Source organism: Glycine max, chromosome 14, assembly GCF_000004515.6.
Source record: "Glycine max cultivar Williams 82 chromosome 14, Glycine_max_v4.0, whole genome shotgun sequence".
Taxonomy (NCBI): Eukaryota; Viridiplantae; Streptophyta; class Magnoliopsida; order Fabales; family Fabaceae; genus Glycine; species Glycine max.
The window spans coordinates 29,869,136-29,924,327 of NC_038250.2; the positions used below are offsets into that span (position 1 = coordinate 29,869,136).

General features: G+C 34.1%; 2 protein-coding genes across 21 annotated transcripts; both read right to left on the minus strand.

The window, feature by feature from the left end:
• Positions 1 to 7,013: 7,013 nt before the first annotated feature.
• LOC100803519 (uncharacterized) lies at positions 7,014 to 12,083 on the minus strand. 2 transcript variants are annotated; one of them, XM_014767096.3, is made up of 5 exons: positions 11,786 to 12,083; positions 9,204 to 10,708; positions 8,837 to 9,077; positions 8,010 to 8,089; positions 7,014 to 7,362 (listed from the first exon to the last, which is right to left on the minus strand). In XM_014767096.3, exons 2-5 carry the CDS (start codon positions 10,656 to 10,658, stop codon positions 7,198 to 7,200), a joined length of 1,941 nt encoding a protein of 646 aa, XP_014622582.1. In that variant the 5' UTR covers positions 10,659 to 10,708; positions 11,786 to 12,083; the 3' UTR covers positions 7,014 to 7,197. The 2 variants fall into 2 exon arrangements, with proteins under 2 accessions (XP_014622582.1, XP_014622581.1); XM_014767095.3 differs by having other exon boundaries at positions 11,749 to 12,082.
• An 11,640-nt stretch (positions 12,084 to 23,723) lies between these two features.
• On the minus strand, positions 23,724 to 31,082 carry LOC100804053 (pentatricopeptide repeat-containing protein At1g22960, mitochondrial). 19 transcript variants are annotated; one of them, XM_041009353.1, is made up of 7 exons: positions 28,601 to 31,082; positions 28,421 to 28,507; positions 27,613 to 27,796; positions 27,364 to 27,485; positions 25,499 to 25,833; positions 25,044 to 25,376; positions 23,724 to 24,931 (listed from the first exon to the last, which is right to left on the minus strand). In XM_041009353.1, exon 1 carries the CDS (start codon positions 30,850 to 30,852, stop codon positions 28,759 to 28,761), a length of 2,094 nt encoding a protein of 697 aa, XP_040865287.1. In that variant the 5' UTR covers positions 30,853 to 31,082; the 3' UTR covers positions 23,724 to 24,931; positions 25,044 to 25,376; positions 25,499 to 25,833; positions 27,364 to 27,485; positions 27,613 to 27,796; positions 28,421 to 28,507; positions 28,601 to 28,758. The 19 variants fall into 19 exon arrangements, with proteins under 19 accessions (XP_040865287.1, XP_014622447.1, XP_006596233.1 ...); XM_014766961.3 differs by adding an exon at positions 26,776 to 26,847 and having other exon boundaries at positions 25,044 to 25,767; XM_006596170.4 differs by adding an exon at positions 26,776 to 26,847 and having other exon boundaries at positions 25,044 to 25,833.
• Between the last annotated feature and the right edge of the window lie 24,110 nt (positions 31,083 to 55,192).

Consider the following 55,192-nt stretch of genomic DNA (forward strand, 5'->3'; position numbering starts at 1 on the left):
AGAAAAATTAAAGTAGACAAATCAAAATAAGTAATGGTAGTAATCATAATGACTATTTTTATGTCGCGCATCAAACTAAGTATATGGATAGGGTTTAGGGTTAGGGGTTAGTGTTTAGGGTTTAGGGTTAGTGGTGAGGGTTTAGAGTTAGTGGTTAAGGTTTAGGGTTAGTGGTTAGGGTTTAATTTTAGTGGTTTAGGTTTAGGGTTAGTGGTTAGGGTTTAGGGGTAGTGGTTACAGTTTAGGTTTAGGGGTAGTGGTTAGGGTTTAGGGTTAGTGGTTACTGTTTAGGATTTATGGTTTAGGGTTTAGGGCTAGTGGTTAGTGGGTTAGGGTTAGGGTTAGTGGTTTAGGTTTAGGGTTTATGTTTATGGTTTTAACTAACGAATTCATTGAACCCCACAAATAAGTCATGTACAAAAGGCAAAATGTTTTTAACTACCGAATTCATTGAACCCCAGAAATTCAATACATTGAACAGAACGTAAACAAATACAAGTCACTCGACTAACATACATAAATCAACGATTTGAACAACTCCCACGCTCAGATTGCATTGGACAGCGACGCCTATTATGCCCTTCGGCTCCACATCTACTACATTTTGGTTGGTGCTCAGATGGTTCGACCCAATCCATCTCATTTCTTATCCTTGTTGATTTTGGCCGACCTTTCGCACGAATTGTAGTTGGGTCAGGGATAAGTGTCCATGCGTCATCAGAAGGAGGAATAGCTGCTTCATTCCCAAGAGGCCACCATTGTGCGGAGTAAGCTTTTAAGATGTGCTCGTTTGTATAAACAACATCTATATATTGGTAGTAGTTCATGCTCACGTAACCACAAGCTGCAATAATGTGTAAACATGGATAGTGAAGCGCAGAATACCTTCCGCATTGACAATGACGACCATTCAAGTTTACTGTCCACTTTTGTCCGCCACGTTGCTTTATAGGGTTGAAGCTCTCCTCTACTTCAAACCTTGTGGACTGGATATCATACACGCGAACGATGTGCGTACAAGCTTGTTCTTGATTTTTCCTCAGTTCTTTAACAAGCTTTGAACAATATACTTGGCCTTCATTTAACTGTCTTTGGGCTTGGCGGCCACGCTCAACAAAGTACTTTCGACACCTACTGTACGTTGATTTCACCAATGCTGTTATGGGAATGTTGCGACAATCTTTTAAAACCTTATTGAGACATTCTAAGAGGTTCGTTGTCATGTGGCCATATCGACGTCCTTCTCTATCGTAAGCCATCGTCCATTTTTCCTTTAAGATGCGATCAATCCATGTTGCTATGGCTGGACTCAGTTCACGAAATTTTTCTAAATTTTGATCAAAAATGTGCTTGCATGGAGTGTAGGCTGCATAAAATTAGTTATGAATAACAATTTTAAGTATAAATGAAAGTAAAATAAACGTGACCATCAAATATGAAATTTTACCCAATTTCTTCAACATTTCTTTTTGTTTGGCATTATTGAATTTTCGATTGAAGTTGCTTGCTATGTGTCGCACACAATAGACATGATAACCATGGGGAGGTTGTCAGCCAAGTGCTTCGTTAGCGACAATGGACTTTATACTCGCATGTCGATTAGATATCAGATAAATACCATTTTTATATGTGACATATTCACGCAAGTGTGCCAAAAACCATGACCACGTTGTCAACGTCTCACCTTCGACCACCGCGAATGCTAGAGGAAGGACACCACCATTTCCATCTTGTGATGTGGCCATTAAGAGTGTCCCACGGTATTTGTCGTACAAATGTGTGCCGTCAACTTGTATGATTGGCTTACAGTACTTGAAAGCCTCTTTACATTGGCCATAAGTCCAAAAAACTCTATGAAATTGGCAGTGTTCGCGACTAACCGTATTTCCAACGATAAAATCGTCATGTAGTATTTGAAAATACGATCCAGGAGAATGATTTTGCATGTGTGTTAGCCACAACAAAAGTTTCGCATATGACTCATCCCAATCGCCATATTCAATAGCAATGGCTTTCTGTTTCGCCAACCAAGCTTTTTTGTACGACACCTTGTACGCAAATTGGCTGTTAATCCTCTCTTGAATCAATGAAATTTTTATCGATGGATCTTCTCTGATCATGCATGTCAATAGAATAACAAAATTTAAATGACAATTAAGGCTAAAACAATAACATAATATGAACATAAAATACGTACCTACTACACAAGTGGCAATTAAATCTGAATCAAGTTTCTCGTGATCTTGGGTCATGGTCATATTGAGACATGTGTGTGGTCCACCCCATTGAGTGACTTTCCATGAATAAGTTTTTTTAGATAGAATTTCCCTTATGTAGAAAGGGCAAGGACAATCTGCATTTTTATTCAAGCAACAAACCACATACTTGTCCCATTTGCTTTCAACCACTTTGAAACTTTGATGCACCTTCATAACATATTGTTTGAGCGCATTCTTGACCGCATCTTTACTATCAAATTCCATGCCAACATATAATTCTTGGCCAACATTAAAAGTGGATGGCATCTCCAAACCACAAATGTCCTCCTCATCAGGATGGCTCCAGTTGATATTATTATAATGCAAAACATCATTCCAAAATGGATTTTGAATTCCTTGTACACCTTATAGTCCAAAAAAAATTCAAATCATACTTATTTGCCATTAAATACAATTGTCGTGAAATAATAAATGTATTGAGTGAAGTATTTTTTAAGAGGAAATTATACCTTCTGTTGGGTGAACAATTCTTATTGGTGGAATCATTTCGGTGACTTCATTGTCTGTATCAGATATACCGTCAACACTGTCTTCTTCGTCTAAAGACTCTTCAACGTATGAGTTAGACACAAGATAATCATCTTCATCAAGATGTAAATTGCTCATATTTGTTGGCGGTTGTGTGTCATCATTAGATAAATAATTTTCACATGATGTAACCGAATTTGTAGAATGAAACATTGAACCACCAGCCACATCCTTTTCTATGTACAATTCTAGAACTGACATTTCTTGTTGTTGTTTAAAACTTTCCAGCATCGTTTCAACGTCTTCGTCATCGCAAATTTACAAGGCAATATATTTTCCTGACACGAAAAATTTACAACTGATAGCAGAAATAATTTCATTATTTTGTAATTTTACCTTGTCTCCAATTTTTTTCTTCAAAGCATTGAAATTAATTCCACGTTTAATCTGAATCGCTTTTTTACTGCCTTTAAATATTACACCATCATTATCTTCATATACCCTTTCATTGAAATACAACACTGTTATAACCGAATACATCGTGTACCTACAAAAACAATATTTTAATTAATTAATCATAATAAATTCAAAATAGTAAAATGTAATCACAAAAATTATCTTCAACACAATTTGACATTAAAACTTTCTTCTATAAAAAATTTATTAACTTGAAATATTTTGGATGGTAAACACTTCAAAAAAAATATGAATCCAAGGTAGTAACTTTAAAGCCCAAATAAACCATAAACAAAGTTAGTATTATTTATAAATAATTAATTTTCACAATAATAACTTCAACATACGTACTTCAAATAAATATAATGGGAAAAAAATTAAATTTTAAATACCGTTCAAGTTGAATGCAAATAAAATTTTAAGACACACCAACAAATCATGAACATCAACCTTATCTAATTAAAAAATTAATATAACTTTATATTAAAATAAATTTCCACACTCAAAATACTTACTTAAAATAATTATGATGTTACAAATTTGTTTACTTTCACACACTTTTCACAATACATGCTTCGTTAATTTTTAACACACTAACAAACTATCAACACCAACCTAATCTAATTAAAAATATACTAAAAATTTCATATTTACCAAATTTTTTCGGGACTCAAATATTTTCTTTAAATAAATATAATCACATATTTCTTTTATTTTATACACACAGATATAAAATATAAAACTAATTTAATTAAAAATTATTAACAACTATAAATTCAAACTGGTCTCAAAAATTACTTCAAAAATATTTTATAATATAATTTATTTGACTGAAATTTACGAACCTCATTCACAAATTTAACCCTCAAGAACCAAATTTCAAACCAATTAAAAATTTGATGACAAATTTCTTCTATTTTATACACACAAACAATCATATAAAATATAAAACTAATTTAATTAAAAATTTCATAAAAACTATACATTCAAACTGCTATAAAAAATTACTTAAAAAAATTATAATACAAATTATTTTACAGGAAATTACGAAATAAAAATATAAAACTAATTTAACTAAAGAATTACTAAAAACTATACCTTCTAACTACTATAAAAATTTAGTTAAAAAAATTATAACACAAATTATTAATTTCAAAATTACAAACCTGATTCAAATATTTAAGTTCAAGCAAACAAATTTAAAACTTTATGCGGATAAATCCCTAAACACTCAGAAAACTCAAAGCTCCTAGTGCATTCAAAAAACTCAAAGCCACTAATTGTGAGCACACACTGCTGAAAGAGGAAAGAATTCTTCATCTCAAAGTCACTTGTGATTTCAAGAACACAGCTAAAAACGTTACTTGTGATTGTGAGCACACAACTGAAAGAAGTTTTCGTATTTATAAGCACAAAATCGCCAGTCCTTATGGCTATTTTTTCTGCCCTAAATCGCCAATGGGAGTTGCAACTTGCAGGCAACTCGCCAATGACAGTTGCAACTCCCCTTCTTTGAAAAAGCGGTCCCTCTAACACTGAAAAGCAGCCCCCTATGCCTGAAACCTAGCCTGCACCCTCAGTCCATGGAACTCGCCAGTTTGACTGGCGGTTCCCAAACATCTGTGCATGTCGCCATTCCAACTGGCGATTTGGTCTCTGCATGCACGTATCGCCATTGATGCTGACGATTTGCTCAAGGACACCAAACTCGCCACTGGTTCTGGCGGTTTGGGTCCTGCACGCATGGTTTTCACGTTCAAAAGTACCCCCTCTTGGAAATAACTTAAAAACAACCCCATCTGGAGAAATAGTTTCTAAAACTACCCCAGATGGGGAAATTTGCCAACTAACTATCATAACCAACTAACTACTCAAATAACTTCTAGTAACCAACTAACTACTCAAATAACTTATAGTAACCAACTAACTACTCAAATAATTTCTTATAACTAATTACAACTGCTTAATCGTGATAATGGTTGAAGTAATTTGTGCCAATATCTTCTTATATGCATTATCTTTATTTTAAATTTTGTTTTTTCTTCATCATGTATTAAGTGTTCCAAAAGTTATGTGTATGTATTTACATGAAGTATAACATTTTAACATTTTTATTCATTATTAACAGTAATTACAATATTTGGTTGATGTGGGATCAACAAGATCATTCACAACTGTTTTTCATGTTATGTATGATTGTGAAGGGTCTTGTATATAAGAGGAAGTTCATGACAAGAATTTCACGATTTGAATCCAAGAGAACAATTTTCATACTACATATTGTTGCTACAACTCCTCTTGCTTACATAATTGTTTTTTCTCCCTGGGTACTACCACTGATTGAATCAATTATGCATTAAGGTTTTTTGCTTTATTTTCTTTGTTGTCACCATCCATGAAAGCAATTGAGCAATTATATTCACAAGTTTTTTGTTTATCATTTTTTATTTGTTTTATATCACTTTTTTTTATTTGTTTTACAATTAAATAATGTGTCTCATCACTTTTTTTTTGTTCTTTTTTTCATAGTTTTATTTATTTCTATTCTTTTTGTTAGCTTTGTTGTTTTATTGTATTTTTTTTCTTTTCATGTTTTTATTTTTTGTTTGTAATATAGAACGTGCCATCTTCTTTTCTTTCTTTTATTCCATAGTAGTTAATTTTGTGTTTGATGATTAACTGATCAAGGTTTTCTCTTTTTCTTTTTTCGTTCATATGTAATTTTCATTTTTCTTTTCTTTTATTTTCTCTATTCCCTTCTTTCTCCTATTTTTATGTTTAAAATGTATGACAAATCCAAAAAAACTATTATACCCTTAATAAATAAATAAATAAATAAATAAATAAAAAGCTATGCAAATCCAAAAAAAAAAATTGCTATTTTTTCTCCAGTTTTTTTGGAAAATCTTTTCTCACTTTTACTCACTCTCTTACCCAATTGTTTTCAAAACCGTTCTCCTTTTAACCAATTGTTTCTTTCTTAATGTACCATTTTTTTTCTTCTCAGCATTTTTAATTTTATTAGTTTATTATTTGTTTATCTTCCAAATAGACTATCTTAATGAATGAATAAAAAAAAGACTATTTAGATTAAATATCTCATTTTACTATCTATTAAATTAAGAGTTATGTCTAACAAATTAAAAAATAATAATATTCTATTACTAATTAATGAATCAAAATAAACCCTTTTGTATGTTTTTATTCTTTACAAGAATTTTTACTGAAATAGATTCAAATTAATAAATAAAATTTCTTTGATGATATACTCCTCAAAGATCTTAAAACGGAATATGCATATAATTTACACATTTTCAAGTGATAAACTAATTACATATGATATCAAAAAATTAACATCTAAATATGTATTTAGAACAAAATTAATACACACATCCTTATATTAATAAGAAAAATGTTATACTGTATTAAATTTAATATACTAAAAATATTTTAAAACAATAGAAATGTGAACACACATATTATGTTTGTGTTTCCACAAGTACATAATACAAGATTGTTACAATATATCAATTTTAATGAAATAAAAAAAATCGCAATAAAAATACAGCATGTGTTTCTACTATAAAAATAAGGCATTTGAAATAATTATTTTCTGTAAAATAGGTTATAATTTTATAACTAATTTTTAAATAAAAAATTGTTTTAAACAACCATAACTATAAAATCGATTATAATTTTATAACTACTTTTATATAAAAAGTTATGGTTATAATTACAGTTATTTTATAAAAATTAGTCTTTTTGAGCAGAGTCCTAGATATCTTGCATTTGGGCTCAACAAAAACTAGCTTAGGAAGAATATAACATTATATTACAGCATATGCTAGCCACCTAAGCCCCTCAATTATCAGTTTATCACCATCTTCTCAATGGTACAAAAAACGGTGGACAAAAAGAGAACCACGGTTTAACAGAAATGAAAGAACTCCTGATGAGAACCACAACTCTAGCTATCTTTCTTTCTACAACTAGGTCAAAGTTCCAAGATAGATTTAACTGTACGTATGTAAACTTTGTTGACTATGTTAGTTAAACTCTTGCTTCCAAATTTAGCAAGATTCCAATTTTTCATTTGTCGTAAAAAGTCCAAACAATGCTTGTCAAGCCAAGGTCGAAATTTTCCTTCGTGGGTCACATTCTGCAAAATGCATCAAAAAAATGCATTAAGATATCTGCTATTGTATGCAATTCACAGTTAGCAGAAGATGTATACAAGAACTCCCATACTCACCAATGTGTTAGAACATGTAAATATGAAATTATGAAATGATTAGACCAAATGAGCCAACAAATGTAATAAAAAAATTGCACAAGTGTGTGAATGCAAAGTCACAAAAGTCACCAAATTCATAAGTACTATTAATAAGCAATTTCCTACTTTACACGACCAGTAGATCTACATCTAGAAGTCACATGCATTTTAAAAAAAATAAAAATTCAGAACTAAAGAAAATGTGGATGATAGAAACGATATTCCATAGTGGCCTAAAGGTGGGCTGGAGAAAATAGTTATGTTCTCTAAAGTATATTCTAGTTTTACAATATTGTATCTCGTTTAAAACATACTGCATGTGGCCATATTACTCATATCAAGAACTTTCTTCGCACAGAAGATTAACAATTACAACCAGAAATGATTCAAAATTCCATACCATAAGAACCCATCACCTCCAAGTAATCCACAAACAACTTAAGTTAAGAAGGTTCATTTCATTCTCATCACAATCACTCAAGATGAAAACGGCCTAAACAGGATATTATTTGAACATGAATCTACTGACTTACTTGCAACCAGAAAATAAATCCACGCAAGAGAAACAAAACCTTTTCCGGTTTTTTGAATTCGGCAATTGCTTTAGCTAGATCTGTACAATCATGAAACAAAATTTGATAGAGGATGGCATTAGATTGAGCAAAGACAGTTATACAACAATGAGAATAACACCACCTGAAAGTCCAAAAAGAAGCAGAAGCAACCTAACTGCTTGCACAAACCATAGATTACCAAAATGAAGCACCTATCAGAAAAATCTAACCCAAATATAATGATGACTAAAAAATAGTATTAATCAATCACAAGAATGAACCCCTCTAAGGGTATAACAAACAGGAAAATTGGTCTACCTTCACTAGAGAGAATCAAAGGTTCCCCTACCATTATAGTATATTGAGATTAAGTTGGTTCTTTAGCTCATAAGCAAATTACATCATATTCATTTCTGTGGCTCTAAATTATTTTCATCACCTATGTTGTTTTGAAAATTACACTTATGGTATACTTGGAAGAGCTTATTTGAGCTTATTGCGATATCTTGTAACATTTCTATAAGCTCAGTAAGTAAAAAATTCAAAAAAATGGTGGTAGTTGAAGGTTTTCTGACAAAAGGAATGAAAATATTAACTTGCTCTTATTCAAATAATCCAACTAAGTATTGGTTGCTCCATGCTTATATCAAGCCAGAGATGTTTAATGCTGGAGGTGAGGAACAAATCAAAAGTCAAAACCATTGAATCTTGACAGCTTGGTTAGGATTAAACTTCACATTAACAATATATATAAATAAAAAGGAATATTCAAAAAGTCAAACTAGTTGAGAAAATACTGGACATACCAGGGTACAAGTCAAGATATGATTCGCTGACACCCCTAGTGCGACAAAACTTGACCACCCCATGACGTGTTTCTCTATGACGTTCCTTTTGTTTTTTCTGACGTACTTCAAGCAGAAGTCTATCACATTCTTCTTGGTCATAAGGCCTTTGAAGATCATTCATAAGTCTTCTCCTAAACTGAGAATTACCGTAAGCAGGTAATTGCCAGTTGTCTTTGGGATTCTTTTCAGTTTCGAACCACTAAACACACAGAGACATTACCAAGTTAAAAAATAAGTGTTTAGTTAATAATGTGCCTGTGTGTGAATCATGTTCAGATTATGAACGATGCAGTTACATTGTATGAAGTAAAAGAAAGACACTTACAGATGAATCATATGTTTTCGAAGAAACAAATGGAGTGTTTTCATGAATTTGATCAGGTTCTAGAAGAATAACATCTGGCTCAGAGGAATTACTGTCACCATCCACGTTGTCTGTCTTTGAGGTATTCCTCTCAGGCCTACACCCCACCTCACCATCAACAATCAAAACAGAATTCAGATATTGTAAGTAATCTTCATCAACCTCACTCAGCACATAATCAGAAACAAGGGAATTCTGTATAACATTTGATCGCTTTCCTATTAATTCACTAGGTATATAGTCATCCCTACAAGAATTCAGGAATATCTGGTAATCCTCATCCACAACAATTAACTCCATATTAGTCTGGGCATTGTTGTTGGGGACACCAGAAACATTTTCATGTGGCCTTTTCTTACTAAGTCCTCTTTTAGCCTCCAAATTCTGCTTTCCTATTGATTCACTAGGTATATAGTCATCCCTACAAGAATTCAGGAATATCTGGTAATCCTCATCCACAACAATTAACTCCATATTAGTCTGGGCATTATTGTTGGGGACACCAGAAACATTTTCATGTGGCCTTTTCTTACTAAGTCCTCTTTTAGCCTCCAAATTCTGCTTTTCTATTAATTCACTAGGTATATAGTCATCCCTACAAGAATTCAGGAAAATCTGGTAATCTTCGTCCACAATATCTAACTCCATATTAGTCTGGGCATTGTTGTTGGGGACACCAGAAACATTTTCATGTGGCCTTTTCTTACTAAGTCCTCTTTTAGCCTCCAAATTCTGCTTTTCTATTAATTCACTAGGTATATAGTCATCCCTACAAGAATTCAGGAATATCTGGTAATCTTCGTCCACAATATCTAACTCCTTATTAGTCTGGGCATTGTTCTTGGGGACACCAGAAACATCTTCATGTAGCCTTTTCTTACTAAGTACTCTTTTAGCCTCCAAATTCTGCTTAGCTTTCATTGACCCACTTGTCTGTTTTCCCACAGAATCACTCCCTTTGTTTCTTTGATTTCCTGTCTCATCCCTTTGTTTTGAACCCTTGTCTAACTTGGGATTATTATGCAAGCTTTCTTCTTCCCTGTAAGGATGATCATTATGGTCATTGTTGTGGCCAATGTTGATGTCATCATCAGAACCATCCACATCACTATCACTGACAACATCAATATGAGGATCATATGTAAGCAAAAAGAATTTGTAATCTTCATCCACTTCATCCTCTGACATATGACCCTTCTTTATTGTTAAACTTGCCACTTTTCCATGACTCTTCACAGTTGATCTTGTACCACTGTCACTGTGATTGTGCTTCAATTGTTTGTTTGAACCTGAATTTTCAAATCTCTTCCATCGTCTTTCTAACCTACAATCCTTAGAATTAGAACCTTTCGGTTTCAGAATCGCTCTCACATCATCATAACCTTCCAAATCAATTGTGTCCGGAGCAGGCCCCATTTTCCTTCAACAATAGCAGTGTCCTCCTTTGCAACAGGACTACTTACGCGCTGTAAACAAACAAAAAAATCAAAAAAGAAAACAGTCAATTTGTTATGCTGGAAATTTTGATGTCTTGAGGAAAAAAATACTGTGAAAAATAATTATATGGAAAGTACATTGATTTTGTAATGGAGAACATGTTTTCAGTCCATTAATTAATGGAAATAAAATTCAATCCAAACGACAGATACATTACATCAACTTAATTAAATACATCAATAGATAACAATCTATTTGCTTGGTGCACATACAAAAATATAATACACACTACACAGCAATGGAAGCTTAAAATGCATCAATAGGCATTTAAGCTGAATTTAAATGCAATCGCAATTTGATCAACAGGCAACTCTTACTTTTTATTATTATTTTTTTGAGTAAACTACATAGACCTCCCGAGTTTTGGACATATTACACACACTCAATACCCTTTCCCTTTTTAACCCTACAAAAATCTCCTTAATTTTTTTGGGTTTGTTACACCTACACCCCCTGGTTCCAAACGGTGTAAAAAATCGTTAAGTTAGACATGGAAGGTGATTGGCACATGGGCTATAATGATTTTTTTCTTCCAAAAAAGCGCTTATCATCTTCGTTAAAACTGGACAGGCTGTGATGGAAAATTCAGCAGCAGCAGTTCATCCACAAATGAATATTCCACAATTTAGGCTACTAAATTTATGAAAATTTAAACAAAAAAACCTCAGCAAAACCCTCCACAAATTGAATATTCCATAGGCTTATAAACCATATCCTCCCTCAGGCATAAGTAATGTATTTATGTATGTAGTACACTTTATGATTTTGGTAAAAAAATTCGAACGCCAATACCTCATTTTGGTTCTTTAGGTCCACCATATGAGAGTTTTTTTTAATTATTATTATCATCAATTCCAAAGTTTCCCTTTCATATGCACAATGGAAGAAAACCAAATTAAAAAGCCCCCAACGCCCTTAGGAGACCAACATTCAATCATTCATAAAATGACAACCCAAAATAGTTATAATTCAACAAGATTATGCTTATGCTAAACAAAAAAGTATTAACCTTCAACAAGATTAAGCCCAAGAACGCATTCCCTCACCAAACATCAATTACTCCAACTCCTCGATGTTCGATTAGCCAGGTGCACCGTGCGTGTGGTTCTCAATCTGAACCGCTGTTTTCTATTTGGTCTCGACGACGGTGGTGAAGGCAAAGGATAAAGGAGAGGTTTGGGATTTGAAAAGTTGAACAGTCCAATCCCAAACCTAATTTCCTTCTGTTAATGGCAAAAAGAACAATTTGGGCTGTGAACAATAAAAGGTTCCAAACTGAACAGAGTGAACATTAGTAGTAACTCTTTTCTCTTTGTTCCAGTGGCAGTGGCATTAGCTCGTGAAGTTACGTTCCCTAACCTTTCTTATACCTAACCCACTGTCACATTAACGCCACCCTCTATTTTTTTTTTCTTTCATAAAGTTAAATTTTTGCCCTTTTGAAGGATGTATATTTCAATTATTGTCTTGTTTTTATTATTCGTAAGTAAATAGTTTAAATTTAATAATAAAAAATTGTGTATTTGATTTCATATATTTGAAAAATATACGCTTTAATTATTGTTTTATTTGTTCATTGATTGATATGTGTACCATATCCTTTAAATAATATGCATCTTATGGTCACTCGTCATATAAAATTTTGAGGAAAGTAATTTATTAAAGAATTTGAATTTCTGTAATTTAGAATTCTTGGATGTTTTTTTTATGAAAAATTTAAAATTTTGAAATTTTAAAACAGAATTTTAAATCTAAAATTTCAATTTCCTTTTAAAATGTGAGAAATTGAAATTTTCTTACCGTCTTCTTCGAAAAACACAACTCCTAAAGATTTGATATGAACATACACACCAATTATATATTTTCTTTTTTTTTCATTCATTTTTTTCATCCTCATAATTTTAATTTTTTTTATCCAAATACAAAATTTTAAAAATAAAAGAATTTCAATTGAAATATTTAAAATTCTTAGAATTTAAAATTTCTCCATCTAAACCTACAAGATAATTTTGACGGATGCCTTATAATTTTTTAAAAATATTTAATAATTGTATCGAATATTTACAAGCCACTTTAAAAAAATGTTCCTTTTATTTCAAGTTTAGTAAAATTTATTTTTTTTCTATTTATTTTTTGTTTCATATCCTTGAATGTTATATTTATTACAGTTATTTTGTATTCGTTTTCTCATATTACGATTCAAAATTACTATTATACGTTCAGGCTTATAGCGACAACAATCGAAAATGCAAAAGATATATCTCTTTTAATTTTTTAATCATTAAATATTCTTACTTAAAACCTTAACCTAGGCTAGTGTTAAGAAAGTAATTAATAGTATAAAATAATGTATCTATGAATATTTTATTATTTATTATTTTATTCAAAAGAAGAAGATATGTTGTGTTTTTTTTTTAAATGGATTTGGTTTTTTCGGGAATAATATGATTTTTTGTAAAAAAAAGATGAAGGTCGAGACTACTAGATGGTGGAGTCAAAGTCTCTTTTGACAAAATTAATAAAATGCTAAGCGTAAATCAATCCTTAAGTTTTCTTTTTAAATGATAAATTTTATTTTCGCAAATAAGAAAAAAAAACTCATTGGAGAAGAGACAGATGAAATGTTTGTTTTACAGAATAATATTGTATTTCCTAGAATCATAATTCCAGAAACCATATGACTAAAAATGTTATTTTTAGGTATATTTAAAAACATGTTTGATTATATTTTAATATTTTTAGGATTATTTTTTAAAATTCAAAATAATTAAATGAAAAAAGATAAAAAAAAAAAAAAAGAAAGTTACATGTGTTTTATAGAATAACTTATCATACTGTTATGGAAATATCACATTCTCATCCCTTTTCATGAAAATATTATGAGACATTTGTTTCAAGTTATCAAGAAAAATTTGTTAAAATATAGACTTAAAAATATCACATTCTCATTTCTACAAGAATTACCTATCCTCACTTTTTTCTTCACATTTCTTATTTTACTTTTATTTTTAAAATTTTTTAATTAAATATTTTTACTTTATTTTCTAAAATTCTTAATAACAAGTTAACAACCAAATATCTTCATGGAAATAATATTATTCTCATGCATAACATTCCTAGGAATATAAATTCTGGGAATACAATTTTATAACTTCAAATAAACGTCCCTAAAGCATGGAAAACATACTAAAAAAGGAAGTTATGACATTCCCATGAATCAACAACACTCTAAAATAATTTTTTTAAAATTTGTAACAAACATGAAAATGTTACATTTCCATGCATACATTCTTAGACATAGACTTTTAATTCGTAAAATAAATACACGCAAAGAGTTTTGATAAGATTAATAGAATCTTTGGTCCTAATTATTATTTAAAATTTTGTAATTTTTAAAGAAGAAAATGTGAGACTACAGTCCTAATCTTTTCTTAAGAAGCTAAAACTGAATTTCCTTAAACATCAAACTAAACATAAAACATGTTTAGAATGATAGAAAAGGAATACAAAAAGAAAGCTGACCAGAGAGAATTTAAAACAAAAGGACCAAACCTCACGACTCTGATAGCCTAAGACAAGCCCACAACAAAATGTCTATTGTGTTGGGTAATCAACGCTCTCACAAATAAAATTACTCACACCTACAAAGGATAGTAAGAATACAACAAAGATTACATCGTATGAAAAATAATAACAAACACAATAATTTAACTTGGTTCGACACTTCTTGTCTATGTCCACGGAACCGTCTCAAAAAATATTTTTACTATCACAAAAATGATTATAAGATTGTAACCCACCACAAATAGTGTATCACTCTACAAACCCGAGTACCTCACTTAATAATTACAAGAAATGATAATACTTTCACACAAAGACACTTTTCTCTCAACAAAGTGATTTTGTTTCACAATCTCTCTTCTTACACACTCTTTCTTCATGTGTTGTGTTTCTCCACTAATTCTTTTCTCTATTTATAGTGGAGATTGTCACCAACTATAAAAAATAAGCTCTCTTGGAAGTTAAAACAAAAGCAACTTTCAATGCATCCACTCAAATAAGATTCATCTAGTAAAATGCAATCTTTCACTTTGCATTTAAGTCACCTAAACCTTGGTGATAAAAATTCAATTCCCAATATGTATGCACCTTATCTTTTGACCTGAAACTCAACGATTTATTGATCATAAAGGACCTCTATTTGCATAAAGAATGAAAACAAACACCAAAATAGTAGTTGCAACACCACGTGCTAAGTAGAAAAGGAAAATTTCCTAGTTGATACATTCGATGCTAGAAAAAACTTGACATCAAACTCAACAATGACCAATCACAACATCAACTCACTTGACATAGAACTCACAAATACTCCCCATAGCAAAACCACTTCTTTGTTAACTTTTTGGATTTGAATAAAATTAATGATAAAGGGACAACTATGCACCCACCTAATCGGCCAACGTGTACCAGCGGACAGAACACTATATGCTCTATAATATATGCCTCAACCACACAAAAATATCTAACCACAACAAAAACTATCAACCTAGAACCCAACCAAATCTTTCAACTTGTGAGATTTAAACATACACGAAATTCACCCCTACATCAAAAACATCAAATCCAAAAACCAATCCATGCCTAAAAAATTGAGCAACACATCTCCACTACTCAAAATCACCAACAAATTACTTCTAATAAATAAGATATCAAAACATACTACAAGATATCGGATCATTAAACCCATAATCCAACGAATATGGAAACTAGCCTTTGGTATAAATCCATCCCCAAGACAGAACTTTGACTTGATCAATCAATTCCTCCACATCTTGATCCTTTCCTTGAAAAACCTTTACCGTACGTTTGGATGGGGGAATTAAATCGGTTCAAGTATTTCAACTGTGATATTAAAATGCCTTGCTATAATGTAATTCGTTTGGATATGATATTTTAAAAGTAATTGAAATGTTATCATTTTTGTGAAGCATTTTAATACACTAACTTAGCAGAATTTCAAATTCTCAGAAAAACAAAGGAATCAAAACTCTCCACTCATGAAACATTGTACACGCTCTTGCATTCTCCATAGCTCTCTCTCTTCCTCTCAGCACACGCTTGGCATCACTTGCAAATGAGTTATCGCTTGCTCTGTAATCACGACCTCCATCAACTAGTAGGTTCTTCTTTCTGTTCATCACAACTCTTTCTTCCTCTCATTGATAGGTTTCTCTCTCCCCCTATCTCTTATCTATGTGTATTTCTTTTCCCAAATTTATGTTTCATTAATTTTGATTTCATTTTTTTGGCTACAAGGTTCGCTTGATTTTATTAATTTATGTTTCATTTTCTATTTCATCTATTTTTTTTCAATGATTTTAATTTGTTGGTGGGTGTGGAATTGGATGGGTTTGGAGTTGAGATAGGTTGTGAGCACCATATATTTGTAAATATGCATGAAAGAGAAATAGAGATATAATTGATAGATTGTGTTTAATTGATAGAATTTTTACACAAGAAAAATGAGAAAACAAGAAGAAAAGAGGCTAGCAAAAGTTGATAGAAAGCTAAAAAAGAGAGGGATTGAGAGAAAATCCATCAACTAGTAGGTTCTTCTTTCTGTTCATCACAACTCTTTCTTCCTCTCATTGATAGGTTTCTCTCTCCCCCTATCTCTTATCTATGTGTATTTCTTTTCCCAAATTTATGTTTCATTAATTTTGATTTCATTTTTTTGGCTACAAGGTTCGCTTGATTTTATTAATTTATGTTTCATTTTCTATTTCATTTTTTTTTTCAATGATTTTAATTTGTTGGTGGGTGTGGAATTGGATGGGTTTGGAGTTGAGATAGGTTGTGAGCACCATATATTTGTAAATATGCATGAAAGAGAAATAGAGATATAATTGATAGATTGTGTTTAATTGATAGAATTTTTACACAAGAAAAATGAGAAAACAAGAAGAAAAGAGGCTAGCAAAAGTTGATAGAAAGCTAAAAAAGAGAGGGATTGAGAGAAAATCCTAGAACCGTTGTAGCTGGTATTCTTTGACAATGGTAGAAACTAGAAAGTCTTGCTAGGTAAATATTTTATTTTATTTTTGTAAGAGAACTGAATGGGAATAATGTATTCATTGTTCAACTTCTACTTGCTACTTGTATGATTTTTGATGATTAATTTATTTTTATTTTGGTCTTTTGATTTGGAAGTTGTTAATGAGGTTGTTTAATGGGGTTATATGCCACTTTATTTACTTCATCTTCTTTACCATTGGACATGATGAGCGATATGATAAAATGCTTGAAACTCCAAAGTTTCATATTTTCTTGTCACGGGATTTTAGGATGTTTAATAGGACTTTTATTTTCTCATTTGTTTTCATGGAAGGTATCTCATTGTAATGTATAGTGGTTTTATGAATCACAATCATTTTATGAATCATAATCATTTCAGATGATTGTTTTTAAATTACACAATTATTTAATTCTAATACGTTTTTAAAAATTATTATGAGACTATATAATTAATTTTTTTTTAACAAGGAATTAGATTGAACAAGAAATTGTATATCATTCATCTTTAATTTTATAATATTGTTTAATCCAAGTTTTTTTTTGTGTTAATACAAAAATATTGTGTAAGATTCAAAATTATTTAATATTAAAATTATTTTGATTATTTAATTATTAAATTTTAAAAAATTGATTATTAAATATTGTCTAGCAATAAATTTATTTTGAATATTTAACTATTTAAAAAATGACTAATATTTATTTTTATTAAATATTAAAATTTAAATTTTTAAATAAATATTTAAAAATAAAAAATTAAATTTCATTGAAATTGAATTATTTTATCTAAACGAGAAACTTAAAATAAAAGAAATTAAATGATTTGATCCAAACAAAATGTTTATAAAATAAAAAAAATTTAAATTAAAACAATTAAAATTATGTATTTGAATTTCTTAAAAATTTTAAATCTTCTATCCAAACAGAAAGTTAAAGTCCTTTTTTTCCACAACACCCAGTCATCCACACCATTGCAAACCAAACCATCCTTCATATATAAGCTTGTCTCCTATGCAGTGACACTATCCTCAGAATTATAAAAAATGTTGTGACAGATCCAAATGCAAAGGAACTTGCGAACCCCACCACTCCAAACACAATCTCCACACCATTGCTGAAAACTCATACTACAAGAAAATATGATTTGTAGATTCTCCACACCATTGCTGAAAACTCACACTACATAGAGTTTCCGAGGCTGGAATAACATTCCTACGAGCCAAATTCTATTTAGAGGGAATGTGATCCTAAAGCGCTTTCCATGCAAAGCCTTGAATCTTTAAAGCATCTTCTCCACCTCCAATCCCTCCCCACACCACCCTCCCTCCAAAGACACATCTCCTTCACCGAAACTTGCTTATTTATAGCCACATCAAATAATCGAGGATAACTCAATACCAATGTCGCCTCACCCACCCAATGATCCCTCCAAAATAATACTACTTTACCTAATTCATAATACCTTGTCCCCTTTCCTTAAACAATGTAAGAAGCTCCTTCACCAAACTGAACAAGATGAATCACAGTGGCCTTCCCCCCATACTTATCTCTCAAAACACGATACCAAAAAAGACTTCCTTTCCACCCTCATACGCCATCACCACTTCCCTAATAATGATAAATTGAAAAGATCCCGTTTTTTATGCCCAAACCACCCATCTCCTTTTCTGTACATACCCTATCCCACGCTACCCAACAAATCCTTCTCCTATCCAACCCATCCCTCCAAAGAAATTGTTTAAATAAGCAAAAACTAAATCAAAATTATAATTTCAAGATTATTTATGGGCTCGCAATAGGCTAAGTGTGCTACTCATGTTGCACAACTTTTCAAATTTGGTCACCTACTATGTCATAATATACAGAAGTTTTCATAAGAAAGCTATTTATTTTGCTTTAAATTAAATTTTGTATATTTCCATTTTTATTTAACAACTATCAATAACAAATTTCACTTTTCTATGAAATGCTTATGAACTTATCATAATACAAACATTATAAAGGATCAAATGAAACATGTGAAACATAGATTCCTTATTCAATGTGTGATGCAACTCGCCGATAATCAAATTGGGTATGAATCAAATTATGTAGGAGCTGTTGTAAGAAAAAATAGATAAAATAAGTCTCATGTTCTATTTTATTCCATCAAGAAATTATGCAATATAAAAAATTAATTAAACATAATAAAAATTAATAATTAAAAAGTATTAATTTATAACCGAAACCGAAGCGAAATTAAAACGGAAAATACATAGAAACAGAAACACGAATAGAAATTGAGAAAAAAAGCGTAACATGATGGGGTCTGTGAAATAGGGTAAAACTAACAACAAAATTCAACAAACCAATTTTTCTTGTTTTTAAAATAAGATAAAACAGTTTTAAAATTTAGTAAGAATCAAAACTCACTAGATTTTGCTAAATACGTTTTGATTTTAACATAAAATTTCAAAATTACAAATCACAAGCTGGCAACTATTCCAAGCGAAATCTTAGATTCTTTTTGGAAGATCTGAGCAATGAAACATTTAATACATTTAAATAATGTTTCGAATTGTAAACTCATGATATTTTTAGTGGCTCACAATGACCAATTGCTGACTATTAAGATTATACTAATATTTTAAATTTAGATAAAACTTAAAGGAATATTAAAAAGATACCGAATTTGTAAGAAATATATAATTTATATAATATATTAAGATTTAAAAATGTATAATTATTGTCACTTCAGTGACAACCGATAAATAACGTACAAATAACACCCAGATGAAAAACAAAAATAATATTTTTCTTGGTTTTGTAGATCAAGAAAGAAAGATTATAAGAACAATAAATAACACAAATATATAAAATCAATAATCTACAGAAATTGAATAAACAGCAAATCACAAAACCGAAAGCCCACATAAAAAAAAAGTCTGTTGATAGTAGAAAAACCATGATAATCTTCTTCAGTTAATTGGAGTTTTCTTTGCAAATACAAAAATCATAAAAAGAAACTCAAAACAACAACAAATGCACGACGAAATAAAATGCAAATACTTTAAGTTTGTCTTGTATTTTGGTATTTTGCCTTCATGTTTCTTTTTGCTATTCTCTTAATTATTGACTATTTAATTTTTTTTGTCTTTATATCACCTATAAAAGAAATAAAAATACATAAATAAATGTAATTTTTTTTTAAAAAAGAACTAAAAGAAAATAATAAATATGCTGGTAATAATTTGAAATTTGTTAAAGATTTTTTACCGAGTCAAAACCTATTAAATTTTCATTTGTCCCCGTCAATGGTCTTAATATACTATTATGCAGCTTATAGTTGTGTCACAATAATATGTAATTTTTTAGTAAACTGATTGCAAGAATGAAAGGATAGTAAGATTGAAAGAAATAATATAAAATGAAAATATAAAATTAAATTTAAAAAGTTAAAATTGAGAGAGGAAGATAAAAATGGAATAGTGTGTCATAATAATTAATTACCATTTTGAAATAATTCAAAAAAATAAGACATATAATTAATTGGCACAAATATTTTTAATTGATTAAAATGCTTAATTAATATTAATAGGAACAAATATTTTTAATTGATTCAAACACTTAATTAATATTAATTGACACAAATACTCTTTAATTATTGATTCAATTTAAGTGGTCTAAAATATTTCTGTAATATTTTTTATTCAATTTGATTGGCACTGATGGGAGAATTTCTAGATTTTACGTCAAGGATATCTTAATTATGAAGAACATTGATCGTGATTTGATTGAAAACCATAATAATATTGCTACAATCGTATAAATTCCCAAATTAAATAGAACCGAAATCAAATAAATTAAATTCACATATATAATTATTACTATTACTATATAAATTTCAATTATAAAATAAAAAAATAAAGATTTGTCCGGTTTTTAACTTATTTTTTTAACAATTAAACATTCAAATCTTATTTAAAGAATGTTTTTAAATATAAAATTATTATCTATTTAAATACAAACTGAAAATGAAAAATACAAAAATATGACATTTTATATATCATGTTTATTTATTTAATTAAAAATCTTTCTGGTTAATAATCATCTTACATAAAGAGTATAAAAAATATTAAATGCAATTGCAAGATCTTTAATGCAATTAATAATTTGCAATTTGTAATTAATAAATAGTTGTTTTATTTATCGTGATTATGATTTGGATGCATGTAAGAAGGTTGCGATTTGATTATTAAAATAATTGTTTCTTTTCTGTAAAAAAATTGTTGTTTCAATTTTAATTAATACTAAGTGTTTGTAGGTTAGTTCAGACCAATTTTGATCAAATTTAAAATTCAACTCAATTAAATTTGATCAGTCTGATTCGATTTTTATATTTTTTTTAACTTAACCTATTTATGAAGGGTTTGATTTGGCTTGGACCAATGATTTTCTCATTTAAATTCGATTTTTTTTCTTCATAAAATTACTAATTTATATCATGATTCATCCAAATATTCAATATCATTAATACAATATTATCAAACGTTTGAAAGAAGTAAAATTAATTTATTTAATACCATCAACATAATATTTTAAATTGACTAATACAAATTAAAATAAAATATTTTTCAACGAAATTTTCTATAATAGTCTGAATCACAGTTATTTGATACAAATTAATTTCTTACAATAAGCTTTGCTGAAACTAATAAATAAAGTATGATCCATTAATATTATAAACATGACAAAAAAATAAATATGAAAAAGGTGAAATAAACAATAATGTACCTGAAAGTAATACCTTGAGAAGTTCCAAACAACTAGTAGTCTCAACACTTATAGTTTCAACACGAGTCCCAATATTAACACTATTTAACATCAAACCAAACAACTCTACAAAATTTTATCAATTCGATCCGGTTTTGATAAAATCTATAAATTTAAACCCATAACTTAATCGGTACATGAACGATATTAATTAGTTTAATTCGATTTTGACCGAAATACATAAATGACCCAATTGAAATTGTTTCGATCGGTTTGGGTCAATTCAGGTTCACAGGTGACCAGTATCCATAAACACTCATAATTAATATGTTTTATTTAATATTATCTACCTTAACTTGATATTTTATTTGTTATATAATTTTTTTTAGAAAAATTGTTACCTTAACGGGTATTTTAGCATTAAATGTATGAGTATTTTTTTAAATATTAACAATTTAACATTAAAATTTATTTAAAAAATATAATATTTTTAAATATATAATAATTAAGCATGTTTAATGTTTATATATAATTTTAATAAATTAAATATTATAAATTATAAATCATAAATTCCTAAAATATTAAAAATCCAAGTAACAAAAAATCTTCAATTACTAATGTATCCTTATAAAGAGTGGGAAAAATATTTATTTTTTATCCTTTAAATTATGAGAGAGGAAATGACTTTGAGATTTACAATTTTAACCTTAAAATGAACAAGTAAAAGAAAAAGATATAATTACTCACTTCTAATATATATATATATAAGGTTACCAAATTCAAGAATTTTAAAATAATAACTTGCAGATGTTATACTAGTGGTAGAGTATTCCAATAAAGTGATTGATGTTATTAGAGAACAAGGTTTTAATATTATCAGAGGTAAAATAAATTTCGATTCGGGAACAACACATCAAATAGAGGTATGTTGAATACTAAACTGACACAAAACAACATAAACATAACTTATGTTTTGATCTAATTTTGTAGTTTACGGACTCATAAACTCAGTGATAAACTTCAGAGTCTACTGAGTTTACTTAGACTTAAAGTTTGATAACCATATATAAAGATATGTACATTTATAAACATCCCCAGCCAAAAATTTTTAAAAAATGAAATTAAATTGGAGTTCTCCAAAGAGAGAAATGCTGTATCCTCCGCCTCAATTAGCCAAGATATCCTCCGAATCGTTAAAATGTCAACACTTTGTCAACTGATTTCTCTGGTAAAATATTTGTTTAATTTAACATTTTTAAATTAGGTTCTTTTTCTTCCAATTTTACCCTTTTCCCAGTGGACAACATCACTCGTTTGTTCCATGCCTTTACGCGCACGCACGCAGCAAAGAGGAAGAGACTGTGAGTAGAAAAGCTGCAATGAAGAGGAAGAGACTGTGACCGCTCGTCGACAAAGTAGAAGGCAACATCGGGGAAGTGGTGGCAACGAAGGCCTTGAAGCGTAGGATCTCCGAATCCACCAACTTTCAACACATCTTCTCTTGGTAATTTTCATTTGGCTCTGTTCTGCACTTCCTCGTGACACCATTTATCTGAACTCTGAAATGCTTCATTTTCTAGCACATACTCGTATGAAACAACTTAGTCCTGAACTATGTCATTAGACTATGTTACCATTCTCATATTGTAAGTATGTAAATTAAATTGTCTCCGTCGAAATGCTATTGCTCCGCAGGTGCAGACCATATTACTACTAGTCTTGATTAATAGTATGTTTTCAATTGGAAAGGAGTTGGCAGTGCTTTAGCCATCTCAAACGCTACTACTAATATGTGTGGTATGCTTTCTTTGTAACAAATGTATTGAATTAGTGTTACCTTCTCTGGATTGGTAAAATTTTCAAATTTTCCTGTTATGGTTTGAATTTTATTGTTATAATAATGTTTTCAATTTGAATTTCATGCAACTTGTAGCCACTGTGTTTGGGAAATTGTGGAGACTGGAGACTAGAATCTATACCTTGTGAAAAGAAAGAAGTGTAGCAGAGAGAGATGGAGTGCCTTCTTAGTGTTAGAGATCACATTGTTGAGTTAATACCATCTTGGCAAACATTTCCAGATGGAAGTCAGCTTGAGGTATAATTGCGTTTGAAAAAAAATAATTCTGGAACATACACAAAGATAAAAATTGGGCCATAGAATTGAAAACAAAAGGCAATATATTCCATAAATGAGAATCAATTTACAAACAACTTGAAATTTGCTAAAAATCTCAACAACTATGAGATTTTATCAAGATTACAATAATTAACTAAAACAGAAACTAAATAGCAGAGTCTGCAACAATAATTTGTTGAGCCTCTCTCTTCACAAGTTGGTTGCCATGGTGGGGATATTGCAACAATTTTATCAGGTGATTCCCTCTTTTCCCTTGTTTGTGTACAGAGCTCAAGAAGAATGGAGTAAAATGAAGCACATAACAATAGTGAACACGATAGATAGGTACACTGCAGTTACCCCTTCCAATCCACCATTCTCTTTTTATTCCCACATATATGCATGCCACGATCAAATAAATTCTCCTCATTTTCATGCGCCCAACCATCCAAATCCAATCCCTATAATATAAATTCTAATTAGTCGCATCGTATATCTCTCCACAGACAAGCTCGTCGGTGATTGGGTGGGGAGACCGTTGAGGAAGTGGTGGGTGGCACCAATTTCGAGGGTGGTTTGGGTTCAGCACTCAAGGTGGAATCAATGGTGGCAGACGAGGGAGCAAGCGTGGTGGGTGGACTTGGAGTTGAGCCGGTTGATTCCCTTTTGTGCACAAAAATTGGCACTCCCTTTTGTGCTGCGGAAACACGATGCCGTAATGTTTTTCGAGAGGATGTTAATCTTGGAATTTTGAGGGATTGTAAGAGCCAATAGCAACTCCCTATTAATTAACCACCGAACCATCAAAACTAAAGCAAACTATTCTACCCTTCAATCTAGTTTAATTATATCCCCATACCATACATTATCGTGTAACCACCATATTCGACCTGTAACAATGCTAATTTGACCAAAAGTTAATATAGCATTAATTACCATTCCCCTTTCCCGTATTAATTACCCTGCGCCACAAAGTATACAGCCACTCTGATTCGCATGAGTCATCAGTTAAATTCAACCTTGCATAAAATTCCCATGCATCTTCAGAGAGACAGAGACATAATCTTCACCCATCTCATCACATGTAATCGCCCCCATCCTAATTTTAACGCTCTCAGCTCCTGCCAATATAAACGAACATGCCTCTAGGTTTGTTGTGTACTCTTCCCCACAGGCTTCGAACTGCACTTACTGAAGGCATAAGCCTGAACTCACAGACAGTTGATTAAATGAGTAGTCAAATGATGAAACCCTGTCAAAATTGGAAAAATCTGTCAAAAATTATGGTTGTGCAGAAATAGAAATCCCTTTGCACAGTGCAGTGATTAAGAATCATGAGTCCATCAACATTATCCACTGCTTACCATTCTCTTAGCGGAGGTTATCTAGCTTATATCCAAGCTAGATTCAGACAACAAAGACAAAAGATCTTCAATACAACATCTTAAGGCCAGAGCTTCTGCCACTCTGATGAAACTTTGTTGCAGCTGCCAAAGTTTCACCTTCATGGTCTCTAAAAATGACTGCAATGCCCGTGTCAACACCCTTTCTAACAGCAGCATCAAAGTTTGCTTTAATTTGGCCTGTCAATGGCTTCTGCCATCTTTCATTCCTCCTTGTAGCACTTAATGAGGTGATGCACCTGCTGCATAATCTGCTCAACTAATATTTTCTTTTGCTTGAATACCATATGGTTCCTACAATTCCAGAAAGACCAAGCAAGAACAAAAATCCATTCTAAAGCTCCCTCATCAACTGTATCTAGACACAATTTAATCCAATCAGCAATAGTTATGTCATCATTAACATCTAATCTTACATTGATTGTGATGCAAACCATAGTCTTCAAACCTCATCACACATCGGAACAGTATGTGTTGTAGTCTCAGTTTGCAGTCCACACCAAGGGCACATTCTTTTGCATTATTATATTTATCCCGCTTGGCTATGAACAGCAAGATAGCAAGGTAGAAGCTAAAAACTTGCCAAATGTTCCCTAGTATATATCCTTGTTTCCTGCAACTCGGCTATTTCTTGCTTGCCATCTACCCTGTTGGTGATGCCAGAAGGACATTCTGTTCTTTTTATCTGTGATCAAAGACCCATATCACTTGATGAAGATGATGCTCATGAAGAACTTCATAGGTGATATACCTTGCAAAATACATAAATACAAATAAACCTATAAAGAACTAACATCATGAATTAAATCTTTACATGAAATTAGCTGGAACTATAAATTAAACTAACATATCATACTTAATCTTTACGTGAAATATGAATTATCTAGTGTCCAACCTATGTGATGCACGGACATTATGTAATCTATGCGTGTGATCTTATATTATAGACGTGTCTTCTGACTATCTAGTTCCCAACCCTTGTTTTCTTTAATTTAATAAATATTTTCATTTGGATTTGGGTTGTCTACAAAAGTACAAATCCCACCAAATATGAAAACCATATGAGATAGCTGCTCAAAGAATGATCACACGATTCCTTTTCTACAAAGAGACTTGCAATTGTCTTCTACACAGTGAATGATTACCAATTTACCACATTTACCTTAATGAAAGCACCGGAGAAACTCCATTTAGTACTATAAAAGAAGCATGTCATTTAAAATAAATTTTACTGTGGTGCCTTCACAATTCTACCCTATAAATTTAAATTTTTAATTAGTTTGAATAATTAATTAATAGTGATTGTTGCTAACCTAGGATAACTGATGTAATCTTTTAATTTTTTATAGAGACTAATGGCAGTAAATGGTCCATAAAAACAACCAGTATTTGGAATCAAGGTTTATTGGATTGTACCATAATTCTGACACCAGAGTAATTGAAATGGTAATGGAGGAGAAAAATCATGCAGTTAAAAAGTATACAATGAATTTGCGAATTTCAAGCATACAAAATTGATTGTAATACAGTGCAGTACACTCGAAACTGTCAAAGATAGATTAACGATTCTAACATAAACTACCACTGTTTGCTAAAGTAGGAGGAACCACCACATTTTGGTTTCCTGGAAATGCATTTCGTGATATATCTACTGAAGACTTAAAGCTATAGGGTTCATGCATAGATAACTCACTCAGACAGAAACTTTCAGTTAAAGTTGGATATACTCCCTCATCAGCCCATGCATGAAGTTCCCATAATTGACCTGGTATGAATAGAAGAAAAAAAGACTCATTTTTATATTTTAAGAAAAGAAAAAAATTTGATTGTCTTCAACGCCCATAGTACTATTTTATACTTCTCAGTTTTCATCTCATTAATGTCTCTTCACATCCTTTTGATTTCATGCTCTTGGCATCTATGTTTTATTCCGATCTATAATTTATTTTGCTTGCTTGTTCCCTTTCTTCTTTTTCAACCAGAAAAAAATCAGGTAGAATTCTAAATTTACAAATTAGTTTAAAACAGTAAGAAGATGCCAGACTATGGATCAAAATGAATATATTTTTAGAATGAGAACAATATCCAAATTCCAAAATCCCTCTGATACACTATCTGATCTTATTCACATGATATCATAACTTTCAAGTGCAGACTCATGAATTTTTTTTCCAACAATCCTACCATAAAAAGAGTAGCAGCACACTAGAAAATGTAAGGTATCAAAATAGAAACTTTAATGTCAAGGTTAAACCGTTAAAGGAGAACAATCACCTCTCACCTCATGGTCATGGAACATCAAATCTGTCAACTTCGATCTGTCCATAACATTATTAAAGGACCATTTTGAATTTAACGAACAGTGGGAACTGACACTTTTGATCTTTTTCATATCATCAGAATCTGCAGAAACCTGTCACAAGTTATTCCCCTAACAGTCCTTGTAAAAAACAATAAATACCTATGCCATTTTAAATTTTAAAATTGACAACAAAACAAAGAAAATCAAAGAAACATCTAGCAAGAATACCTAAATACTTCAATGCATCAGGAATCAATTATGATTTAATCTTTTCTGATTGTTTGGCTTCTGTATTTGAATTGAGCACCAACTATGCAGGTCCAGTATCTATGTCAGAAGTCACATAACAGCTGAAGAAAAGTTAGCAGTTACACACTGCTGAAATAGCCACAAAGCAAATTGATTCCCCTGACTGCAAGAGAAAAACTAAAATAACTTATACAAAACCTATAGCTTATACAACCATGAAAATCTTTCATACTATTCATTCAATTCATCATTATTTTATTTTAACAAAATAACCATATTGTCTACACTTACAATATATTTGAATAAGATACTACACCATTTACTCTACATCCATTAATAATTGAAAAATGCCTTGATGTGTGTTACCATTACCATATACTATGTATCATCCTTATATTCAACATGAAGTAAGGGGCTCATGTTAAGGAGAGTGAGTGGAAAAACATAAAATAAGCCACAACTACAAGCAGAAATATAACTTGGTATGGAGGTTTTTTTTTTCTTGTTCATTTTTTTTCAGGGACGGGGGATTAAACATGGTTATATAGCAATAAACAAAAAAAGTACAATTTAATCACCAACTACATCGAAAGTATATCACATTCTGAAAAGAGAACAAAAAGAAGCATGGACACCATTGTTTCTTCAATTTTGTTTAAAATATTTCTTATGGACACCATTGTTTCTTCAATTTTGTTTAAAATATTTCCTATTTCTGAAGAGAGGAGGAATTGAATCAGCATATTGTCACAGGACAACTTAACACTCTTCCAAGACCAAGTATTACCTAGTCTAGGGACATAACGTTTGAAAACTTGTAAATAGTTGAAGTCTGCCCATCTTAATCATCAAGAACACCACAGGCATCTTCAACCTGTAAAAATTAGAAAATGTATCAGGGCCAAAGGAGAGGAGTATAACAGTTATATAAGGCATTATGTATCAAAGGAAAAAGAGGGACTCTTACCATGACTGTCAGAAAAATATACATGATTCTGTCTGGGGAATTTACACCTCAAAAGGCAAAACCCATTCAAATGTAGGGTTGTCTTTTACTCATTAGCCATGTGAGAATGCCAAAATGAGAATAATAAATAACCATTCCTTCATCCTTACATCATCAGTTTATTCACCAGCTGCAATAACATTCTCAAGATGCCGAACTACATGCGATTTATAGTCTTTGTTTAGATGCTTTAATAGGGCACTATGTGTGCATGAATCAGGCTGAATTTCTCTATCTAGCATATCCTTATACAACCTCAAAGCTTCCTGCCAATGGCCCAAGTTACAGTTCTCATTTATTAAAATAGTGTAAGTATACTTATTTGGAGAAATGCCCTTCGCTTGCATTTCTGTGAAAAATTTGTATGCCTGATCCATCTTTCTCACCTTGCAAAGTCCATTGATTAAAGCATTGTAGGTGATCACATTTGGATGTACACCCTTCTCATGCATCTCAAAAAAGTGCAAAATAGCAAGTTTCAGCCTTCCCCTGACTGCATATGAATGAATCAAAACTGTGTAAGTGACAACTGAAGGAAATATCCCTTTGCTCAACATCTCAAGGAACACCGCTCTAGCCTTCCTAAGATGCCCAGCCATCAAGTGAGCATGGATGATGCTAGTATATGTTACATGATCTGGAACAAGTCCATTGTAGAGCATTTTCTTCACAAGTTCACTTGCTTCTTTCAAATTGCCCAACTTGTGGAGCCCATCAATGAAGACATTATAAGTGATCAAATCAGGCGGAAAGCCTCTGGCTAGCATTTCTTCTTGCATACCAAAAGCCTTAGATGGGTCACCAAGCTTCAGCTCACCTACTATTCGGGTTATGTACGCAAAACGATCTGGCTGCAATCCTCTATTCAGCATCTCATCAAACAATTCCTTAGCCATTGGCAAGTTCCCCAACTTGCAAAATCCTCTAACAAGAATTGTAAAAGTAAATACATCAGGATCAGGCCCATGTTTGATCATTTCATCTTTTAGCCGCATGGCAACATCCAAGTCCCCCATTCTGCAAAGACCATCGATAAGCGTATTATAGGTCACAACACTGGGAACAAGACCCCTGAATCTTAACTCAGCAAATAAGAGAAAAGCCTCCCCTATGTTTCCCAATCTGGTGTAACCATAAATCAGAGTGTTATACGAAACCAAATCCGGCATCAGATTCTTGTTCACCATAACATCCAGCAACTTCCTAGCATCACTCACTCTCCCCCACTTGCAAAGGCCATACATAATCGTATTGTAGGTCACCAGAGTAGGCACAGCCCCTCTACTCAACATCTCCTCCCCAAGCCTCGAGGCTTCATCAAGCTGCCCTTTCTCACAGTATCCGCGAATCAAGGGGTCATATGTGTACGCAGAAACCTCGAGCCCCAATCTCAACATCTCCTGGATAAGCTCCTTAGCCTGCTCCAACTCCCCACTGTGAGACAAACCATTTACCAAAACATTATACGTGACATCGTTGGGCAAACATCCCATCTTCTGCATCTGAAGCAAAAGCTGCAGAGCTTCCTGAACCTTCCCTTGCTTGCAAAAGGAATCCAACATTGTGTTATAAGTAACAACGGTAGGGCGAATTCCACACTCCACCATCACATTATAAACCTCCCTTGCGACATCGATGCTACTATCCCTATCCCTAAGCAATCTGAGTACCCTATTGCAGTTCTTCAGATCAGGCAACATGCCCTTACTAACCATCTTATAAAACACCAACAAACACTTCTCAAGCATCGATTTTTTCGCGTAAATCCAAAGCAACAAATCCAGAATAAGCTTAACCGATGACATTGATGCCTCGGAGGAAGAAACGACATCCACGACGCCGTTCTCCATTTTAACGGAGACGACCTTCTCCATGACGCAATAGGCGGACCGCATCAAGCCGTTCCGCGCGAGAATGTCGAGGATGACGGCGTAGGTCAATTCAGATCGCTTGAAACCGGTTTGCCTCTCGGCCCACCGGAAGAACCGGAGCGCGACCGCGGGGCGATGGCGGACCGTGTTGAGAACCCGGACGAGTAATTGCGGTTCGGCGACCGCGGCATGAAACAGGAACTTGTTGGTGTACTGAACGGTGCTGGAGCTGAAGAAGGAGAAGGGGAAGAGGAAGCGCGCTTCATTGAGGGTTATGAAGGGTTTTGAGGAGGCTCTAACAGAGAGGGTCATTGAGTAGAAGAATAAAAAAAAAATAAACATGCGAGAAAAGAAAAAGGATTTTTATGAGTTCGCTAATGCGGGATGATGCAGTTTAGAGCCAGAGTGGCGGCGGCGGCGGCGATGGCGGTGCCATCAACATTTTCCAATCGCGCCTCTGTGTGGAATGACCCGCAAGCAGAGGAGAACACACAGGTGTCGTTCCTGATTCTTGCCACCGAATCAGAAAATTGTATGGGGAGAATGGGAAAAGAAAATAAATTAGGGTTAAGATTTAAGAGTGTTTTTTAATAAATGTCTAACAATAACCAGATTTTTCTTTTAAGCTAAAGCAGTTACAACTTATAACTTTAAATTTTAAAGAAAAAATATTTTAATAGTTAAGGTTTATATTAGCTACCTTAAAAAATATTTTAAAAGAATATATTTTAATGTGCCTAATATAAAGTAAGAAAAAAAATTAGTTATTGTTAACTCAATTAAGACGAATTAGAAATCTTAATTATTTTGATTAGATGCAAATAAATATAAATGTTAAAAGTTACGTTTTATACGAAATCAAATTATGTTTCATAAATTTTGCTTCTGAAATATCAAATGATAGTTAACGAAGGTCATGATTTGACATAGCATTAACGAATGACATTTAAGATTTCATTTATCACTCTAGGTATGATATCCGTTTTGCAGACGACATTCTTCAAAGATAAGTCCTATGAAAAATAAATGAAGTTCAAGATCTGAAAATTGTCAAACATTATCAAAAGACACATAGTGCTAGTGCAGACCTACTCTGACTTAAAGCAAATGATTTTCTACTGAACCAATCAACAAGAAAACTCACAAGAGTGATTTTACAACATGAAAGAGTACATGCATTTAATGCCTCTAACGGCCAAAGTCTTTATACATGGGCTCAAGTGAAGAAATCTATTTGTTTAGAGACAATGGACACTTAATGAAGAAAACCTATAAATACTAGAAGTTTTGAAGACAAGAATTGGAACTTAGCACTCTCATTCAAACTCTTTCTATATAAAGCTTTTTGTATATTTATGTAAAGTTCTAAAAAGCTCTCAAAACACCTTGTATATCTTGTACACCTTGAGAGAAAAGACTAAGTGTTGAGATTGTATATTCGTCTGCAAGACAATTTGAAATTAGTCATTGCACAAACAAACAACAAATCTATTTGATTTGTATAGAGCCAGCAATGACTTGGTAGAATAAATAATACTAAGTTGTATCAAGCTTGGGGTAGAGCTTGAGTTGTAGAGCTAGAAGTGGTAGTGATTAATACTTGTAACTTATTAAAGTTAATGGAACTTAATGGTTAACTAAGAAATGGACGTAGTCTTAGTGGTTGAGACAAACCTACTATAAATCTATGTGTCTTACTACTTTCATCTCTCTTCTATTTTCAACTGACCTAGGGTTTGAATTTGATTTTATTTAAAAACTTTGTTTGATTTGCAATATCTGTTTTCATCTTCTGAAATTATTTTTATGAAAATCTTTTATGTCTTACAAAGTTTTATCTTTAAATCATGAAGATTTTGATGATGTCAAGAAGAATTTGCTTGAGAAAGGGGGAGAATGTAAATCATGCAAGCTTTGATGATGTCGAGAAGAAATCACATGTTTGTCATCATCAAAAAGGGGGAGAATGTGAATGTATGTATACATGATTTTGATGATGCCAAAGAAGAATCAAACAAAGTTGCTTCAAAGGATAAGCATGGCTTCAAGATTAATACAAGATTATTTCAACAAACAAAGCCTTGCTTAAAGATTAACTCAAGATCAAGCCTTGCCTTAAAACAAAGTGCTTTCAAGACATTCAAGGCTCTGGTAATCGATTACCAGAAGACAGGGTTGAGAAATAGTTGTTGAAAACGATTTTGAATTTGAATTTTCAACATGTAATCCATTACCATATGCCTGTAATCGATTACCAGCAACGAAACTTCTGAAATTCAAATTCAAAAGTCATGACCCTTCAAATTATAACTGTGTAATTGATTACACAGATATTGTAATCGATTACCAGTGGAGAGTTTTCAGAAAATCTGCCAATAATCACATCTTTTCATTGGATTTGTGAATGACCATCAAAGGCCTATAAATAGGTGACTTGGAAACGAATTTGATGAGAGAGTTTTGCTGGTCCAAAATGTCTTATCCTCTCAAAAGACAATGAGAGAGATTTCAAGAGAACTTCATTGTCAAATGCTCTCTCAAGAACTCTTGGGCAAACACTTGCAAATCCATTAAGAGTTCATCCATGGATCTTCATTGTAATATTCTTCTCTTGAAGAGAGAATTCTTCTTCCATTCTTCTTACTCAATGAGATTGATTAAGGGACCGAGGGTCTCTTGAGTTGTAAGGATTTCTGAACACAAGGGATGGGTTGTCCTTGTGTGGTTCAGACTTTGTAAAGGATTTTACAAAGATAGTGCAAATCTCAAGTGGGTTGCTTGAGTACTGGACGTAGGCACGAAATTTGCCGAACCAGTACAAAACTGTGTTTTGCATTCTCTCTTCCCTTATCTTATTTATTTTGTTGCAATCAATTGTGTCTTGCATGTTTAAAGAACATTATTAAATTGATTGCTGCTTCTTCGGCATTCTAAGCCTATCCCTCTTAATTTATTGAGGCCACAAGGTCCAACATTATCTTCAAACCATAGCTTTGTTTTTTTTTTCTTTCTAAAAAAAGGCTTAAAACTTTTAAAATCTCAACTCAACCCTCTTCTTGTGATATTTGCTTTGACAGTTTGGTATCAGAGCTTAGCCTCTGAGGGTTAAGCACCTAACAATGTCTAGAAGAAAAGATTCTAATGGTAGATAACAATAGCAATGGTCAATTCATTGTTAAGGGAGCATCCATCATGAGACCGTCATACTTCACAGGAGTGTTAGACAAGTGGCCTCAGATATCTTAAGAAGGTGGGTTGAATTAAGATATCACAAACTATTCCCTAGTTAAACATTCTATTTTGATTTTAACCCAAATCCCAAGATTCCTTTTAAAATGAATTCCTAAATAATTATTCAAATTAAACTTACTGAATAGAAGCAATAAACAATAATAAATAAAAGAGTTTAAGGGAAGAAAAAGTATAAACTCAGTTTTATACTGGTTCGGCCACACTCTTGTGCCTACGTCTAGTCCCCAAACAACCCGCTTGAGAGTTCCACCAACTTGCAAAAAATCCTTTACAAGTTCTGAACCACACAAGGACAACCCTTCCTTTGTGTTCGAATTGCTTTACAACAAGAGACCCTCGGTCTCTTAATCCCTTTTCAGAAGTAAGAAGAAGAGAAGAAGAAATCTCTCTTGAAAGAGATAGATTGAACAATGAAGCACTCAAAATAATTCCTTATTGAATTGCAAGTGTTTTGGCCAAGGAATGTTTTTAGAGGATAAGATAATTTTGCTTTTGAGAGGATAAGACTTTTTGTTCAAAAAAACTCTAAGCAAATTCGTGTTCCAAGTCACATATAAATAGACCTTTGATGGCCATTCAAAAACCATTTGAACATATGTGACTCTTGGAAATTATTTTATGAAAATCTCCTCTGGTAATCGATTACAAGACTTGTGTAATCGATTATAGTCTTTAAAATTTGAATTAAAATGTTCAATAACTGTTGGTAATCGATTACCATCCAAGTATAATCGATTACACATTGTAAAATTTGAATTCAAATTTCTAATAGTTGTTTTAAATAGTTTCAACTGCTAGTAATCGATTACAATAATTATGTAATCGATTACATGCTTTCAAAAGTATTCAAAATCATTTTAAAAGCATTTCAGGAAGCATTTTGGCTACTGGTAATCGATTACATCATCTGGTAATCGATTACTAGAGAGTAAATCTCTTGTAAAAAACATTTTAACTTATATTCTTTGGCCAAACCTCTTGCTGTTTCAACTTGGCATTCCCTTCCTAAGTCTCTAGAGATTATCTTGATCATATATCTTGAATTTCTTGGATTCTTGTCTTGAATTAAACTTGAGAAGCGCATGATCCTCTTGAATTAAACTTGAGAAGCACATGGTCCTTTGGCATCATCAAAACATCAAAATGCCTTTGCTTCTACAATCTCCCCCTTTTTGATGATGACAATTTAATTCCTGAAATCAAGATACAAGAAGAACATATACAAGATAGAACGTTCACTCATTCCATAATCCCCCTATGTTTTGGAATTTATGATCTCTTGATTTCTAAGCTTCTAAGCCATGTTTCTCTCTCCCTTTGGCAACATCAAAAAGCCAAAGTACGTGGAAATCAACATAAGGCAGAAAATAACACAGCCATAATCATTCACAAGTCAAAAATCAAACATAATTCAGTCATAAAATACTAAGTGCCAAGTACTGAAATATAACTAAAGTTCAGAGAATAATGTCTTAAAAAAACATAGCCAAATACACGGCTTAAAATAAAATATAATAATAATCTAAATCTATGAAGGTGGTGGTGGAAGGTCGAAGCACCGACAAAGATAACTCACATCCTCCTCAAGCTGAGTGATGCGGGTATCCATTCCTTCAAAGCGAGCATCAATGGCATCGATACGACCATCCAAGGAATCAAAGCATTCACCAACATAGGTGCGGAGGCCTCGTAACTCCGAAAGAACTTCATGCATGAGGGCTGAGGAGTCATCTCGTTGAGGTGAAGGAGAGGGAATATGTTTGTCTTGCGGAGGTTGCGCATCCTTCTTCAACCATTGCCAATCCATGTCCTTACGGTAGCCGAAGGAGGTTACCACATCGGCACCAATAGCAAAGGAACGTTTCACTTGCACAAAAGGCTTAGAATTCAAAGGAATTTCAAAATGTCGAAGAAATAAAGTCACAAGCTGAGGGTAAGGTAGAGGTGCACTAGACTGCAATTTCTTATGCATGCGGTAACGAATCAAATGGGCCCAGTCGATTGGACGACCGGTCAAGAAAGCCCACATCAGAATCAAGTCCTCCTCAGAGGCTTGAGCGAGATTAGAAGAACGAGTCATCAAAATTCTAACAATGATATAGTGCATGATGCGACAATCAAATGTCAATGACCCGACAAGCAGTCTACCGGTCATATCCACCTGGTCAATGCAGACCATGCGGCGGGCATCATGACTGGAGTAATCAAACTTCCAGTCGTCAACAAGGGTACCCTCAAAAGGTGCACCCTGACTGGGTAGTTGTGTTAGAGAAAAGAAAATAGACTTATCAATAATCATAGGGATACCATGCACCTCAGAAATTAAAGTTCCATCCTGAATTTTCAAATTTGAGTAAAAGACTCGTACTAACTCAGGATAATATGGTAATTTTAATGACATAAAAGGAATCAAACCACTGTTTTGAAACACTTGATAGCAATCAAATATTTCCCCATCAAAGAATTCTAGGTCAAGATATTTGGGATCAAGAATTTGACGAGATTGAAAGAGAGAGGAGTATCGGATACACTGTTCATCAGATGAAAACAGTTTAGAGGATGACAAGGATGGTGGAATTGGTGTCTGGGATGCTCCGATGGCTCCGGGACGTGATGTTCTATGTGCCGCAACGGAGGAGGAAGATCCCTTTCTTTTCTTGGACGATTCTTCCATTTGGTGAAGTTATTGAAGATTTTGATCAGTTAGAATGAAAGAGAATCAAAAATGATGAAAATGGGCTTTGTGGGAGGTGATTTGGTTGAGAAACGAGTGAGATATGAGGATTGGAAGTTTTGGGAGAAAGGGGGCGCCGTAATTCAAGGTGTGCGTGACTGCAGCTTCTGAAACGTGGCTATTTATAGAAGATGGCATTCTGTAATCGATTACAAGGTTTGGTAATTGATTATAGGAGCACTTAGCCTTCTGGTAATCGATTACAGGCTTCTGTAATCGATTACAGGCTATCTGTTCTTGTGTAATCGATTACATGTAATGGTAATCGATTACCAGAACACTAACTAGGCTTTTTCCTAAAAAAAAATCTATGTCTATGCTAAAAACATCTAACTAAAGCAATCATCAATACTGATACTCATTTAATTCAATCAAACAAGCATCAATCACATAATAACACACCAATCAAACACAATCAAAATCTTATAATCAAATACAATCAATTAATCATTAACCATAAATATTTCAATCAACCAATCAATCCTTATTTATCCAAATCACTAATATCTAAGAGGCCTAATTTTCTTCTAATGGAAAAGAATGTTTCTTTGGGGAGAGGTTTCGTGAAGATATTAGCAAGCTGATTCTTTGTATCAACAAATTCTAGCACACAATCTCCCTTCAGAACATGATCTCTTAGAAAATGGTGCCTAATTTCTATATGCTTGGTTCTAGAGTGTTGAACTAGATTTTTGGAAAGATTAATTGCACTTGTATTATCACACCTAATAGGTATATGGTCAAGAAGGATTCCATAGTCAGAGAATTGTTGCTTCATCCATAGAATCTGTGCACAACAACTGCCGGTAGAATTATATTCCGTTTATGCAGTGGATAAAGCAACATTATTTTGTTTCTTACTATGCAAGAGACTAGAGCAGATCCATTGAATTGACAAGTTCCACTTGTGCTCTTTCTATCTATTTTAGAACCGGCAAAGTCTGAATCAGAGTATCCTATTAAGGTGCATGTGGAATTCCTAGGATACCATAAACCTATATTCATAGTGCCTAACAAATATCTTATGATTCTTTTAACGGCACTAAGATGTGTCTGTTTAGGATTTGATTGAAATCTAGCATGCATACACACACTAAACATTATATCAAGTCTACTAGCAGATAAATAAAGAAAGGATCCAATCATACCTCGATATTGCTTAACATCTATTGACTGACCGGTTTCATCTTTATCTAAATAGCAAGCAGTGCTCATTGGTGTAGCCATGTGCTTAGCATTTTCCATCCCAAATATGTGAATTAACTCTTTGCATTACTTGGATTGATTGACAAAAATTCCAGTTTTGGTTTGTTTAATTTGTAATCCAAGAAAGAAATTAAGTTCTCCCATCATTAACATTTCAAACTCACTTTGCATGTCATGAGAGAATTCCTTGTACAATAATTCATTAGTAGATCCAAAAATAATATCATCAACATAAATTTGAGCCAATAAAATATCATGTAATTTTCTCTTTATGAAAAGAGTAGTATCTACTTTGCCTCTAGAGAAATCCTTTTCTAAAAGAAACTTACTCAGATGCTCATACCAAGCCCTAGGGGCTTGCTTTAAGCCATATAATGCCTTTTTTAATTTAAAAACATGATTGGGCTTGTCTGATTTTTCAAATCCAAGGGGTTGATCTACATATACTTCCTCTTTAATAAAGCCATTTAAGAATGCACTTTTTACATCCATTTGATAAAGCTTAAAGTCCATTATGGATGCATAGGCTAATAACATTCCGATGGCTTCTAATCTAGCAACTGGAGCATATGATTCCTCATAATCTATCCCCTCTTCTTGATTATATCCTTTGGCGACTAATCTAGCCTTATTTCTAATAACTATGCCATTTTCATCTAATTTATTTCTAAACACCTATTTTGTTCCAATGATTGGGTAGTTTTCAGGTTTCTCAACTAACTCCCAAACATTATTTCTTTCAAATTGGTTTAGTTCTTCTTGCATAGCTATTATCCAATTTTCATCTATTATGACTTCATTTAAATTTTTAGGTTCAATCATAGATACAAAAGCCATGTTATTGCATAAATCTTTGAGAGAGTGTCTAGTTGTTACCCCTTTTGAGATATCACCAATAATGTTGTCAAGGGGATGATCTCTTGAGGCTTTCCACTCTCTTGGAAGATCATTATTTGCTTTGACTTCTATTGGAGGATCTTCATTGCTTCCTTCTCCTTTTCCTTTAGAATCTTATCCATGAATGTGCATTTGTTCTAAATATTCTGCAATATCATCTAAAATATCCTTTCTTGGAGAAATAACATTAGACTCATCAAAGGAAACATGAATCGATTCTTCAATGGTCATTGTTCTCTTATTATAAATTCTATAAGCTTTACTATGCAAAGAGTAACCAAGGGAAATTCCTTCATCTGACTTAGCATCAAACTTTCCTAAGTTTTCTTTTCCATTGTTTAATACAAAACACTTGCAACCAAAAACATGAAGATGTGAGATGTTTGGTTTCCTACCATTGAGCAGTTCATATGGAGTTTTCTTTAAAATGGGTCTTATTAAAGCCCTATTCATGATATATCATGCAGTATTAACGGCTTCAATCCAAAAATATTTTGGAAGAGGGGTATCATTTAATAAGGTTCTAGCAATTTCTTCCAAAGACCTATTTTTCCTTTCAACAACTCCATTTTGTTGAGGGGTTCTAGGTGCAGAAAAGTTGTGTTCAATGCCATGCTTTTCACAAAATAAATCAAATTCTTTATTTTCAAACTCACCCCATGATCACTCCTGAAAGATATAATTTTGAGATTTTTCTTATTTTGAATAACTTTTGAAAGTTTCTTAAATGCTTGAAATGCATCATTCTTATGAGTGATAAATAGTGTCCAAGTATATCTAGAATAATCATCAACAATGACAAGTGCATAATAGCTTCCACCAAAACTCATAATTCTAGAAGGACCAAACAAATCCATATGTAACAATTGTAATGGTTGAGTAGTTGAAACATTGTTTTTGGATTTGAATGAAACTCTAGTTTGTTTTCCCTTTTGACATGCATCACACAATCTATCTTTTTCAAATTTTAGTTTAGGTAAACCAACAACTAAATCTTTTGAAATTAATTTATTTAAGTGTTCCATGTTTATGTGAGCAATTCGTTTATGCCATAGCCATGGATCATCTCCTTTGCTAAGAAAACATTGATTATTATCTAGTTTTTGGCTTAAGTCTATCATATAAATATTGTTGACTCTAAACCCTATATGCTTTATATTAGTATCATGTTTATGTTCAATGAGACATTTTTGAGAATCAAATGATACTAGATAGCCTTTATCACATAATTGACTAACACTAAGCAAGCTGTGCTTAAGGCCTTCAACAAGTAGAACATTTTCAATGGAGTTTGAAGAATTTATACCTATTTTTCCAACTCCAAGAATTCTACCTTTGTTGTTCTCGCCACAAGTTACATATCCGCTTTTCTTGGGAGAGATATGTGTGAACTTTGATGCATCTCCCGTCATATGTTTTGAGCATTCGCTATCTATGTACCATCTCTTCTTCAAAGATACCTACATGATCAAGTTTGTGACTTAGGTACCCAAACTTTATTGGGTCCTTGTGTGTTAGTGTTAACTGAAGATCCTTTTAGAACCTATATCATTTTAATATTATTGCAAATTTTCTTAAAATAACATGTAGATGTGCCATGCCCTTTTCTTCCACAGTAAAAACAAGTGATGAAAGGAGAATTGTATTTTTGTGTGGAAGCAAAGAAATTTTTGTAAAATTTTTGTTGTTTTTCAGGTTTATATCCTATTCCTGCCTTATCAAAGACACATCTTTGTTTTCCTAATATGACATCTAGGTTATTTTTACCAATAGAAAATTTAGCGAGTGAGTTTTTCAAATCTTTAATTTCTTTTACATACTTGCTACAGTAGTTACATGAATTAGATATTACTTTTTCATCAGGAATAGTAGAAACATAAACTTTATCATTTGATTTAGAATTTGAAACTTCAGTTTTAAGATGATCTAATTCTTTATTTAATTTTGAAATTTCTTTTTCTAAATCTGAAATTGTTTTCTTAGAAGATGAAACTAACTTTGCAAGTTTGATTGATTCTCTATGCAAATCAGCAAATGCATCTTGTAATTCATCAAAAGAAATGGATAAGTTTTTATTTGAAGATGTTACCTCTTCATCACTTTCATAACTTTTAGCCATTAGACACAGGTTTATCACTTCATTTTCTGAATCCTCAGATGATTCCATATCATTGTCATCCCATGTGATGTAGGCCTTCTTCAGCTTCTTTTCAGATTTCTCCATTCTTTTCTTGAAGATAGGGCAATCAACCCTCAGATGTCCAGGTTGATTGCATTCATAGCATTTTGGAGTAGAGGATGAATCTTCTGTCCTTCTTTTAGGTTTAAAATTTGGTCTCCTTTGATTTCCTCTGATTCTCAGGAACTTGTTGAACCTTTTTACAAAAAGGCTAAGATTATCATCTTCATCCAAATCAATTAGGTCTTCCTTATCACTTTCTTCTTGGATTGAAGATGAAGCTTTAACAACAATTCCCTTCTTTTTCTTATCATTTTCTTCGTGTTGATTTAATCTCAACAGTTCCATTTCGTGTTCCTGTAACTTTCCAAATAGTGTAGCAAGAGACATGTTAGTTAAATCTCGTGACTCAGTAATGGCTGTTACCTTAGGTGTCCATTCTCTGCTTAAACATCTCAATACTTTATTTATGAGATCTTCATTTGGAAAATTTTTCCCTAAAGATGCAAGATGATTTATTATATGTGTAAACCTTTTTTTGCATGTCTTGTATACTTTCATTTGAATTCATTCTAAATAATTCATACTCATGAGTTAATGTATTTATTCTAGATCTTTTCACATCTGTTGTGCCCTCATGTGTTACTTGTAGGGTATCCCACATTTTTTTTGCACTTTTACAATTTGATACCCTAAAGTACTCATCCATTCCTAAGGCAGATGTAATTATATTTTTGACTTTTAAGTTGTATTGCACTAATCTCTTTTCTTTTTCACTCCATTCTTCCCTAGGCTTTTCTATGGTTTTACTTCCTACCACCATATGTGGGAATATAGGGCCCTACTTCTATTGCATCCCAGACATTTAAATCTATTGCCTCTATAAAATTTTGCATACGGGTTTTCCAGTAATGGTAACCCACTCCATTGAAAATAGGCGGCCTATTTATTGAATTCCCTTCAGGAAATAAATAGTTTGATGAGGCCATTATTCTTGAAGCTTCTAAACTTTATACAAGAATGAAGCTCTGATACCACTTGTTAGACAAGTGGCCTCAGATATCTTAAGAAGGGGGGTTGAATTAAGATATCACAAACTATTCCCTAATTAAAAATTCTATTTTGATTTTAACCCAAATCCCAAGATTCCTTTTAAAATGAATTCCTAAATAATTATTCAAATTAAACTTACTGAATAGAACCAATAAGCAATAATAAATAAAAGAGTTTAAGGGAAGAAGAAGTGCAAACTCAGTTTTATACTGGTTCGGCCACACCCTTATGCCTACGTCCAGTCCCCAAACAACCCGCTTGAGAGTTCCACCAACTTGCAAAAAATCCTTTACATGTTCTGAACCACACAAGGACAACCCTTCCTTTGTGTTCAGATTGATTTACAACAAGAGACCCTCGGTCTCTTAATCCCTTTTCAGAAGTAAGAAGAAGAGAAGAAGAAATCTCTCTTGAAAGAGATAGATTGAACAATGAAGCACTCAAAATAATTCCTTATTGAATTGCAAGTGTTTTGGCCAAGGAATGTTTTTAGAGGATAAGACAATTTTGCTTTTGAGAGGATAAGACTTTTTTTTCAAAAAAACTCTAAGCAAATTCGTGTTCCAAGTCACATATAAATAGACCTTTGATGGCCATTCAAAAACCATTTGAACAGATGTGACTCTTGGAAATTATTTTTTGAAAATGTCCTCTGATAATCGATTATAAGACTTGTGTAATCGATTACAGTCTTTAAAATTTGAATTAAAATGTTCAATAACTGTTGGTAATCGATTACCATCCAAGTATAATCGATTACACATTGTAAAATTTGAATTCAAATTTATAATAGTTGTTTTAAATAGTTTCAACTGCTGGTAATTGATTACAATACTTTGTAATCGATTACATGCTTTCAAAAGTATTCAAAATCATTTTAAAAGCATTTTAGGAAGCATTTTGGCTACTGGTAATCGATTACATCCTCTAGTAATCGATTACTAGAGAGTAAATCTCTTGTAAAAAACATTTTAACTTATATTTTTTGGCCAAACCTCTTGCTGTTTCAACTTGGAATTCCCTTCCTAAGTCTCTAGAGATTATCTTGATCATATATCTTGAATTTCTTGGATTCTTGTCTTGAATTAAACTTGAGAAGCACATGATCCTCTTGAATTAAACTTGAGAAGCACATGGTCCTTTGGCATTATCAAAACATCAAAATGCCTTTGCTTCTACAAGGAGGGGACTATTCATAATGAAGATGTACATCAAGTCCACTTAGTATAGACTCTAGCTAATCATCACTAATGGAGACATACTCATTCCTAAACTAGAAGCAAAATGGACAAACATTGGCCTTGTCATAATGGAGATAAACATAAAAGTTCATTATACTCTGACATGTGCTCTGTCCAAGAATGAGTACAACAAGATTTGTAAACTGAAGAAACCCAAAGAGATCTAAGGCTCGTTGAGCATCAACTACGAAGGAACTAAAGATGTTCAACTAAGAAGTTGTCACTCCGATGAGGCACTATGAGAGCTTTTCCATGCAAGAAGGAGAATTTGTGGATGACATGTTTGGAATACTTCAAGTACTTCTAAACAGACTTATGATTAGTCAAAGAATCCCCAAAATTGAAGGTAAAATCCTATTTATTTGTTGATAACTTTCATTAGTAGTTCTCAACATGGAATTTAAAATTGACACCATATGATTGGTCAAAGTATTGACCATTTCATGATTACTATGATCAATCTGTTGTCTAAATACTACCTGAGTTTCATTAGAAACTCCTGAATTATCATGATTCAATCCAATGTAAAAAGGTTGTCAGGGGTCTTATTTATAGACTTTTGAAAATAATGGTCGAAATACAAGATTTTGACATGTGTATAGTAATATCCTAACGACTTAAATCTTGACGGCTTTGATTGCATTCACTTGATTTCCATCGCCAAGTGTTGTAACTCCCATCTTGAATTCGAATTCAAATTTGAGCTTTTTATTCAAACACTTTCCATTCTTCACACACATAACATAACATCGAATACTATTTTATCAAAATAACATTTTTGACGAGAATACTTAATCTTTTATACTTCCAAGATTTATTTATAATTATTTCAACCTATCATCATTCCTTTCTTGTTGAAATAACAACCATAAAAAATTAACTACATTTTCAAACATAGAAAATTTTCATAACAGAGATAACACCAATACCATTACTCAATCCAAAAATAACAATTCAGTAAGTTTTGGCTTCACTAGGAATCAATGACATAATGTCGTAGTCATTTCAACTCATTAAAAATATCATTAGTTGGTGCTAAAATAACTCTATGGTGAAAAATGATGGGTATGTCTTGTTGACAATATCAGCAAGAGAGTTTCTTGAATTATCAATAAGCATATCAGATGGAATGTTAATAGTTGTATTTTCATCATTGATTTCACCAATTATTGTATTTCCAATACTCAATACCCAATCTAAAAATTGTGTCACTTGAGTAACATCTTCATTTGAAGTTTCATATTTTTTGTCAAGGTCAGAACTTTACATAAAGGTCAAAGATATGAAACATTAATGCTTGCATGAACAACATGTTGCCTTGTTTCCTTTGTGTCATACCCTAATTTCGTCCGGGGATTATTACTTGATGACATGCAACCTTTGGTTAGCCGCTTTGAGATACTTGGCGTCCTTTGTTGCACAATAAATGAAGTCCCGAGACGTGTCAGAAATCGAAAAGATGTGTTTTTGCGCAATCCGTTAGTTTCCGTAACTTCTTCGAAAGCTAAAAAAGAATAAATACATTATCCGTAAGGATTCGTAACCTTGCGGAAGGAAAATAAGTATCGTTACGAAATTCGTAAAGTTTTGTAACGTTACGGAAAAAGAATTACCAAAAAAAATAGAAGGGGTGCATTTAGTAAAAAAGGGGGTACAAATAGCAATCTGACCCACTTGGGCCTTCCAGATCCTTCCTCCAGAAGGCTGTTGCTTCTGGAGGAAGCAACCTTGCTCGCCTGGACGAGCTGGGTGGCAAGCTCCTCCCCTATTTTGCTATAAATAGGGGGAGAAGTGAAGAAGAAAAGGGTTCAGCCTTCTTGGCACTTCTTATTCTCTCGAAATTGCTGAGGAAAATTATTTTCGTGAAGAAAATCCAAGCCGAAGCGCTTCCGTAACATTTCCGTAACGTTTCCGTGAGTAATTACGCGAAGATTCTCGACCGTTCTTCAACATTCATCGTTCGTTCTTCGTTTTCTTCAGTCTTCAACGGGTAAGTACCTCAAACCGAGCTTTTCAATTCATTCTATGTACCCGTGGTGGTCCATATTTTGTTTCATGCATTTTTATTCTCGTTTTCATTCGCTTTTTATACCCCCTTTTGACATGCTTAAGCCATTTATTTAAGTCATTTCTCGCCTAATCTAAAAATAAAATAAATTTTCACCGATCATTTGAATTGTATCATCCGTTAATTTTGGTTAAAGTGAATTCCGACCGTTCGGTCGTGCCGTAACCAAGTTGGAAATCAAAAAAGAGGTAAAATAATAATATAATAATAAAAAATACCTTATAGTAAAATAAAGCGAAAAATCAATCGGACGTTTTCTCTTTGGGATTTCTCTCATTCTTAATTGAATTGACTAATAACTAAAGTGAAACTAAGGCTAAAATCAACTCACCTAGTCAAGCTCGTCCACAAAAAAATAGGATTTTGAAAGTTTATCATTTCAGTTTCTTACCAAGTAAAATGGATCATTTTTTAAGGTCCAACGCCTTAAAATGATCACCTTTCAAGTAAAAAGAATCACTTGATTCACGCATAAGGAAGAACTACGTAGGTCTGATTTCCTCTTCGATGGAGGATACGTAGGAGCAAAAGCCCCGCTTTTGTCGACCTCAAAAAATAAAAAGAACTAAAAGTTAAGATAACACAATTTCCACAATTATGAAAAATAGGCTGTTGTCCTTTGAGACAAACGTGAGAGGTGCTAATACCTTCCTCAAGCGTAAATACAACTCCCGAACTTAGAATTTTCATTTTGACCGGTTACCTTCGGTTTTTCCGACGTTTTCCACAAATAAACGTTGGTGGCGACTCCGCGCATCTTTCCTCCTTTGGAAAGCGCACCCGTGAGCCTCGCCTCGCTCGCCCGCAAAAGGGCACGTTGCGACAGTTGGCGACTCCACTGGGGACTTTTTTGTGAGTTAGGCCTATTTTAAGGAATTGTGGATTTGTGAAACTTCGTGTGTGCATTTGTTGAACTGTGTAAAATATAAATAATTGTTGTCTATTTCGCATTCTTTACACTACATTCTAAGCACCCACGGGTTTGAGTAAAAAAAGGGGCCCTATACCCGGGTTCATGGGAATTTAAGGAGTGGAGGTGAATCTATCATCATGCTAGGTCTCCGACTTGCTTGATAATAGTGAAACCTCGTCTAGAGCTTTCTCTCTTTATAATGTGTTGTCGCTGGTATTCCATACTGCCACAATATTATTATCTTGAGTGATGATACCTCTAGAAAACAGCCGTGTGAGTTATGAATTGTTGGGGAGTAGTTATTAGAGACCCCTAGATATTGTCCTATAGGTTCCCAAATAGGGGCAAAGAGCAAACACGCTCCGTGCCATTCGTTCTCATGCATTTTTTGGTAAATAGCACTAGTTTATAGTTTTGCTAGTGATGTTTGGTTTCTTTAGAGTAATACGTAACCTTTTTAATACTACGTTGAGGCGCCATCATGCCCAAAACGTATCATTAAAGTTGGATCTCTGCAGTCTCGCATGTGAGAATTACCCCTTTGTGTCGTTTTCTTTCCGTTTCATGCATGCGCATCTGCATCATACCGTCACACATGCGTTGTATGTGGGTCTTGTCTTTTGTCATGGGAAGCCGGAAGATCCATATCATCTTCTTAACTGCACACATGGGGCACTGCGCCCCCCAAATGCGCAATAAGGAGAGATAATTTTCCGGGCTCTCGTGTCCGTAAATGCATTCATATCATGCACCACATAAACATCTCTTCAGCATCATAATGAACATATCGTTCCTGCATTTGTCCATTATCACATTCACATTTTGCATGAGTCATTGCATCATGATGCATATGCGTTCAACAAACTTTTTTGATCTACAAATTGCGTACTAATTGTTTTCATGTTTGCTCATGCGTGACCCTTGCGTTTTCCCCTGCAAGACAAAAACAAAAAAGAAAGCGCGAAAATTCACGCTGCATTCTTAGTTGCATATATTCGGTACCATGAGCCAACCGTGTTGGAATCATAAACCCATTTCACTTAAAAACAAAATGATTGAACATGGTACCTAATGCATGGTTAACTAAGAAAGGATGTTTCTTAGGGCATCTCAAATCTCATAATTACATTTTCCATGCATAGCATGCGCATTCCCGAGTCTTTCATCCCTATGAAATGTTGATGAAGTATTGGCAATCAAAATTGCCATTCCCTGGGTTATGGGGTTGAACCAAGCTCGTGCTTTTACGAAAAGGTTCATCGAGTCAAGTTGAAGTATGGAAGTAACCATCTTGCAAAAATTGGGGCAAAAGATGAATCGTGTTACATCGCTCCTTCGTCTACTGCCAAACACATTTAGGGCTGTCGATGTCCCTGTTACTTCCAGTTTCACCTTGACGGAGATGTCATGGACCATGTTGAAAATCTAAATTGATTCAACCCCATATCCTGTGTAAAAATTCGCAATACTTCAATTGTGCATCATTCGCATACATCCATGTTGTTCATTGGTTGCATTGCTCATTGCATTCTTTCCTTAAAAAGAAAAAGAGAACCTAATCATTGTTATAAAAAAGAAGAAAAAAAAAAGCATGCTTTACGGTGCCCTCACCGAACCTGTGCTAGAGCTAGAGTAATGGGTAAAGCGAAGGAGGTACAAGAGTAGATGGAGGCCGACATGGAGGCCATGAAAGAGCAAATGGCCGCAATGATGGAGGCCATGATGAGCGTGAAGAAGATAATGGAAGCCAATGCGGTTGCAATTGCCGCTACCAGTGTTGTTGCTAAGGTGAACCTGATGTCCCCATCCGGTATCAACCAAATGAATCATCCAACCTCAGATATGGTAGGCAAAGATTTGGGAAGTACGGGCGGCCCTCATGATGTGCAAATTCAAAACGAGCACGCCTTCTCGCCATATGGCTTGCCTCTCAACTATACACCACCCAATGTGGCATACACTCCCAATAAGAATGTCAATAATTCCACTCCTATACCCATTGAGAGCCAACAACCCCGAACTGATCATGCACATGTCTTTTAAACCGTGGGGGAGACACATGAAATTCCCCATCATAATCTAGCTGACTTCGAGCCTTGGCTCGAATATGCCACTGAAGGGAAAGCAGTTGGTGGTATACCCCTTGAAAACACTTCGGAAGGCCCTCAGTATCACCCCTAGCTACACCTCTTGCATTCCACGACGAGTAAAAACCCTCATGCTATGGCAGAAATGGGAAAGTTGGATCATCAAGAGGAAAGGCTCAGGGCCATTGAAGGAGGTGAAGATTATGCCTTTGCTAACCTAGGAGAGTTGTTCCTAGTACCCAATATCATCACCCGTGCCACTGCAAAGAGACGAGTGCGGATCATGCGCACCAACATGACCACTCTTACATGGATATGGATGACGTTGCTATTTAGCAACATTCCGCCAACGACCACAATGCCAATCTCCCCCTGCAGATGTATCAGTTGGTCTGTGCCGTCATGACATAGGTAAGTATGCACATGGCTCAATTGATTTCTGATGTCATTTATTGTTTGCAGGGATCGCGCCCACAAGACGCCCAGTGGGCCCGAAGAAGTCCAACAGGGCCCTGGGGTTTCCAACTCTGGTTACGGGCCTCTGTCAGTCCTACAGGGTGCCCATTCCCCCCAGCAAGGTCATGCCATCGTGACATAGGTAAGTATACAGATGGTTCAACTGATTTTTGATACCATCTATTGTTTGTAGGAATCGCACCCACAAAGACACCCAGTGGACCCAAAGAAGTCCAACAGGGCCCTGGGGTTTCCAGCTCTGGTTACGGGCCTCTGTAGTCCTACAGGGTGCCCGTTCCCCCCGGCAAGGTCACGTCATCATAGGTAAGTATGCACATCGCTCAACTGATTTCTGATTTCATCTATTATTTGCAGGGATCGCGCCTGCAAGACACCCAGTGGACCCGAAGAAGTCCAACAGGGTCTTGGAGTTGTCAAGCTCTAATTACGGGTCTATGTCAGTTCTATGGAGTACCTGTCACCTCCAGCAAGGACATCAGGCCCCCTACTAATCGAGCTTTCATCAAGAAGTACTGCATCCCCAGGCAGGCGCAGGGCGAAACACCACAACAGCCTGGGGATGGCCAGCAGCGGGCAACAGACGCACCGCCATCACCTCTAGAGTTCACCTCAGCTCATCCACAAAAAGGTTAGAGCGTTGCTTACGACCCATGGCCGACCAATAGGAAACCAAGTCCAGAGCCAAAGGTAAGCAAAGTACTAGGTCCGTGACCAACAAGCCATCAAGCGTCCAGCTCAAGACGTTAAAGAAGCGCTACTAGGAGGCAACCTAGTACCTTTTAAATCTCTGCTTGTTATTTGATCACTTTTTGTTTCTCAAGTCATAGCAGGACACACCTAGTTGCTCATGATCCTAGGAATTTAAATAAAACAAGCACAAGCTCGGAAGGTAGTCATACCTCACAAAAAATATATATATGTATGTTTAGGTAGAAAGATACCTTGGATATGCATGTATGTAGCAAAAATACTTCACAAAATATATATATGTATGTTTAGGTAGCAAGATACCTTGGATATGCATGTATATAGCAAAAATATCTCACAAAACATATATATGTATGTTTAGGTAGCAAGATACCTTGGATATGCATGTATATAGCAAAAATATTATACGTATGTTTAGGTAGCAAAATACCTCATGGAAAAAAAAGAGAGAGCAAAAAGAGAGCGAGCAAGAAAAGAATAAGAAGAAAAAAAATATAGAAAAAAAATATAATAAAGGTTGTCTAGCTAAAAAACAACATGCTTTTGAAAAGAGATGACTTCCAACTTTTCTTTGAAAGATTTTACTGATCTTAACCGGTTTCTGAAAAAATGTGTATACACCTGAAGAGTGAATGCTGTGAAAATTTTCCGAACGCCCAAAATGGGCTCGGATGAATGCATGATTTGATAAAAGAACATATTTTGGAAACACTGGGTTGACTTAAAATAGGGAAAATGAATCCTGAGCCCTAGTGTCACATGACCATAAAAACTTGATGCTTGAGTGTCCACATGGGTGCATGCATGACCAGCTTTGCATAAAATTTCCTAATCATCATTGTTGCATGTGTATCATGGAAATAATGTAGGACATCCCCTTTATCCCCGAACCGCTGGCCAAACCCTGACATATATCATGACCAGCCGTTCTACAAGCCTTGAGCCAAAATCCCAACTTATCATAAATCCTTGCCCTCGGAAAACAAAAAAAAAAGAGAAAAAAAAAGAAAAATTCCCAATCAAAGAGTGGGAGAAAGCAAAAAAGGAAAGAAAATTCCCGATCAAGGATCGGAAGAAAAAGAAACATCCAGAAAGGTCTTTGGACCAGACAATATCTGAACAGTACATAATTGTCACCAAGTAAACAAAAAAAAGGAAACCACGACCTAAAGTGGCCCTCTCCCTTTGATTGCCAACCAAAATCCTGTGCGCTAGCGACTTTCTTGCCACGCACTAAACAAAAACAGAAAAGGAAAAGGCAAAAACACTCAAAGCCAAATTCCCCACCTAAAAACCATTCCCAAAATGAGTCCTATTGATCCATGATCACGCATGTAATCTTTGATTTGATAGGAAATGATTTGCAAAATCAAGTCATGACATATCTATGGTTCAGAATTAGGATAAAACACTTACCTGTGTGAGATTGATACACTTTGAGTGATTTTCTTCTATTTTTGTTGAACCCCGTGCTTCCACTAAATGGTCATTTAGAAACGAAATGCTAATATCCAAAATCTCATTTACGGTTATGAGAAAATTTTATCAGCATACTCTCCTTCCCCGATAGACACATCATTTTTCATCCAAATTGAGGATACGTAGGAGCAAAAGCCCTGCTTTTGTCGACCACCCCACTTTTTGTTACCGTGACCCAAGAGTCCGGGGGCATCCGGAGCCACATGACCGTGGGATCCCCAAATTCGTATGTTCCATCATTTGTCATTTGTATGCTATCTTTTGTTTAACTGAGGGACTAACATTTGTTTCGTTTTGATTGACTTTTGTTTTGTGCATACATGTCGTTTGAACCGTTACGTTAGTATTTACTTCGTTGTTGTCAATAGTGTTTTTTGAAATTCCGGAGTCGTGTGGAGTTTTCCATTTAGGAACGCCGTCCTAAAAATAAAATGAACCAAAATCATGATAAAAAAGGAGATAAGTGTAGTGAATAAAATGTCTGCGTATATAAAGAAAAAGGAAAATGTGCATAGAAGGGTTTTTATAAAAAATATGTGTAGAGGGATTCTTGTGTGTGTGAGCAACGAGTGTATATGAAGAAACTTTTGTATGAACCATAAGTGTGTGTTGGGAAAAATGGAAAAATCTTTGAACGTAAATAGGGTTTGTATATAGACCATGTGATGTAAAGAGAAAGAGTTCCAATGCGTGTACAAAAAAAGTTTGTCATGTATAAGAATGTAGATGTACAAAGAAAAGTTTTCCTCATAAAGGACCACAGATGTATAATTTTGTGAATATATATGAAAATGAAACAAAAAGGAAAAAGAAAGAAAGACCGCGAAGGTCGACATGTTATAGTTAAGAAGTATAAATCATTCGTAAAGAGCCAACGTATCTTCTGGAAACAAGGGACTGATGCTAAGAGTTTATTTTCCGGAATAAATCGAGATAAGAATGGATGAATTCATTGAACTGATAAAAGAATATAATTGGGAAACATTGGGTCTGTTTGTGTGAATTCCCAATCGTAGTATCAGAATGCCATAAACAGGATGCTTGAGTGCCCACCTGGCTGTAGCCATGACTAATTTTGCACGTTGTTTTCAAATCATCATTGTCACGCGTGCCTTATGGAATAATATGGAAGTTTGGCCCGAAATCGACACCTTGACACCCAAATTTGTTTCGCCCCAGATATCAAGATTGGGGTTCCCACGATAAAAGACCCCATGGAGACACAACCTTAGACCTTTTTGAACCTTGGCCTATAAAAAGGAATCCTCATCCTTTCCCCCGAAGCAAAGGACAGCGGAATCTCCTCAAGGGAGAGCAAATAGAATGCTAAAACCCGATTTTCCAAAGAAAGGGATGGGGAAGGAAAAGTGAAAAGAAAGAAAAGGAAGAAATGGAAAGAAAGAAAAAAAAAAGAAAAATGAAAATAAAGAAAAGAACAGAAGAAAGGAAAGAAGGATTCCCGATTAAAGATCGAAAAGAAGTGAAAAAGAAAAAAAGTAATTCTCGATCAATGAAAGAAAGAGGACAGAAATTCTTCAAGCCAGATTGCCACTCAAAATCATTCTTGACTAGCAATATCCCACCCCACATGAACAAAGAGGAAAAGAACGAAACACCCAGCTTCCTCTCCAAAAAAACACTATCCTCGAGAAAATCCTATTGGTCCGTGATCGTACATTTGATCTTTGATTCGATAGGAAATCGTGTGCAAAATAAAGTCATGGTGCAGTTATGGTTTGGGAATAGGATAAAACACTTGCCTGTGTGAGTTTTATACACTATGAGTGATTTATTTTCAGCTTAGCCCGATGTTTCCTCTGCATGTTCATTTAAAAGCTAAAAGTTGACATCCTGCCCTTTCGTTCTTGGTTACAAGGAAGATTACCCTTGGCACAAGTATATTGTTTCTCTAAGATGTGGTGCTCTCGCGAATGATTTATTTTTCTTTCCAAAAAGCATGTTTTCCTTTTAGGTGGAAAAACCCGGTGGACCGTTCGGTCCTGCCAATCTTTTTCGGAGCCCCATGAATTGCGTTTTCGTTCATGTGTCCTACACCCACGAGTTTGGAGCAATGCGTAGTGATTGCTTAGTGCAATTCTCCATTCTCAATCTTTTTCGGAGCCCCATGAATTGCGTTTTCGTTCATGTGTCCTCCACCCACGAGTTTGGAGCCATGCGTAGTGAATGCTTAGTGCAATTCTCCATTCTCAATCTTTTTCGGAGCCCCATGAATTGCGTTTTCGTTCATGTGTCCTCCACCTTCAAGTTTGGAGCCATGCGTAGTGATTGCTTAGTGCAATACTCCATTCTCAATCTTTTTCGGAGCCCCATGAATTGCGTTTTCGTTCATGTGTCCTCCACCCACGAGTTTGGAGCCATGCGTAGAGATTGCTTAGTGCAATTCTCCATTCTCAATCTTTTAGGGAGCCCCATGAATTGCATTTTCGTTCATGCGTCCTCCACCTTCGAGTTTGGAGCCATGCGTAGTGATTGCTTAGTGCAATTCTCCATTCTCAACCCTTTTTCGGAGCCCCATGAATTGCGTTTTCGTTCATGTGTCCTCCACCCACGAGTTTGGAGCCATGCGTAGTGATTGCTTAGTGCAATTCTCCATTCTCAACCCTTTTTCGAAGCCCCATGAATTGCGTTTTCGTTCATGTGTCCTACACCCACGAGTTTGGAGCCACGCGTAGTGATTGCTTAGTGCAATTATCCATTCTCAATCTTTTTCGGAGCCCCATGAATTGCGTTTTCGTTCATGTGTCCTCCACCTTCGAGTTTGGAGCCATGTGTAGTGATTGCTTAGTGCAATTCTCCATTCTCAATCTTTTTCGGAGCCCCATGAATTGCGTTTTCGTTCATGTGTCCTCCACCATCGAGTTTGGAGCCATGTGTAGTGATTGCTTAGTGCAATTCTCCATTCTCAATCTTTTTCGGAGCCCCATGAATTGCGTTTTCGTTCATGTGTCCTACACCCACGAGTTTGGAGCCATCCGTAGTGATTGCTTAGTGCAATTCTCCATTCTCAATCTGTTTCAGTGCCCCATGAATTGCGTTTTCGTTCATGTGTCCTCCACCCACGAGTTTGGAGCCATGCGTAGTGATTGCTTAGTGCAATTCTCCATTCTCAATCTTTTTCAGAGCCCCATGAATTGCGTTTTCGTTCATGTGTCCTCCACCTTTGAGTTTGGAGCCATGCGTACTGATTGCTTAGTGCAATTCTCCATTCTCAATGTTTTTCGGAGCCCCATGAATTGCGTTTTCGTTCATGTGTCCTCCACCCACGAGTTTGGAGCCATGCGTAGTGATTGCTTAGTGCAATTCTCCATTCTCAATCTTTTTCGGAGCCCCATGAATTGCATTTTCGTTCATGTGTCCTCCCCCTTCGAGTTTGGAGCCATGCGTAGTGATTGCTTAGTGCAATTCTCCATTCTCAATCTTTTTCGGAGCCCCATGAATTGCGTTTTCGTTCATGTGTCCTCCACCTTCAAGTTTGGAGCCATGCGTAGTGATTGCTTAGTGCAATTCTCCATTCTCAATCTTTTTCGGAGCCCCATGAATTGCGTTTTCGTTCATGTGTCCTCCACCTACGAGTTTGGAGCCATGCGTAGTGATTGCTTAGTGCAATTCTCCATTCTCAACCCTTTTTTCGGAGCCCCATGAATTGCGTTTTCGTTCATGTGTCCTCCACCTTCAAGTTTTGAGCCATGCGTAGTGATTGCTTAGTGCAATTCTTCATTCTCAATCTTTTTCGGAGCCCCATGAATTGCGTTTTCGTTCATGTGTCCTCCACCTTCGAGTTTGGAGCCATGCGTAGTGATTGCTTAGTGCAATTCTCCATTCTCAATCTTTTTCGGAGCCCCATGAATTGCGTTTTCGTTCATGTGTCCTCCACCCACTAGTTTGGAGCCATGCGTAGTGATTGCTTAGTGCAATTCTCCATTCTCAACCCTTTTTCGAAACCCCATGAATTGCGTTTTCGTTCATGGATCCTCCACCCACGAGTTTGGAGCCATGCGTAGTGATTGCTTAGTGCAATTCTCCATTCTCAACCCTTTTTTCGGACCCCCATGAATTGCGTTTTCGTTCATGCGTCCTCCACCCACGAGTTTGGAGCCATGTGTAGTGATTGCTGAGTACAATCCTCCATTCTCCAGAGTTTTTCATCGTCTAGGGCGGATCCTCTTGACTGGGAATGTGATCTTTGTTATGTTCTCGATTGTTTCTTTTTCCCAAAAGTGTATATGTATGTTATATTTGTTGTTCTTGTTGTTGTTTGTATTGTGTTGTGCAGAAAAGAAAAAAGGAGTAGAGACGAGAGTCGTCATGGACTAATCACGGAAAGGGCAAGACGGACGAAATCAGTGTCTTATCTTTGCTTTCCTCTT

What these genes read in the sequence shown, in the direction of transcription:
- LOC100803519 (XM_014767096.3), bottom strand. Translation starts at nt 10,658, where the DNA reads ATGGGGCCTGCTCCGGACACAATTGATTTGGAAGGTTATGATGATGTG. An exon ending in CGAAAACATATGATTCATCT is followed by an intron (nt 9,078 to 9,203) that starts GTAAGTGTCTTT and finishes CTGTGTGTTTAG; the next exon opens with TGGTTCGAAACTGAAAAGAA. An exon ending in ATATCTTGACTTGTACCCTG is followed by an intron (nt 8,090 to 8,836) that starts GTATGTCCAGTA and finishes ATGATTGTACAG; the next exon opens with ATCTAGCTAAAGCAATTGCC.
- LOC100804053 (XM_006596172.4), bottom strand. Translation starts at nt 30,852, where the DNA reads ATGTTTATTTTTTTTTTATTCTTCTACTCAATGACCCTCTCTGTTAGA.